Raw genomic sequence first — 72,089 nt, 5'->3', positions numbered from 1 at the left:
GACTGTGATCTATTTCCATGTGTTAATAGAATGTGTTCTATTTCCCTGTGTTAATAGAATGTGATCTATTTCCCAGTGTTAATAGACTGTGATCTATTTCCATGTGTTAATAGAATGTGATCTATTTCCATGTGTTAATAGAATGTGTTCTATTTCCCTGTGTTAATAGAATGTGATCTATTTCCCAGTGTTAATAGACTGTGATCTATTTCCATGTGTTAATAGAATGTGATCTATTTCCATGTGTTAATAGAATGTGTTCTATTTCCCTGTGTTAATAGAATGTGATCTATTTCCCAGTGTTAATAGACTGTGATCTATTTCCATGTGTTAATAGAATGTGTTCTATTTCCATGTGTTAATAGAATGTGATCTATTTCCATGTGTTAATAGAATGTGTTCTATTTCCCTGTGTTAATAGAATGTGATCTATTTCCCAGTGTTAATAGAATGTGATCTATTTCCATGTGTTAATAGAATGTGGTCTATTTCCATGTGTTAATAGAATGTGATCTATTTCCATGTGTTAATAGAATGTGATCTATTTCCATGTGTTAATAGAATGTGTTCTATTTCCCTGTGTTAATAGAATGTGATCTATTTCCCAGTGTTAATAGACTGTGATCTATTTCCATGTGTTAATAGAATGTGTTCTATTTCCATGTGTTAATAGAATGTGATCTATTTCCATGTGTTAATAGAATGTGTTCTATTTCCCTGTGTTAATAGAATGTGATCTATTTCCCAGTGTTAATAGAATGTGATCTATTTCCATGTGTTAATAGAATGTGGTCTATTTCCATGTGTTAATAGAATGTGATCTATTTCCCTGTGTTAATAGAATGTGATCTATTTCCCAGTGTTAATAGAATGTGATCTATTTCCCAGTGTTAATAGAATGTGATCTATTTCCATGTGTTAATAGAATGTGGTCTATTTCCATGTGTTAATAGAATGTGGTCTATTTCCATGTGTTAATAGAATGTGGTCTATTTCCCTGTGTTAATAGAATGTGGTCTATTTCCCTGTGTTAATAGAATGTGGTCTATTTCCCAGTGTTAATAGAATGTGGTCTATTTCCCTGTGTTAATAGAATGTGATCTATTTCCCTGTGTTAATAGACTGTGTTCTATTTCCCTGTGTTAATAGAATGTGGTCTATTTCCCTGTGTTAATAGAATGTGTTCTATTTCCCTGTGTTAATAGAATGTGGTCTATTTCCCTGTGTTAATAGAATGTGATCTATTTCCGTGTGTTAATAGAATGTGTTCTATTTCCCTGTGTTAATAGAATGTGGTCTATTTCCCTGTGTTAATAGAATGTGATCTATTTCCATGTGTTAATAGAATGTGGTCTATTTCCCTGTGTTAATAGAATGTGTTCTATTTCCCTGTGTTAATAGAATGTGATCTATTTCCGTGTGTTAATAGAATGTGTTCTATTTCCCTGTGTTAATAGAATGTGGTCTATTTCCCTGTGTTAATAGAATGTGATCTATTTCCATGTGTTAATAGAATGTGATCTATTTCCCAGTGTTAATAGAATGTGATCTATTTCCCTGTGTTAATAGAATGTGATCTATTTCCATGTGTTAATAGAATGTGTTCTATTTCCCTGTGTTAATAGAATGTGGTCTATTTCCCTGTGTTAATAGAATGTGTTCTATTTCCCTGTGTTAATAGAATGTGGTCTATTTCCCTGTGTTAATAGAATGTGATCTATTTCCGTGTGTTAATAGAATGTGTTCTATTTCCCTGTGTTAATAGAATGTGATCTATTTCCGTGTGTTAATAGAATGTGGTCTATTTCCCAGTGTTAATAGAATGTGGTCTATTTCCCTGTGTTAATAGAATGTGTTCTATTTCCCTGTGTTAATAGAATGTGGTCTATTTCCCTGTGTTAATAGAATGTGATCTATTTCCGTGTGTTAATAGAATGTGTTCTATTTCCCTGTGTTAATAGAATGTGGTCTATTTCCCTGTGTTAATAGAATGTGATCTATTTCCATGTGTTAATAGAATGTGGTCTATTTCCCTGTGTTAATAGAATGTGTTCTATTTCCCTGTGTTAATAGAATGTGATCTATTTCCGTGTGTTAATAGAATGTGGTCTATTTCCCAGTGTTAATAGAATGTGATCTATTTCCGTGTGTTAATAGAATGTGTTCTATTTCCCTGTGTTAATAGAATGTGATCTATTTCCGTGTGTTAATAGAATGTGGTCTATTTCCCAGTGTTAATAGAATGTGGTCTATTTCCCTGTGTTAATAGAATGTGTTCTATTTCCCTGTGTTAATAGAATGTGGTCTATTTCCCTGTGTTAATAGAATGTGATCTATTTCCGTGTGTTAATAGAATGTGTTCTATTTCCCTGTGTTAATAGAATGTGGTCTATTTCCCTGTGTTAATAGAATGTGATCTATTTCCATGTGTTAATAGAATGTGGTCTATTTCCCTGTGTTAATAGAATGTGTTCTATTTCCCTGTGTTAATAGAATGTGATCTATTTCCCTGTGTTAATAGAATGTGATCTATTTCCGTGTGTTAATAGAATGTGGTCTATTTCCCAGTGTTAATAGAATGTGGTCTATTTCCCTGTGTTAATAGAATGTGTTCTATTTCCCTGTGTTAATAGAATGTGGTCTATTTCCCTGTGTTAATAGAATGTGATCTATTTCCGTGTGTTAATAGAATGTGTTCTATTTCCCTGTGTTAATAGAATGTGGTCTATTTCCCTGTGTTAATAGATTGTGATCTATTTCCATGTGTTAATAGAATGTGGTCTATTTCCCTGTGTTAATAGAATGTGTTCTATTTCCCTGTGTTAATAGAATGTGATCTATTTCCGTGTGTTAATAGAATGTGTTCTATTTCCGTGTGTTAATAGAATGTGATCTATTTCCCTGTGTTAATAGAATGTGATCTATTTCCGTGTGTTAATAGAATGTGTTCTATTTCCCTGTGTTAATAGAATGTGATCTATTTCCGTGTGTTAATAGAATGTGGTCTATTTCCCAGTGTTAATAGAATGTGGTCTATTTCCCTGTGTTAATAGAATGTGTTCTATTTCCCTGTGTTAATAGAATGTGGTCTATTTCCCTGTGTTAATAGAATGTGATCTATTTCCGTGTGTTAATAGAATGTGTTCTATTTCCCTGTGTTAATAGAATGTGGTCTATTTCCCTGTGTTAATAGAATGTGATCTATTTCCATGTGTTAATAGAATGTGGTCTATTTCCCTGTGTTAATAGAATGTGTTCTATTTCCCTGTGTTAATAGAATGTGATCTATTTCCCTGTGTTAATAGAATGTGATCTATTTCCGTGTGTTAATAGAATGTGGTCTATTTCCCAGTGTTAATAGAATGTGGTCTATTTCCCTGTGTTAATAGAATGTGTTCTATTTCCCTGTGTTAATAGAATGTGGTCTATTTCCCTGTGTTAATAGAATGTGATCTATTTCCGTGTGTTAATAGAATGTGTTCTATTTCCCTGTGTTAATAGAATGTGGTCTATTTCCCTGTGTTAATAGATTGTGATCTATTTCCATGTGTTAATAGAATGTGGTCTATTTCCCTGTGTTAATAGAATGTGTTCTATTTCCCTGTGTTAATAGAATGTGATCTATTTCCGTGTGTTAATAGAATGTGTTCTATTTCCCTGTGTTAATAGAATGTGATCTATTTCCCTGTGTTAATAGAATGTGATCTATTTCCATGTGTTAATAGAATGTGGTCTATTTCCCTGTGTTAATAGAATGTGATCTATTTCCCTGTGTTAATAGACTGTGATCTATTTCCCTGTGTTAATAGAATGTGATCTATTTCCATGTGTTAATAGAATGTGGTCTATTTCCCTGTGTTAATAGAATGTGTTCTATTTCCCTGTGTTAATAGAATGTGATCTATTTCCGTGTGTTAATAGAATGTGTTCTATTTCCCTGTGTTAATAGAATGTGGTCTATTTCCCTGTGTTAATAGAATGTGATCTATTTCCCTGTGTTAATAGAATGTGTTCTATTTCCCTGTGTTAATAGAATGTGGTCTATTTCCCTGTGTTAATAGAATGTGATCTATTTCCGTGTGTTAATAGAATGTGTTCTATTTCCCTGTGTTAATAGAATGTGGTCTATTTCCCTGTGTTAATAGAATGTGATCTATTTCCCTGTGTTAATAGAATGTGGTCTATTTCCCTGTGTTAATAGAATGTGATCTATTTCCCTGTGTTAATAGAATGTGTTCTATTTCCCTGTGTTAATAGAATGTGGTCTATTTCCCTGTGTTAATAGAATGTGATCTATTTCCGTGTGTTAATAGAATGTGTTCTATTTCCCTGTGTTAATAGAATGTGGTCTATTTCCATGTGTTAATAGAATGTGGTCTATTTCCATGTGTTAATAGAATGTGGTCTATTTCCCTGTGTTAATAGAATGTGGTCTATTTCCCTGTGTTAATAGAATGTGGTCTATTTCCCAGTGTTAATAGAATGTGGTCTATTTCCCTGTGTTAATAGAATGTGATCTATTTCCCTGTGTTAATAGACTGTGTTCTATTTCCCTGTGTTAATAGAATGTGATCTATTTCCGTGTGTTAATAGAATGTGTTCTATTTCCCTGTGTTAATAGAATGTGGTCTATTTCCGTGTGTTAATAGAATGTGTTCTATTTCCCTGTGTTAATAGAATGTGGTCTATTTCCCTGTGTTATTAGAATGTGTTCTATTTCCCTGTGTTAATAGAATGTGATCTATTTCCGTGTGTTAATAGAATGTGTTCTATTTCCCTGTGTTAATAGAATGTGGTCTATTTCCCTGTGTTAATAGAATGTGATCTATTTCCATGTGTTAATAGAATGTGATCTATTTCCCTGTGTTAATAGAATGTGTTCTATTTCCCTGTGTTAATAGAATGTGGTCTATTTCCCTGTGTTAATAGAATGTGATCTATTTCCGTGTGTTAATAGAATGTGTTCTATTTCCCTGTGTTAATAGAATGTGGTCTATTTCCATGTGTTAATAGAATGTGATCTATTTCCATGTGTTAATAGAATGTGATCTATTTCCGTGTGTTAATAGAATGTGTTCTATTTCCCTGTGTTAATAGAATGTGGTCTATTTCCCTGTGTTAATAGAATGTGTTCTATTTCCCTGTGTTAATAGAATGTGATCTATTTCCGTGTGTTAATAGAATGTGTTCTATTTCCCTGTGTTAATAGAATGTGGTCTATTTCCCTGTGTTAATAGAATGTGATCTATTTCCCTGTGTTAATAGAATGTGTTCTATTTCCCTGTGTTAATAGAATGTGGTCTATTTCCCTGTGTTAATAGAATGTGATCTATTTCCGTGTGTTAATAGAATGTGTTCTATTTCCCTGTGTTAATAGAATGTGGTCTATTTCCCTGTGTTAATAGAATGTGATCTATTTCCCTGTGTTAATAGAATGTGGTCTATTTCCCTGTGTTAATAGAATGTGATCTATTTCCCTGTGTTAATAGAATGTGTTCTATTTCCCTGTGTTAATAGAATGTGGTCTATTTCCCTGTGTTAATAGAATGTGATCTATTTCCGTGTGTTAATAGAATGTGTTCTATTTCCCTGTGTTAATAGAATGTGGTCTATTTCCATGTGTTAATAGAATGTGGTCTATTTCCATGTGTTAATAGAATGTGGTCTATTTCCCTGTGTTAATAGAATGTGGTCTATTTCCCTGTGTTAATAGAATGTGGTCTATTTCCCAGTGTTAATAGAATGTGGTCTATTTCCCTGTGTTAATAGAATGTGATCTATTTCCCTGTGTTAATAGACTGTGTTCTATTTCCCTGTGTTAATAGAATGTGATCTATTTCCGTGTGTTAATAGAATGTGTTCTATTTCCCTGTGTTAATAGAATGTGGTCTATTTCCGTGTGTTAATAGAATGTGTTCTATTTCCCTGTGTTAATAGAATGTGGTCTATTTCCCTGTGTTATTAGAATGTGTTCTATTTCCCTGTGTTAATAGAATGTGATCTATTTCCGTGTGTTAATAGAATGTGTTCTATTTCCCTGTGTTAATAGAATGTGGTCTATTTCCCTGTGTTAATAGAATGTGATCTATTTCCATGTGTTAATAGAATGTGATCTATTTCCCTGTGTTAATAGAATGTGTTCTATTTCCCTGTGTTAATAGAATGTGGTCTATTTCCCTGTGTTAATAGAATGTGATCTATTTCCGTGTGTTAATAGAATGTGTTCTATTTCCCTGTGTTAATAGAATGTGGTCTATTTCCCTGTGTTAATAGAATGTGATCTATTTCCATGTGTTAATAGAATGTGGTCTATTTCCCTGTGTTAATAGAATGTGGTCTATTTCCATGTGTTAATAGAATGTGGTCTATTTCCATGTGTTAATAGAATGTGGTCTATTTCCCTGTGTTAATAGAATGTGATCTATTTCCATGTGTTAATAGAATGTGGTCTATTTCCCTGTGTTAATAGAATGTGGTCTATTTCCATGTGTTAATAGAATGTGGTCTATTTCCATGTGTTAATAGAATGTGATCTATTTCCCTGTGTTAATAGAATGTGATCTATTTCCCAGTGTTAATAGAATGTGGTCTATTTCCATGTGTTAATAGAATGTGGTCTATTTCCCTGTGTTAATAGAATGTGGTCTATTTCCCTGTGTTAATAGAATGTGGTCTATTTCCATGTGTTAATAGAATGTGGTCTATTTCCCTGTGTTAATAGAATGTGGTCTATTTCCCTGTATTAATAGAATGTGGTCTATTTCCATGTGTTAATAGAATGTGGTCTATTTCCATGTGTTAATAGAATGTGGTCTATTTCCCTGTGTTAATAGAATGTGATCTATTTCCATGTGTTAATAGAATGTGGTCTATTTCCATGTGTTAATAGAATGTGGTCTATTTCCCTGTGTTAATAGAATGTGGTCTATTTCCCTGTATTAATAGAATGTGGTCTATTTCCCAGTGTTAATAGAATGTGGTCTATTTCCCTGTGTTAATAGAATGTGATCTATTTCCATGTGTTAATAGAATGTGGTCTATTTCCATGTGTTAATAGAATGTGGTCTATTTCCCTGTGTTAATAGAATGTGATCTATTTCCCTGTGTTAATAGAATGTGATCTATTTCCCTGTGTTAATAGAATGTGATCTATTTCCCTGTGTTAATAGAATGTGGTCTATTTCCCTGTGTTAATAGAATGTGGTCTATTTCCATGTGTTAATAGAATGTGGTCTATTTCCATGTGTTAATAGAATGTGGTCTATTTCCCTGTGTTAATAGAATGTGGTCTATTTCCCTGTGTTAATAGAATGTGTTCTATTTCCCTGTGTTAATAGAATGTGATCTATTTCCCAGTGTTAATAGAATGTGGTCTATTTCCCTGTGTTAATAGAATGTGATCTATTTCCCTGTGTTAATAGACTGTGGTCTATTTCCATGTGTTAATAGAATGTGGTCTATTTCCATGTGTTAATAGAATGTGGTCTATTTCCCTGTGTTAATAGAATGTGATCTATTTCCATGTGTTAATAGAATGTGGTCTATTTCCCTGTGTTAATAGAATGTGGTCTATTTCCATGTGTTAATAGAATGTGGTCTATTTCCATGTGTTAATAGAATGTGGTCTATTTCCCTGTGTTAATAGAATGTGGTCTATTTCCCTGTATTAATAGAATGTGGTCTATTTCCCAGTGTTAATAGAATGTGGTCTATTTCCCTGTGTTAATAGAATGTGATCTATTTCCCTGTGTTAATAGACTGTGTTCTATTTCCCTGTGTTAATAGAATGTGTTCTATTTCCCTGTGTTAATAGAATGTGGTCTATTTCCCTGTGTTAATAGAATGTGATCTATTTCCATGTGTTAATAGAATGTGGTCTATTTCCCTGTGTTATTAGAATGTGTTCTATTTCCCTGTGTTAATAGAATGTGATCTATTTCCCTGTGTTAATAGAATGTGGTCTATTTCCCTGTGTTATTAGAATGTGTTCTATTTCCCTGTGTTAATAGAATGTGGTCTATTACCCTGTGTTAATAGAATGTGATCTATTTCCATGTGTTAATAGAATGTGTTCTATTTCCCTGTGTTAATAGAATGTGGTCTATTTCCCTGTGTTAATAGAATGTGATCTATTTCCATGTGTTAATAGAATGTGTTCTATTTCCCTGTGTTAATAGAATGTGATTTATTTCCCTGTGTTAATAGAATGTGATCTATTTCCATGTGTTAATAGAATGTGTTCTATTTCCCTGTGTTAATAGAATGTGGTCTATTTCCCTGTGTTAATAGAATGTGGTCTATTTCCCTGTGTTAATAGAATGTGATCTATTTCCCTGTGTTAATAGAATGTGATCTATTTCCATGTGTTAATAGAATGTGTTCTATTTCCCTGTGTTAATAGAATGTGTTCTATTTCCATGTGTTAATAGAATGTGTTCTATTTCCCTGTGTTAATAGAATGTGTTCTATTTCCCTGTGTTAATAGAATGTGTTCTATTTCCATGTGTTAATAGAATGTGTTCTATTTCCCTGTGTTAATAGAATGTGTTCTATTTCCATGTGTTAATAGAATGTGTTCTATTTCCCTGTGTTAATAGAATGTGTTCTATTTCCCTGTGTTAATAGAATGTGGTCTATTTCCCTGTGTTAATAGAATGTGGTCTATTTCCCTGTGTTAATAGAATGTGGTCTATTTCCCTGTGTTAATAGAATGTGATCTATTTCCCTGTGTTAATAGAATGTGATCTATTTCCCTGTGTTAATAGAATGTGTTCTATTTCCCTGTGTTAATAGAATGTGGTCTATTTCCCTGTGTTAATAGAATGTGATCTATTTCCCTGTGTTAATAGAATGTGTTCTATTTCCCTGTGTTAATAGAATGTGGTCTATTTCCCTGTGTTAATAGAATGTGATCTATTTCCCTGTGTTAATAGAATGTGTTCTATTTCCCTGTGTTAATAGAATGTGTTCTATTTCCCTGTGTTAATAGAATGTGGTCTATTTCCCAGTGTTAATAGAATGTGGTCTATTTCCCTGTGTTAATAGAATGTGATCTATTTCCCTGTGTTAATAGAATGTGATCTATTTCCCAGTGTTAATAGAATGTGATCTATTTCCCTGTGTTAATAGAATGTGGTCTATTTCCCTGTGTTAATAGAATGTGATCTATTTCCATGTGTTAATAGAATGTGGTCTATTTCCCAGTGTTAATAGAATGTGGTCTATTTCCCAGTGTTAATAGACTGTGGTCTATTTCCCTGTGTTAATAGAATGTGATCTATTTCCATGTGTTAATAGAATGTGATCTATTTCCCTGTGTTAATAGACTGTGATCTATTTCCCAGTGTTAATAGAATGTGGTCTATTTCCCAGTGTTAATAGAATGTGGTCTATTTCCCAGTGTTAATAGACTGTGGTCTATTTCCCTGTGTTAATAGAATGTGATCTATTTCCCTGTGTTAATAGAATGTGTTCTATTTCCCTGTGTTAATAGAATGTGGTCTATTTCCCAGTGTTAATAGAATGTGGTCTATTTCCCTGTGTTAATAGAATGTGATCTATTTCCCTGTGTTAATAGAATGTGTTCTATTTCCCTGTGTTAATAGAATGTGGTCTATTTCCCAGTGTTAATAGAATGTGGTCTATTTCCCTGTGTTAATAGAATGTGATCTATTTCCCTGTGTTAATAGAATGTGATCTATTTCCCTGTGTTAATAGAATGTGGTCTATTTCCCTGTGTTAATAGAATGTGATCTATTTCCCTGTGTTAATAGAATGTGATCTATTTCCCTGTGTTAATAGAATGTGTTCTATTTCCCTGTGTTAATAGAATGTGGTCTATTTCCCAGTGTTAATAGAATGTGGTCTATTTCCCTGTGTTAATAGAATGTGTTCTATTTCCCAGTGTTAATAGAATGTGGTCTATTTCCCAGTGTTAATAGAATGTGGTCTATTTCCCTGTGTTAATAGAATGTGTTCTATTTCCCTGTGTTAATAGAATGTGGTCTATTTCCCAGTGTTAATAGAATGTGGTCTATTTCCCTGTGTTAATAGAATGTGATCTATTTCCCTGTGTTAATAGAATGTGATCTATTTCCATGTGTTAATAGAATGTGTTCTATTTCCCTGTGTTAATAGAATGTGATCTATTTCCCTGTGTTAATAGAATGTGATCTATTTCCCAGTGTTAATAGAATGTGATCTATTTCCATGTGTTAATAGAATGTGATCTATTTCCCAGTGTTAATAGAATGTGGTCTATTTCCATGTGTTAATAGAATGTGGTCTATTTCCCTGTGTTAATAGAATGTGTTCTATTTCCCTGTGTTAATAGAATGTGGTCTATTTCCCAGTGTTAATAGAATGTGGTCTATTTCCCTGTGTTAATAGAATGTGATCTATTTCCCTGTGTTAATAGAATGTGATCTATTTCCATGTGTTAATAGAATGTGTTCTATTTCCCTGTGTTAATAGAATGTGATCTATTTCCCTGTGTTAATAGAATGTGATCTATTTCCCAGTGTTAATAGAATGTGATCTATTTCCATGTGTTAATAGAATGTGATCTATTTCCCAGTGTTAATAGAATGTGGTCTATTTCCATGTGTTAATAGAATGTGGTCTATTTCCCTGTGTTAATAGAATGTGATCTATTTCCCTGTGTTAATAGAATGTGATCTATTTCCCAGTGTTAATAGAATGTGATCTATTTCCATGTGTTAATAGAATGTGTTCTATTTCCCTGTGTTAATAGAATGTGGTCTATTTCCCAGTGTTAATAGAATGTGATCTATTTCCATGTGTTAATAGAATGTGTTCTATTTCCCTGTGTTAATAGAATGTGATCTATTTCCATGTGTTAATAGAATGTGGTCTATTTCCCAGTGTTAATAGAATGTGATCTATTTCCCTGTGTTAATAGAATGTGATCTATTTCCCAGTGTTAATAGAATGTGATCTATTTCCATGTGTTAATAGAATGTGATCTATTTCCCTGTGTTAATAGAATGTGGTCTATTTCCCTGTGTTAATAGAATGTGATCTATTTCCCTGTGTTAATAGAATGTGATCTATTTCCCTGTGTTAATAGAATGTGGTCTATTTCCCTGTGTTAATAGAATGTGATCTATTTCCCTGTGTTAATAGAATGTGATCTATTTCCCAGTGTTAATAGAATGTGATCTATTTCCATGTGTTAATAGAATGTGATCTATTTCCCTGTGTTAATAGAATGTGGTCTATTTCCCAGTGTTAATAGAATGTGATCTATTTCCCTGTGTTAATAGAATGTGGTCTATTTCCCTGTGTTAATAGAATGTGGTCTATTTCCCTGTGTTAATAGAATGTGATCTATTTCCCTGTGTTAATAGAATGTGATCTATTTCCCTGTGTTAATAGAATGTGGTCTATTTCCCTGTGTTAATAGAATGTGTTCTATTTCCCTGTGTTAATAGAATGTGTTCTATTTCCCTGTGTTAATAGAATGTGGTCTATTTCCCAGTGTTAATAGAATGTGGTCTATTTCCCAGTGTTAATAGAATGTGATCTATTTCCATGTGTTAATAGACTGTGATCTATTTCCCTGTGTTAATAGAATGTGGTCTATTTCCCTGTGTTAATAGAATGTGATCTATTTCCCTGTGTTAATAGAATGTGATCTATTTCCCAGTGTTAATAGAATGTGGTCTATTTCCCAGTGTTAATAGAATGTGATCTATTTCCATGTGTTAATAGAATGTGGTCTATTTCCCTGTGTTAATAGAATGTGATCTATTTCCCTGTGTTAATAGAATGTGGTCTATTTCCCAGTGTTAATAGAATGTGATCTATTTCCCTGTGTTAATAGAATGTGATCTATTTCCATGTGTTAATAGAATGTGGTCTATTTCCATGTGTTAATAGAATGTGGTCTATTTCCCTGTGTTAATAGAATGTGATCTATTTCCCTGTGTTAATAGAATGCGATCTATTTCCATGTGTTAATAGAATGTGGTCTATTTCCCTGTGTTAATAGAATGTGGTCTATTTCCATGTGTTAATAGAATGTGGTCTATTTCCCTGTGTTAATAGAATGTGGTCTATTTCCCTGTGTTAATAGAATGTGATCTATTTCCATGTGTTAATAGAATGTGGTCTATTTCCATGTGTTAATAGAATGTGGCCTATTTCCCTGTGTTAATAGAATGTGATCTATTTCCCTGTGTTAATAGAATGTGATCTATTTCCATGTGTTAATAGAATGTGGTCTATTTCCCTGTGTTAATAGAATGTGGTCTATTTCCATGTGTTAATAGAATGTGGTCTATTTCCCTGTGTTAATAGAATGTGGTCTATTTCCCTGTGTTAATAGAATGTGATCTATTTCCATGTGTTAATAGAATGTGATCTATTTCCATGTGTTAATAGAATGTGGTCTATTTCCCTGTGTTAATAGAATGTGGTCTATTTCCCTGTGTTAATAGAATGTGGTCTATTTCCCTGTGTTAATAGAATGTGGTCTATTTCCCTGTGTTAATAGAATGTGATCTATTTCCCTGTGTTAATAGAATGTGATCTATTTCCATGTGTTAATAGAATGTAGTCTATTTCCCTGTGTTAATAGAATGTGATCTATTTCCATGTGTTAATAGAATGTGATCTATTTCCCTGTGTTAATAGAATGTGATCTATTTCCATGTGTTAATAGAATGTGGTCTATTTCCCAGTGTTAATAGAATGTGATCTATTTCCCTGTGTTAATAGAATGTGATCTATTTCCCAGTGTTAATAGAATGTGGTCTATTTCCCTGTGTTAATAGACTGTGGTCTATTTCCCTGTGTTAATAGAATGTGGTCTATTTCCATGTGTTAATAGAATGTGATCTATTTCCCTGTGTTAATAGAATGTGATCTATTTCCCAGTGTTAATAGAATGTGGTCTATTTCCCTGTGTTAATAGAATGTGGTCTATTTCCATGTGTTAATAGAATGTGATCTATTTCCCTGTGTTAATAGAATGTGATCTATTTCCCAGTGTTAATAGAATGTGGTCTATTTCCCTGTGTTAATAGAATGTGGTCTATTTCCATGTGTTAATAGAATGTGATCTATTTCCCTGTGTTAATAGAATGTGATCTATTTCCCTGTGTTAATAGAATGTGGTCTATTTCCCTGTGTTAATAGAATGTGGTCTATTTCCCTGTGTTAATAGAATGTGGTCTATTTCCCTGTGTTAATAGAATGTGGTCTATTTCCCTGTGTTAATAGAATGTGGTCTATTTCCCTGTGTTAATAGAATGTGGTCTATTTCCCTGTGTTAATAGAATGTGGTCTATTTCCATGTGTTAATAGAATGTGATCTATTTCCCTGTGTTAATAGAATGTGATCTATTTCCCTGTGTTAATAGAATGTGGTCTATTTCCCTGTGTTAATAGAATGTGGTCTATTTCCATGTGTTAATAGAATGTGATCTATTTCCCTGTGTTAATAGAATGTGATCTATTTCCCAGTGTTAATAGAATGTGGTCTATTTCCCTGTGTTAATAGAATGTGGTCTATTTCCCTGTGTTACTAGAATGTGGTCTATTTCCATGTGTTAATAGAATGTGATCTATTTCCCTGTGTTAATAGAATGTGGTCTATTTCCATGTGTTAATAGAATGTGATCTATTTCCCTGTGTTAATAGAATGTGATCTATTTCCATGTGTTAATAGAATGTGGTCTATTTCCCTGTGTTAATAGAATGTGGTCTATTTCCCTGTGTTAATAGAATGTGATCTATTTCCCTGTGTTAATAGACTGTGATCTATTTCCCTGTGTTAATAGAATGTGGTCTATTTCCCTGTGTTAATAGAATGTGATCTATTTCCCTGTGTTAATAGACTGTGATCTATTTCCCTGTGTTAATAGAATGTGGTCTATTTCCCAGTGTTAATAGAATGTGATCTATTTCCCTGTGTTAATAGAATGTGATCTATTTCCCTGTGTTAATAGAATGTGGTCTATTTCCCTGTGTTAATAGAATGTGGTCTATTTCCATGTGTTAATAGAATGTGGTCTATTTCCATGTGTTAATAGAATGTGATCTATTTCCCTGTGTTAATAGAATGTGATCTATTTCCCAGTGTTAATAGAATGTGGTCTATTTCCCTGTGTTAATAGAATGTGGTCTATTTCCCTGTGTTAATAGAATGTGGTCTATTTCCATGTGTTAATAGAATGTGATCTATTTCCCTGTGTTAATAGAATGTGATCTATTTCCCAGTGTTAATAGAATGTGGTCTATTTCCCTGTGTTAATAGAATGTGGTCTATTTCCCTGTGTTAATAGAATGTGATCTATTTCCCTGTGTTAATAGAATGTGGTCTATTTCCCTGTGTTAATAGAATGTGGTCTATTTCCATGTGTTAATAGAATGTGATCTATTTCCCTGTGTTAATAGAATGTGGTCTATTTCCCTGTGTTAATAGAATGTGGTCTATTTCCCTGTGTTAATAGACTGTGATCTATTTCCCAGTGTTAATAGAATGTGGTCTATTTCCCTGTGTTAATAGAATGTGATCTATTTCCCAGTGTTAATAGAATGTGGTCTATTTCCCTGTGTTAATAGACTGTGGTCTATTTCCATGTGTTAATAGAATGTGGTCTATTTCCATGTGTTAATAGAATGTGATCTATTTCCCTGTGTTAATAGAATGTGATCTATTTCCCAGTGTTAATAGAATGTGGTCTATTTCCCTGTGTTAATAGACTGTGGTCTATTTCCATGTGTTAATAGAATGTGATCTATTTCCCTGTGTTAATAGAATGTGATCTATTTCCCTGTGTTAATAGAATGTGATCTATTTCCCTGTGTTAATAGAATGTGATCTATTTCCCTGTGTTAATAGAATGTGATCTATTTCCCAGTGTTAATAGAATGTGGTCTATTTCCCTGTGTTAATAGACTGTGGTCTATTTCCATGTGTTAATAGAATGTGATCTATTTCCCTGTGTTAATAGAATGTGATCTATTTCCCTGTGTTAATAGAATGTGATCTATTTCCCTGTGTTAATAGAATGTGATCTATTTCCCTGTGTTAATAGAATGTGATCTATTTCCCTGTGTTAATAGAATGTGGTCTATTTCCCTGTGTTAATAGAATGTGATCTATTTCCCTGTGTTAATAGAATGTGATCTATTTCCCTGTGTTAATAGAATGTGGTCTATTTCCCTGTGTTAATAGAATGTGGTCTATTTCCCTGTGTTAATAGAATGTGATCCATTTCCCTGTGTTAATAGAATGTGATCTATTTCCCTGTGTTAATAGAATGTGGTCTATTTCCCTGTGTTAGTAGAATGTGATCTATTTCCCTGTGTTAATAGAATGTGATCTATTTCCCTGTGTTAATAGAATGTGGTCTATTTCCCTGTGTTAATAGAATGTGGTCTATTTCCCTGTGTTAATAGAATGTGATCTATTTCCCTGTGTTAATAGAATGTGATCTATTTCCCTGTGTTAATAGAATGTGATCTATTTCCCTGTGTTAATAGAATGTGGTCTATTTCCATGTGTTAATAGAATGTGATCTATTTCCCTGTGTTAATAGAATGTGATCTATTTCCCTGTGTTAATAGAATGTGGTCTATTTTCCTGTGTTAATAGAATGTGATCTATTTCCCTGTGTTAATAGAATGTGATATATTTCCCTGTGTTAATAGAATGTGATCTATTTCCCTGTGTTAATAGAATGTGGTCTATTTCACTGTGTTAATAGAATGTGGTCTATTTCCCTGTGTTAATAGAATGTGATCTATTTCCCTGTGTTAATAGAATGTGGTCTATTTCCCTGTGTTAATAGAATGTGGTCTATTTCCATGTGTTAATAGAATGTGATCTATTTCCCTGTGTTAATAGAATGTGATCTATTTCCCTGTGTTAATAGAATGTGGTCTATTTCCATGTGTTAATAGAATGTGATCTATTTCCCTGTGTTAATAGAATGTGATCTATTTCCCAGTGTTAATAGAATGTGGTCTATTTCCCTGTGTTAATAGAATGTGGTCTATTTCCCTGTGTTAATAGAATGTGGTCTATTTCCATGTGTTAATAGAATGTGATCTATTTCCCTGTGTTAATAGAATGTGGTCTATTTCCCTGTGTTAATAGACTGTGATCTATTTCCCTGTGTTAATAGACTGTGATCTATTTCCATGTGTTAATAGACTGTGATCTATTTCCATGTGTTAATAGAATGTGATCTATTTCCATGTGTTAATAGAATGTGATCTATTTCCCTGTGTTAATAGACTGTGATCTATTTCCCAGTGTTAATAGAATGTGGTCTATTTCCCTGTGTTAATAGAATGTGGTCTATTTCCCTGTGTTAATAGAATGTGGTCTATTTCCATGTGTTAATAGAATGTGATCTATTTCCCTGTGTTAATAGACTGTGATCTATTTCCATGTGTTAATAGAATGTGATCTATTTCCCTGTGTTAATAGACTGTGATCTATTTCCCAGTGTTAATAGAATGTGGTCTATTTCCCTGTGTTAATAGAATGTGGTCTATTTCCCTGTGTTAATAGAATGTGGTCTATTTCCATGTGTTAATAGAATGTGATCTATTTCCCTGTGTTAATAGAATGTGGTCTATTTCCCAGTGTTAATAGAATGTGGTCTATTTCCATGTGTTAATAGAATGTGATCTATTTCCCTGTGTTAATAGACTGTGATCTATTTCCCTGTGTTAATAGAATGTGGTCTATTTCCCTGTGTTAATAGAATGTGGTCTATTTCCCTGTGTTAATAGAATGTGGTCTATTTCCATGTGTTAATAGAATGTGATCTATTTCCCTGTGTTAATAGAATGTGGTCTATTTCCCAGTGTTAATAGAATGTGGTCTATTTCCATGTGTTAATAGAATGTGATCTATTTCCCTGTGTTAATAGACTGTGATCTATTTCCCTGTGTTAATAGAATGTGGTCTATTTCCCTGTGTTAATAGAATGTGGTCTATTTCCCTGTGTTAATAGAATGTGGTCTATTTCCCTGTGTTAATAGAATGTGATCTATTTCCCTGTGTTAATAGAATGTGATCTATTTCCCTGTGTTAATAGACTGTGATCTATTTCCCTGTGTTAATAGACTGTGATCTATTTCCCTGTGTTAATAGAATGTGGTCTATTTCCCTGTGTTAATAGAATGTGGTCTATTTCCCTGTGTTAATAGAATGTGATCTATTTCCCTGTGTTAATAGAATGTGATCTATTTCCCTGTGTTAATAGACTGTGATCTATTTCCCTGTGTTAATAGACTGTGGTCTATTTCCATGTGTTAATAGAATGTGATCTATTTCCCTGTGTTAATAGAATGTGATCTATTTCCCTGTGTTAATAGAATGTGATCTATTTCCCTGTGTTAATAGACTGTGATCTATTTCCCTGTGTTAATAGACTGTGATCTATTTCCCTGTGTTAATAGACTGTGGTCTATTTCCATGTGTTAATAGAATGTGATCTATTTCCCTGTGTTAATAGACTGTGATCTATTTCCCTGTGTTAATAGAATGTGGTCTATTTCCCTGTGTTAATAGAATGTGGTCTATTTCCCTGTGTTAATAGAATGTGGTCTATTTCCCTGTGTTAATAGAATGTGATCTATTTCCCTGTGTTAATAGAATGTGATCTATTTCCCAGTGTTAATAGAATGTGATCTATTTCCCTGTGTTAATAGAATGTGGTCTATTTCCATGTGTTAATAGAATGTGATCTATTTCCCTGTGTTAATAGAATGTGATCTATTTCCCTGTGTTAATAGAATGTGGTCTATTTCCATGTGTTAATAGAATGTTGTCTATTTCCATGTGTTAATAGAATGTGATCTATTTCCCTGTGTTAATAGAATGTGGTCTATTTCCCTGTGTTAATAGAATGTGATCTATTTCCCTGTGTTAATAGAATGTGGTCTATTTCCCTGTGTTAATAGAATGTGGTCTATTTCCATGTGTTAATAGAATGTGATCTATTTCCCTGTGTTAATAGAATGTGGTCTATTTCCCTGTGTTAATAGAATGTGATCTATTTCCCAGTGTTAATAGAATGTGGTCTATTTCCCTGTGTTAATAGAATGTGGTCTATTTCCCTGTGTTAATAGAATGTGGTCTATTTCCATGTGTTAATAGAATGTGATCTATTTCCCTGTGTTAATAGAATGTGGTCTATTTCCCTGTGTTAATAGAATGTGATCTATTTCCCTGTGTTAATAGAATGTGGTCTATTTCCCTGTGTTAATAGAATGTGGTCTATTTCCCTGTGTTAATAGAATGTGGTCTATTTCCATGTGTTAATAGAATGTGATCTATTTCCCTGTGTTAATAGAATGTGGTCTATTTCCCTGTGTTAATAGAATGTGATCTATTTCCCTGTGTTAATAGAATGTGGTCTATTTCCCAGTGTTAATAGAATGTGATCTATTTCCCTGTGTTAATAGAATGTGGTCTATTTCCCAGTGTTAATAGAATGTGATCTATTTCCCTGTGTTAATAGAATGTGGTCTATTTCCCTGTGTTAATAGAATGTGGTCTATTTCCATGTGTTAATAGAATGTGATCTATTTCCCTGTGTTAATAGAATGTGGTCTATTTCCCAGTGTTAATAGAATGTGATCTATTTCCCTGTGTTAATAGAATGTGGTCTATTTCCCTGTGTTAATAGAATGTGGTCTATTTCCATGTGTTAATAGAATGTGGTCTATTTCCCTGTGTTAATAGAATGTGATCTATTTCCCTGTGTTAATAGAATGTGGTCTATTTCCCTGTGTTAATAGAATGTGGTCTATTTCCATGTGTTAATAGAATGTGATCTATTTCCCTGTGTTAATAGAATGTGATCTATTTCCATGTGTTAATAGAATGTGATCTATTTCCCTGTGTTAATAGAATGTGGTCTATTTCCCTGTGTTAATAGAATGTGGTCTATTTCCCTGTGTTAATAGAATGTGGTCTATTTCCATGTGTTAATAGAATGTGGTCTATTTCCCTGTGTTAATAGAATGTGATCTATTTCCCTGTGTTAATAGAATGTGATCTATTTCCCTGTGTTAATAGAATGTGGTCTATTTCCCTGTGTTAATAGAATGTGATCTATTTCCCTGTGTTAATAGAATGTGGTCTATTTCCCTGTGTTAATAGAATGTGGTCTATTTCCATGTGTTAATAGAATGTGATCTATTTCCCTGTGTTAATAGAATGTGATCTATTTCCATGTGTTAATAGAATGTGATCTATTTCCCTGTGTTAATAGAATGTGGTCTATTTCCCTGTGTTAATAGAATGTGGTCTATTTCCCTGTGTTAATAGAATGTGGTCTATTTCCATGTGTTAATAGAATGTGGTCTATTTCCCTGTGTTAATAGAATGTGATCTATTTCCCTGTGTTAATAGAATGTGATCTATTTCCCTGTGTTAATAGAATGTGGTCTATTTCCCAGTGTTAATAGAATGTGGTCTATTTCCCTGTGTTAATAGACTGTGGTCTATTTCCCTGTGTTAATAGAATGTGATCTATTTCCCAGTGTTAATAGAATGTGATCTATTTCCCTGTGTTAATAGACTGTGATCTATTTCCCTGTGTTAATAGAATGTGATCTATTTCCCTGTGTTAATAGAATGTGATCTATTTCCATGTGTTAATAGAATGTGGTCTATTTCCATGTGTTAATAGAATGTGATCTATTTCCCTGTGTTAATAGAATGTGATCTATTTCCCTGTGTTAATAGACTGTGATCTATTTCCCTGTGTTAATAGACTGTGGTCTATTTCCATGTGTTAATAGAATGTGATCTATTTCCCTGTGTTAATAGAATGTGATCTATTTCCCTGTGTTAATAGAATGTGATCTATTTCCCTGTGTTAATAGACTGTGATCTATTTCCCTGTGTTAATAGACTGTGATCTATTTCCCTGTGTTAATAGACTGTGGTCTATTTCCATGTGTTAATAGAATGTGATCTATTTCCCTGTGTTAATAGACTGTGATCTATTTCCCTGTGTTAATAGAATGTGGTCTATTTCCCTGTGTTAATAGAATGTGGTCTATTTCCCTGTGTTAATAGAATGTGATCTATTTCCCTGTGTTAATAGAATGTGATCTATTTCCCAGTGTTAATAGAATGTGATCTATTTCCCTGTGTTAATAGAATGTGGTCTATTTCCATGTGTTAATAGAATGTGATCTATTTCCCTGTGTTAATAGAATGTGATCTATTTCCCTGTGTTAATAGAATGTGGTCTATTTCCATGTGTTAATAGAATGTGGTCTATTTCCATGTGTTAATAGAATGTGATCTATTTCCCTGTGTTAATAGAATGTGGTCTATTTCCCTGTGTTAATAGAATGTGATCTATTTCCCTGTGTTAATAGAATGTGGTCTATTTCCCTGTGTTAATAGAATGTGGTCTATTTCCATGTGTTAATAGAATGTGATCTATTTCCCTGTGTTAATAGAATGTGGTCTATTTCCCTGTGTTAATAGAATGTGATCTATTTCCCAGTGTTAATAGAATGTGGTCTATTTCCCTGTGTTAATAGAATGTGGTCTATTTCCCTGTGTTAATAGAATGTGGTCTATTTCCATGTGTTAATAGAATGTGATCTATTTCCCTGTGTTAATAGAATGTGGTCTATTTCCCTGTGTTAATAGAATGTGATCTATTTCCCTGTGTTAATAGAATGTGGTCTATTTCCCTGTGTTAATAGAATGTGGTCTATTTCCATGTGTTAATAGAATGTGATCTATTTCCCTGTGTTAATAGAATGTGGTCTATTTCCCTGTGTTAATAGAATGTGATCTATTTCCCTGTGTTAATAGAATGTGGTCTATTTCCCAGTGTTAATAGAATGTGATCTATTTCCCTGTGTTAATAGAATGTGGTCTATTTCCCAGTGTTAATAGAATGTGATCTATTTCCCTGTGTTAATAGAATGTGGTCTATTTCCCTGTGTTAATAGAATGTGGTCTATTTCCATGTGTTAATAGAATGTGATCTATTTCCCTGTGTTAATAGAATGTGGTCTATTTCCCAGTGTTAATAGAATGTGATCTATTTCCCTGTGTTAATAGAATGTGGTCTATTTCCCTGTGTTAATAGAATGTGGTCTATTTCCATGTGTTAATAGAATGTGATCTATTTCCCTGTGTTAATAGAATGTGGTCTATTTCCCTGTGTTAATAGAATGTGGTCTATTTCCATGTGTTAATAGAATGTGATCTATTTCCCTGTGTTAATAGAATGTGATCTATTTCCATGTGTTAATAGAATGTGATCTATTTCCCTGTGTTAATAGAATGTGGTCTATTTCCCTGTGTTAATAGAATGTGGTCTATTTCCCTGTGTTAATAGAATGTGGTCTATTTCCATGTGTTAATAGAATGTGGTCTATTTCCCTGTGTTAATAGAATGTGATCTATTTCCCTGTGTTAATAGAATGTGATCTATTTCCCTGTGTTAATAGAATGTGGTCTATTTCCCAGTGTTAATAGAATGTGGTCTATTTCCCTGTGTTAATAGACTGTGGTCTATTTCCCTGTGTTAATAGACTGTGGTCTATTTCCCTGTGTTAATAGACTGTGATCTATTTCCCTGTGTTAATAGAATGTGGTCTATTTCCCAGTGTTAATAGAATGTGATCTATTTCCCTGTGTTAATAGAATGTGGTCTATTTCCCTGTGTTAATAGAATGTGGTCTATTTCCATGTGTTAATAGAATGTGATCTATTTCCCTGTGTTAATAGAATGTGATCTATTTCCCTGTGTTAATAGAATGTGATCTATTTCCCTGTGTTAATAGAATGTGGTCTATTTCCCTGTGTTAATAGAATGTGGTCTATTTCCCTGTGTTAATAGAATGTGGTCTATTTCCATGTGTTAATAGAATGTGATCTATTTCCCTGTGTTAATAGAATGTGATCTATTTCCCTGTGTTAATAGAATGTGGTCTATTTCCCTGTGTTAATAGAATGTGATCTATTTCCCTGTGTTAATAGAATGTGGTCTATTTCCCTGTGTTAATAGAATGTGGTCTATTTCCATGTGTTAATAGAATGTGATCTATTTCCCTGTGTTAATAGAATGTGGTCTATTTCCCTGTGTTAATAGAATGTGATCTATTTCCCAGTGTTAATAGAATGTGGTCTATTTCCCTGTGTTAATAGAATGTGGTCTATTTCCCTGTGTTAATAGAATGTGATCTATTTCCATGTGTTAATAGAATGTGATCTATTTCCCTGTGTTAATAGAATGTGATCTATTTCCCTGTGTTAATAGAATGTGATCTATTTCCCTGTGTTAATAGAATGTGATCTATTTCCCTGTGTTAATAGAATGTGGTCTATTTCCCTGTGTTAATAGAATGTGATCTATTTCCATGTGTTAATAGAATGTGATCTATTTCCCTGTGTTAATAGAATGTGATCTATTTCCCTGTGTTAATAGAATGTGGTCTATTTCCCTGTGTTAATAGAATGTGGTCTATTTCCATGTGTTAATAGAATGTGATCTATTTCCCTGTGTTAATAGAATGTGGTCTATTTCCCTGTGTTAATAGAATGTGATCTATTTCCCAGTGTTAATAGAATGTGGTCTATTTCCCTGTGTTAATAGAATGTGGTCTATTTCCCTGTGTTAATAGAATGTGGTCTATTTCCCTGTGTTAATAGAATGTGATCTATTTCCCTGTGTTAATAGAATGTGATCTATTTCCCTGTGTTAATAGAATGTGGTCTATTTCCCTGTGTTAATAGAATGTGGTCTATTTCCCTGTGTTAATAGAATGTGATCTATTTCCCTGTGTTAATAGAATGTGATCTATTTCCCTGTGTTAATAGAATGTGGTCTATTTCCCTGTGTTAATAGAATGTGATCTATTTCCATGTGTTAATAGAATGTGGTCTATTTCCCTGTGTTAATAGAATGTGATCTATTTCCCTGTGTTAATAGAATGTGATCTATTTCCCTGTGTTAATAGAATGTGATCTATTTCCCTGTGTTAATAGAATGTGGTCTATTTCCCTGTGTTAATAGAATGTGATCTATTTCCATGTGTTAATAGAATGTGGTCTATTTCCCTGTGTTAATAGAATGTGATCTATTTCCCTGTGTTAATAGAATGTGATCTATTTCCCTGTGTTAATAGAATGTGATCTATTTCCCTGTGTTAATAGAATGTGGTCTATTTCCCTGTGTTAATAGAATGTGGTCTATTTCCCTGTGTTAATAGAATGTGATCTATTTCCCTGTGTTAATAGAATGTGGTCTATTTCCCTGTGTTAATAGAATGTGGTCTATTTCCCTGTGTTAATAGAATGTGATCTATTTCCCTGTGTTAATAGAATGTGATCTATTTCCCTGTGTTAATAGAATGTGATCTATTTCCCTGTGTTAATAGAATGTGGTCTATTTCCCTGTGTTAATAGAATGTGGTCTATTTCCCAGTGTTAATAGAATGTGATCTATTTCCCTGTGTTAATAGAATGTGGTCTATTTCCATGTGTTAATAGAATGTGATCTATTTCCCTGTGTTAATAGACTGTGATCTATTTCCCTGTGTTAATAGAATGTGGTCTATTTCCCAGTGTTAATAGAATGTGATCTATTTCCCTGTGTTAATAGAATGTGGTCTATTTCCCTGTGTTAATAGAATGTGGTCTATTTCCATGTGTTAATAGAATGTGGTCTATTTCCATGTGTTAATAGAATGTGGTCTATTTCCCAGTGTTAATAGAATGTGATCTATTTCCCTGTGTTAATAGACTGTGATCTATTTCCCTGTGTTAATAGAATGTGGTCTATTTCCCAGTGTTAATAGAATGTGATCTATTTCCCTGTGTTAATAGAATGTGGTCTATTTCCCTGTGTTAATAGAATGTGGTCTATTTCCATGTGTTAATAGAATGTGGTCTATTTCCATGTGTTAATAGAATGTGGTCTATTTCCCAGTGTTAATAGAATGTGATCTATTTCCCTGTGTTAATAGAATGTGGTCTATTTCCCTGTGTTAATAGAATGTGGTCTATTTCCCTGTGTTAATAGAATGTGGTCTATTTCCATGTGTTAATAGAATGTGGTCTATTTCCATGTGTTAATAGAATGTGGTCTATTTCCCTGTGTTAATAGAATGTGGTCTATTTCCCTGTGTTAATAGAATGTGGTCTATTTCCATGTGTTAATAGAATGTGGTCTATTTCCCAGTGTTAATAGAATGTGATCTATTTCCCTGTGTTAATAGAATGTGGTCTATTTCCCTGTGTTAATAGAATGTGATCTATTTCCCTGTGTTAATAGAATGTGGTCTATTTCCCTGTGTTAATAGAATGTGGTCTATTTCCATGTGTTAATAGAATGTGGTCTATTTCCCTGTGTTAATAGAATGTGGTCTATTTCCCTGTGTTAATAGAATGTGATCTATTTCCCTGTGTTAATAGAATGTGGTCTATTTCCCTGTGTTAATAGAATGTGATCTATTTCCCTGTGTTAATAGAATGTGGTCTATTTCCCTGTGTTAATAGAATGTGGTCTATTTCCATGTGTTAATAGAATGTGGTCTATTTCCCTGTGTTAATAGAATGTGGTCTATTTCCCTGTGTTAATAGAATGTGATCTATTTCCCTGTGTTAATAGAATGTGGTCTATTTCCCTGTGTTAATAGAATGTGGTCTATTTCCATGTGTTAATAGAATGTGGTCTATTTCCCTGTGTTAATAGAATGTGGTCTATTTCCCTGTGTTAATAGAATGTGATCTATTTCCCTGTGTTAATAGAATGTGATCTATTTCCCTGTGTTAATAGACTGTGGTCTATTTCCCTGTGTTAATAGACTGTGATCTATTTCCCTGTGTTAATAGAATGTGGTCTATTTCCCAGTGTTAATAGAATGTGATCTATTTCCCTGTGTTAATAGAATGTGATCTATTTCCCAGTGTTAATAGAATGTGGTCTATTTCCATGTGTTAATAGAATGTGGTCTATTTCCATGTGTTAATAGAATGTGGTCTATTTCCATGTGTTAATAGACTGTGGTCCATTTCCCAGTGTTAATAGAATGTGATCTATTTCCCTGTGTTAATAGAATGTGGTCTATTTCCATGTGTTAATAGACTGTGGTCTATTTCCCAGTGTTAATAGAATGTGATCTATTTCCCTGTGTTAATAGAATGTGGTCTATTTCCATGTGTTAATAGAATGTGGTCTATTTCCATGTGTTAATAGACTGTGGTCTATTTCCCAGTGTTAATAGAATGTGATCTATTTCCCTGTGTTAATAGAATGTGGTCTATTTCCCTGTGTTAATAGAATGTGGTCTATTTCCATGTGTTAATAGAATGTGGTCTATTTCCATGTGTTAATAGAATGTGGTCTATTTCCATGTGTTAATAGACTGTGGTCTATTTCCCAGTGTTAATAGAATGTGATCTATTTCCCTGTGTTAATAGAATGTGGTCTATTTCCCTGTGTTAATAGAATGTGGTCTATTTCCATGTGTTAATAGAATGTGGTCTATTTCCATGTGTTAATAGAATGTGGTCTATTTCCATGTGTTAATAGACTGTGGTCTATTTCCCTGTGTTAATAGAATGTGATCTATTTCCCTGTGTTAATAGAATGTGATCTATTTCCCTGTGTTAATAGAATGTGATCTATTTCCCTGTGTTAATAGAATGTGGTCTATTTCCATGTGTTAATAGAATGTCGTTTATTTCCATTTGTTAATAGACTGTGGTCTATTTCCCAGTGTTAATAGAATGTGATCTATTTCCCAGTGTTAATAGAATGTGGTCTATTTCCCTGTGTTAATAGAATGTGATCTATTTCCCAGTGTTAATAGAATGTGGTCTATTTCCCTGTGTTAATAGAATGTGGTCTATTTCCCTGTGTTAATAGAATGTGGTCTATTTCCATGTGTTAATAGAATGTGGTCTATTTCCCTGTGTTAATAGAATGTGGTCTATTTCCCTGTGTTAATAGAATGTGATCTATTTCCCAGTGTTAATAGAATGTGGTCTATTTCCCAGTGTTAATAGAATGTGATCTATTTCCCTGTGTTAATAGAATGTGATCTATTTCCCTGTGTTAATAGAATGTGGTCTATTTCCCTGTGTTAATAGAATGTGGTCTATTTCCCTGTGTTAATAGAATGTGATCTATTTCCCTGTGTTAATAGAATGTGGTCTATTTCCATGTGTTAATAGACTGTGGTCTATTTCCCAGTGTTAATAGAATGTGATCTATTTCCCAGTGTTAATAGAATGTGGTCTATTTCCCAGTGTTAATAGAATGTGGTCTATTTCCCTGTGTTAATAGAATGTGGTCTATTTCCCTGTGTTAATAGAATGTGATCTATTTCCCTGTGTTAATAGAATGTGATCTATTTCCCTGTGTTAATAGACTGTGGTCTATTTCCATGTGTTAATAGACTGTGGTCTATTTCCCAGTGTTAATAGAATGTGATCTATTTCCCAGTGTTAATAGAATGTGGTCTATTTCCCAGTGTTAATAGAATGTGGTCTATTTCCCAGTGTTAATAGAATGTGATCTATTTCCCTGTGTTAATAGACTGTGGTCTATTTCCATGTGTTAATAGACTGTGGTCTATTTCCCAGTGTTAATAGAATGTGATCTATTTCCCAGTGTTAATAGAATGTGGTCTATTTCCCAGTGTTAATAGAATGTGGTCTATTTCCCAGTGTTAATAGAATGTGATCTATTTCCCTGTGTTAATAGAATGTGATCTATTTCCCTGTGTTAATAGACTGTGGTCTATTTCCCTGTGTTAATAGAATGTGATCTATTTCCCTGTGTTAATAGAATGTGATCTATTTCCCTGTGTTAATAGAATGTGGTCTATTTCCCTGTGTTAATAGAATGTGATCTATTTCCCTGTGTTAATAGAATGTGATCTATTTCCCTGTGTTAATAGAATGTGGTCTATTTCCCTGTGTTAATAGAATGTGATCTATTTCCCTGTGTTAATAGAATGTGATCTATTTCCCTGTGTTAATAGAATGTGATCTATTTCCCTGTGTTAATAGAATGTGGTCTATTTCCCTGTGTTAATAGAATGTGATCTATTTCCATGTGTTAATAGAATGTGGTCTATTTCCCTGTGTTAATAGACTGTGGTCTATTTCCCTGTGTTAATAGACTGTGGTCTATTTCCCTGTGTTAATAGAATGTGGTCTATTTCCCTGTGTTAATAGAATGTGGTCTATTTCCCTGTGTTAATAGAATGTGATCTATTTCCCTGTGTTAATAGAATGTGATCTATTTCCCTGTGTTAATAGAATGTGATCTATTTCCCTGTGTTAATAGAATGTGGTCTATTTCCCTGTGTTAATAGAATGTGATCTATTTCCCTGTGTTAATAGACTGTGATCTATTTCCCAGTGTTAATAGAATGTGGTCTATTTCCATGTGTTAATAGACTGTGGTCTATTTCCCTGTGTTAATAGAATGTGGTCAATTTCCCTGTGTTAATAGAATGTGGTCTATTTCCCTGTGTTAATAGACTGTGGTCTATTTCCCATTGTTAATAGAATGTGGTCTATTTCCATGTGTTAATAGAATGTGATCTATTTCCCTGTGTTAATAGAATGTGGTCTATTTCCCTGTGTTAATAGAATGTGGTCTATTTCCCATTGTTAATAGAATGTGGTCTATTTCCCTGTGTTAATAGAATGTGGTCTATTTCCATGTGTTAATAGAATGTGATCTATTTCCCTGTGTTAATAGAATGTGGTCTATTTCCCTGTGTTAATAGAATGTGGTCTATTTCCCTGTGTTAATAGAATGTGGTCTATTTCCCTGTGTTAATAGAATGTGGTCTATTTCCCTGTGTTAATAGAATGTGATCTATTTCCATGTGTTAATAGAATGTGATCTATTTCCCTGTGTTAATAGACTGTGATCTATTTCCCTGTGTTAATAGAATGTGGTCTATTTCCATGTGTTAATAGAATGTGATCTATTTCCATGTGTTAATAGAATGTGGTCTATTTCCCTGTGTTAATAGAATGTGATCTATTTCCCTGTGTTAATAGAATGTGTTCTATTTCCCTGTGTTAATAGAATGTGGTCTATTTCCCTGTGTTAATAGAATGTGGTCTATTTCCATGTGTTAATAGAATGTGGTCTATTTCCCTGTGTTAATAGAATGTGATCTATTTCCATGTGTTAATAGAATGTGGTCTATTTCCATGTGTTAATAGAATGTGGTCTATTTCCCTGTGTTAATAGAATGTGGTCTATTTCCCTGTGTTAATAGAATGTGGTCTATTTCCCAGTGTTAATAGAATGTGGTCTATTTCCATGTGTTAATAGAATGTGATCTATTTCCCTGTGTTAATAGAATGTGGTCTATTTCCATGTGTTAATAGAATGTGATCTATTTCCCTGTGTTAATAGAATGTGGTCTATTTCCCTGTGTTAATAGAATGTGGTCTATTTCCCTGTGTTAATAGAATGTGATCTATTTCCCTGTGTTAATAGAATGTGGTCTATTTCCCTGTGTTAATAGAATGTGGTCTATTTCCCTGTGTTAATAGAATGTGGTCTATTTCCCAGTGTTAATAGAATGTGGTCTATTTCCCAGTGTTAATAGAATGTGATCTATTTCCCTGTGTTAATAGACTGTGGTCTATTTCCATGTGTTAATAGACTGTGGTCTATTTCCCAGTGTTAATAGAATGTGATCTATTTCCCAGTGTTAATAGAATGTGGTCTATTTCCCAGTGTTAATAGAATGTGGTCTATTTCCCAGTGTTAATAGAATGTGATCTATTTCCCTGTGTTAATAGAATGTGATCTATTTCCCTGTGTTAATAGACTGTGGTCTATTTCCCTGTGTTAATAGAATGTGATCTATTTCCCTGTGTTAATAGAATGTGATCTATTTCCCTGTGTTAATAGAATGTGGTCTATTTCCCTGTGTTAATAGAATGTGATCTATTTCCCTGTGTTAATAGAATGTGATCTATTTCCCTGTGTTAATAGAATGTGGTCTATTTCCCTGTGTTAATAGAATGTGATCTATTTCCCTGTGTTAATAGAATGTGATCTATTTCCCTGTGTTAATAGAATGTGATCTATTTCCCTGTGTTAATAGAATGTGGTCTATTTCCCTGTGTTAATAGAATGTGATCTATTTCCATGTGTTAATAGAATGTGGTCTATTTCCCTGTGTTAATAGACTGTGGTCTATTTCCCTGTGTTAATAGACTGTGGTCTATTTCCCTGTGTTAATAGAATGTGGTCTATTTCCCTGTGTTAATAGAATGTGGTCTATTTCCCTGTGTTAATAGAATGTGATCTATTTCCCTGTGTTAATAGAATGTGATCTATTTCCCTGTGTTAATAGAATGTGATCTATTTCCCTGTGTTAATAGAATGTGGTCTATTTCCCTGTGTTAATAGAATGTGATCTATTTCCCTGTGTTAATAGACTGTGATCTATTTCCCAGTGTTAATAGAATGTGGTCTATTTCCATGTGTTAATAGACTGTGGTCTATTTCCCTGTGTTAATAGAATGTGGTCAATTTCCCTGTGTTAATAGAATGTGGTCTATTTCCCTGTGTTAATAGACTGTGGTCTATTTCCCATTGTTAATAGAATGTGGTCTATTTCCATGTGTTAATAGAATGTGATCTATTTCCCTGTGTTAATAGAATGTGGTCTATTTCCCTGTGTTAATAGAATGTGGTCTATTTCCCATTGTTAATAGAATGTGGTCTATTTCCCTGTGTTAATAGAATGTGGTCTATTTCCATGTGTTAATAGAATGTGATCTATTTCCCTGTGTTAATAGAATGTGGTCTATTTCCCTGTGTTAATAGAATGTGGTCTATTTCCCTGTGTTAATAGAATGTGGTCTATTTCCCTGTGTTAATAGAATGTGGTCTATTTCCCTGTGTTAATAGAATGTGATCTATTTCCATGTGTTAATAGAATGTGATCTATTTCCCTGTGTTAATAGACTGTGATCTATTTCCCTGTGTTAATAGAATGTGGTCTATTTCCATGTGTTAATAGAATGTGATCTATTTCCATGTGTTAATAGAATGTGGTCTATTTCCCTGTGTTAATAGAATGTGATCTATTTCCCTGTGTTAATAGAATGTGTTCTATTTCCCTGTGTTAATAGAATGTGGTCTATTTCCCTGTGTTAATAGAATGTGGTCTATTTCCATGTGTTAATAGAATGTGGTCTATTTCCCTGTGTTAATAGAATGTGATCTATTTCCATGTGTTAATAGAATGTGGTCTATTTCCATGTGTTAATAGAATGTGGTCTATTTCCCTGTGTTAATAGAATGTGGTCTATTTCCCTGTGTTAATAGAATGTGGTCTATTTCCCAGTGTTAATAGAATGTGGTCTATTTCCATGTGTTAATAGAATGTGATCTATTTCCCTGTGTTAATAGAATGTGGTCTATTTCCATGTGTTAATAGAATGTGATCTATTTCCCTGTGTTAATAGAATGTGGTCTATTTCCCTGTGTTAATAGAATGTGGTCTATTTCCCTGTGTTAATAGAATGTGATCTATTTCCCTGTGTTAATAGAATGTGGTCTATTTCCCTGTGTTAATAGAATGTGGTCTATTTCCCTGTGTTAATAGAATGTGGTCTATTTCCCTGTGTTAATAGAATGTGGTCTATTTCCATGTGTTAATAGAATGTGATCTATTTCCCTGTGTTAATAGAATGTGGTCTATTTCCCTGTGTTAATAGAATGTGATCTATTTCCATGTGTTAATAGAATGTGGTCTATTTCCCTGTGTTAATAGAATGTGGTCTATTTCCCTGTGTTAATAGAATGTGGTCTATTTCCATGTGTTAATAGAATGTGATCTATTTCCCTGTGTTAATAGAATGTGGTCTATTTCCCTGTGTTAATAGAATGTGGTCTATTTCCCTGTGTTAATAGACTGTGATCTATTTCCCTGTGTTAATAGAATGTGGTCTATTTCCATGTGTTAATAGAATGTGATCTATTTCCATGTGTTAATAGAATGTGGTCTATTTCCCTGTGTTAATAGAATGTGATCTATTTCCCTGTGTTAATAGACTGTGATCTATTTCCCTGTGTTAATAGAATGTGATCTATTTCCCTGTGTTAATAGAATGTGGTCTATTTCCCTGTGTTAATAGAATGTGGTCTATTTCCCTGTGTTAATAGAATGTGGTCTATTTCCCTGTGTTAATAGAATGTGGTCTATTTCCCTGTGTTAATAGAATGTGATCTATTTCCCTGTGTTAATAGAATGTGGTCTATTTCCCTGTGTTAATAGAATGTGGTCTATTTCCCTGTGTTAATAGAATGTGGTCTATTTCCCTGTGTTAATAGAATGTGATCTATTTCCCTGTGTTAATAGAATGTGGTCTATTTCCCTGTGTTAATAGAATGTGGTCTATTTCCCTGTGTTAATAGAATGTGGTCTATTTCCCTGTGTTAATAGAATGTGGTCTATTTCCCTGTGTTAATAGAATGTGATCTATTTCCCTGTGTTAATAGAATGTGGTCTATTTCCCTGTGTTAATAGAATGTGGTCTATTTCCATGTGTTAATAGAATGTGATCTATTTCCCTGTGTTAATAGAATGTGGTCTATTTCCCTGTGTTAATAGAATGTGGTCTATTTCCCTGTGTTAATAGAATGTGGTCTATTTCCCTGTGTTAATAGAATGTGGTCTATTTCCCTGTGTTAATAGAATGTGATCTATTTCCCTGTGTTAATAGAATGTGGTCTATTTCCCTGTGTTAATAGAATGTGGTCTATTTCCCTGTGTTAATAGAATGTGGTCTATTTCCCTGTGTTAATAGAATGTGATCTATTTCACTGTGTTAATAGAATGTGGTCTATTTCCCTGTGTTAATAGAATGTGATCTATTTCCCTGTGTTAATAGAATGTGATCTATTTCCCTGTGTTAATAGAATGTGATCTATTTCCCTGTGTTAATAGAATGTGGTCTATTTCCCTGTGTTAATAGAATGTGATCTATTTCCCTGTGTTAATAGAATGTGATCTATTTCCCTGTGTTAATAGAATGTGTTCTATTTCCCTGTGTTAATAGAATGTGGTCTATTTCCATGTGTTAATAGAATGTGATCTATTTCCATGTGTTAATAGAATGTGGTCTATTTCCCTGTGTTAATAGAATGTGATCTATTTCCCTGTGTTAATAGAATGTGATCTATTTCCCTGTGTTAATAGAATGTGTTCTATTTCCCTGTGTTAATAGAATGTGGTCTATTTCCATGTGTTAATAGAATGTGATCTATTTCCATGTGTTAATAGAATGTGGTCTATTTCCCTGTGTTAATAGAATGTGATCTATTTCCCTGTGTTAATAGAATGTGATCTATTTCCCTGTGTTAATAGACTGTGATCTATTTCCCTGTGTTAATAGAATGTGTTCTATTTCCCTGTGTTAATAGAATGTGGTCTATTTCCCTGTGTTAATAGAATGTGGTCTATTTCCATGTGTTAATAGAATGTGGTCTATTTCCCTGTGTTAATAGAATGTGATCTATTTCCATGTGTTAATAGAATGTGGTCTATTTCCATGTGTTAATAGAATGTGGTCTATTTCCCTGTGTTAATAGAATGTGGTCTATTTCCCTGTGTTAATAGAATGTGGTCTATTTCCCAGTGTTAATAGAATGTGATCTATTTCCCTGTGTTAATAGAATGTGGTCTATTTCCATGTGTTAATAGAATGTGATCTATTTCCCTGTGTTAATAGAATGTGGTCTATTTCCCTGTGTTAATAGAATGTGGTCTATTTCCCTGTGTTAATAGAATGTGATCTATTTCCCTGTGTTAATAGAATGTGGTCTATTTCCCTGTGTTAATAGAATGTGGTCTATTTCCCTGTGTTAATAGAATGTGGTCTATTTCCCTGTGTTAATAGAATGTGGTCTATTTCCATGTGTTAATAGAATGTGATCTATTTCCCTGTGTTAATAGAATGTGGTCTATTTCCCTGTGTTAATAGAATGTGATCTATTTCCATGTGTTAATAGAATGTGGTCTATTTCCCTGTGTTAATAGAATGTGGTCTATTTCCCTGTGTTAATAGAATGTGGTCTATTTCCATGTGTTAATAGAATGTGATCTATTTCCCTGTGTTAATAGAATGTGGTCTATTTCCCTGTGTTAATAGAATGTGGTCTATTTCCCTGTGTTAATAGACTGTGATCTATTTCCCTGTGTTAATAGAATGTGGTCTATTTCCATGTGTTAATAGAATGTGATCTATTTCCCTGTGTTAATAGAATGTGTTCTATTTCCCTGTGTTAATAGAATGTGGTCTATTTCCCTGTGTTAATAGAATGTGGTCTATTTCCATGTGTTAATAGAATGTGATCTATTTCCATGTGTTAATAGAATGTGGTCTATTTCCCTGTGTTAATAGAATGTGATCTATTTCCCTGTGTTAATAGAATGTGTTCTATTTCCATGTGTTAATAGAATGTGATCTATTTCCCTGTGTTAATAGAATGTGTTCTATTTCCCTGTGTTAATAGAATGTGGTCTATTTCCCTGTGTTAATAGAATGTGGTCTATTTCCATGTGTTAATAGAATGTGATCTATTTCCATGTGTTAATAGAATGTGGTCTATTTCCCTGTGTTAATAGAATGTGATCTATTTCCCTGTGTTAATAGAATGTGTTCTATTTCCCTGTGTTAATAGAATGTGGTCTATTTCCCTGTGTTAATAGAATGTGGTCTATTTCCATGTGTTAATAGAATGTGGTCTATTTCCCTGTGTTAATAGAATGTGATCTATTTCCATGTGTTAATAGAATGTGGTCTATTTCCATGTGTTAATAGAATGTGGTCTATTTCCCTGTGTTAATAGAATGTGATCTATTTCCCTGTGTTAATAGAATGTGGTCTATTTCCCTGTGTTAATAGAATGTGGTCTATTTCCCTGTGTTAATAGAATGTGGTCTATTTCCCTGTGTTAATAGAATGTGATCTATTTCACTGTGTTAATAGAATGTGGTCTATTTCCCTGTGTTAATAGAATGTGATCTATTTCCCTGTGTTAATAGAATGTGGTCTATTTCCCTGTGTTAATAGAATGTGTTCTATTTCCCAGTGTTAATAGAATGTGGTCTATTTCCCAGTGTTAATAGACTGTGATCTATTTCCCTGTGTTAATAGAATGTGATCTATTTCCCTGTGTTAATAGAATGTGATCTATTTCCATGTGTTAATAGAATGTGATCTATTTCCATGTGTTAATAGACTGTGATCTATTTCCATGTGTTAATAGAATGTGATCTATTTCCCTGTGTTAATAGAATGTGGTCTATTTCCCAGTGTTAATAGAATGTGATCTATTTCCATGTGTTAATAGAATGTGGTCTATTTCCCAGTGTTAATAGAATGTGGTCTATTTCCCAGTGTTAATAGAATGTGATCTATTTCCCTGTGTTAATAGAATGTGGTCTATTTCCCAGTGTTAATAGAATGTGATCTATTTCCCAGTGTTAATAGACTGTGGTCTATTTCCCAGTGTTAATAGAATGTGATCTATTTCCATGTGTTAATAGAATGTGGTCTATTTCGCAGTGTTAACAGAATGTGGTCTATTTCCCAGTGTTAATAGAATGTGATCTATTTCCCTGTGTTAATAGAATGTGGTCTATTTCCCTGTGTTAATAGAATGTGATCTATTTCCCTGTGTTAATAGACTGTGGTCTATTTCCCAGTGTTAATAGAATGTGATCTATTTCCATGTGTTAATAGACTGTGGTCTATTTCCCAGTGTTAATAGAATGTGATCTATTTCCCAGTGTTAATAGACTGTGGTCTATTTCCCAGTGTTAATAGAATGTGATCTATTTCCCTGTGTTAATAGAATGTGATCTATTTCCCTGTGTTAATAGAATGTGATCTATTTCCCAGTGTTAATAGACTGTGGTCTATTTCCATGTGTTAATAGACTGTGGTCTATTTCCCAGTGTTAATAGAATGTGATCTATTTCCATGTGTTAATAGACTGTGGTCTATTTCCCAGTGTTAATAGAATGTGATCTATTTCCCAGTGTTAATAGACTGTGGTCTATTTCCCAGTGTTAATAGAATGTGATCTATTTCCCTGTGTTAATAGAATGTGGTCTATTTCCCAGTGTTAATAGAATGTGATCTATTTCCCTGTGTTAATAGAATGTGGTCTATTTCCCTGTGTTAATAGAATGTGATCTATTTCCCTGTGTTAATAGACTGTGGTCTATTTCCCAGTGTTAATAGAATGTGATCTATTTCCATGTGTTAATAGAATGTGGTCTATTTCCCAGTGTTAATAGAATGTGATCTATTTCCCAGTGTTAATAGACTGTGGTCTATTTCCCAGTGTTAATAGAATGTGATCTATTTCCATGTGTTAATAGAATGTGGTCTATTTCCCAGTGTTAATAGAATGTGGTCTATTTCCCAGTGTTAATAGAATGTGATCTATTTCCCTGTGTTAATAGAATGTGGTCTATTTCCCTGTGTTAATAGAATGTGATTTATTTCCCTGTGTTAATAGACTGTGGTCTATTTCCCAGTGTTAATAGAATGTGATCTATTTCCATGTGTTAATAGACTGTGGTCTATTTCCCAGTGTTAATAGAATGTGATCTATTTCCATGTGTTAATAGAATGTGGTCTATTTCCCAGTGTTAATAGAATGTAGTCTATTTCCCAGTGTTAATAGAATGTGATCTATTTCCCTGTGTTAATAGAATGTGGTCTATTTCCCTGTGTTAATAGAATGTGATCTATTTCCCTGTGTTAATAGACTGTGATCTATTTCCATGTGTTAATAGAATGTGGTCTATTTCCCTGTGTTAATAGAATGTGATCTATTTCCCTGTGTTAATAGAATGTGGTCTATTTCCCTGTGTTAATAGAATGTGATCTATTTCCCTGTGTTAATAGACTGTGATCTATTTCCATGTGTTCATAGAATGTGGTCTATTTCCCTGTGTTAATAGAATGTGATCTATTTCCCTGTGTTAATAGAATGTGGTCTATTTCCCTGTGTTAATAGAATGTGATCTATTTCCCTGTGTTAATAGACTGTGATCTATTTCCATGTGTTAATAGAATGTGGTCTATTTCCCTGTGTTAATAGAATGTGGTCTATTTCCCAGTGTTAATAGAATGTGATCTATTTCCCTGTGTTAATAGAATGTGGTCTATTTCCATGTGTTAATAGAATGTGATCTATTTCCCTGTGTTAATAGAATGTGGTCTATTTCCCAGTGTTAATAGAATGTGATCTATTTCCCAGTGTTAATAGAATGTGATCTATTTCCCTGTGTTAATAGAATGTGGTCTATTTCCATGTGTTAATAGAATGTGATCTATTTCCCTGTGTTAATAGAATGTGGTCTATTTCCATGTGTTAATAGAATGTGGTCTATTTCCCTGTGTTAATAGAATGTGGTCTATTTCCCAGTGTTAATAGAATGTGATCTATTTCCATGTGTTAATAGAATGTGGTCTATTTCCATGTGTTAATAGAATGTGGTCTATTTCCATGTGTTAATAGAATGTGGTCTATTTCCCTGTGTTAATAGAATGTGATCTATTTCCCTGTGTTAATAGAATGTGGTCTACTTCCCTGTGTTAATAGAATGTGGTCTATTTCCATGTGTTAATAGAATGTGGTCTATTTCCCTGTGTTAATAGAATGTGGTCTATTTCCCTGTGTTAATAGAATGTGGTCTATTTCCCAGTGTTAATAGAATGTGATCTATTTCCATGTGTTAATAGAATGTGGTCTATTTCCATGTGTTAATAGAATGTGGTCTATTTCCCTGTGTTAATAGAATGTGGTCTATTTCCCAGTGTTAATAGAATGTGATCTATTTCCCTGTGTTAATAGAATGTGGTCTATTTCCATGTGTTAATAGAATGTGATCTATTTCCCTGTGTTAATAGAATGTGGTCTATTTCCCAGTGTTAATAGAATGTGATCTATTTCCATGTGTTAATAGAATGTGGTCTATTTCCATGTGTTAATAGAATGTGATCTATTTCCCAGTGTTAATAGACTGTGATCTATTTCCCTGTGTTAATAGACTGTGGTCTATTTCCCAGTGTTAATAGACTGTGGTCTATTTCCCTGTGTTAATAGAATGTGGTCTATTTCCCTGTGTTAATAGAATGTGGTCTATTTCCCAGTGTTAATAGACTGTGGTCTATTTCCCTGTGTTAATAGAATGTGGTCTATTTCCATGTGTTAATAGAATGTGATCTATTTCCCTGTGTTAATAGAATGTGATCTATTTCCCTGTGTTAATAGACTGTGGTCTATTTCCCAGTGTTAATAGACTGTGGTCTATTTCCCTGTGTTAATAGAATGTGGTCTATTTCCCTGTGTTAATAGAATGTGGTCTATTTCCCTGTGTTAATAGACTGTGGTCTATTTCCCTGTGTTAATAGACTGTGATCTATTTCCCTGTGTTAATAGACTGTGTTCTATTTCCTTGTGTTAATAGACTGTGGTCTATTTCCCTGTGTTAATAGAATGTGGTCTATTTCCCAGTGTTAATAGAATGTGATCTATTTCCCTGTGTTAATAGACTGTGTTCTATTTCCCTGTGTTAATAGACTGTGTTCTATTTCCTTGTGTTAATAGACTGTGGTCTATTTCCCTGTGTTAATAGACTGTGTTCTATTTCCCTGTGTTAATAGAATGTGATCTATTTCCCTGTGTTAATAGAATGTGATCTATTTCCCTGTGTTAATAGACTGTGATCTATTTCCCTGTGTTAATAGAATGTGGTCTATTTCCCTGTGTTAATAGAATGTGATCTATTTCCCTGTGTTAATAGAATGTGATCTATTTCCCTGTGTTAATAGACTGTGTTCTATTTCCTTGTGTTAATAGACTGTGGTCTATTTCCCTGTGTTAATAGAATGTGGTCTATTTCCCAGTGTTAATAGAATGTGATCTATTTCCCTGTGTTAATAGACTGTGTTCTATTTCCCTGTGTTAATAGACTGTGTTCTATTTCCTTGTGTTAATAGACTGTGGTCTATTTCCCTGTGTTAATAGACTGTGTTCTATTTCCCTGTGTTAATAGAATGTGATCTATTTCCCTGTGTTAATAGAATGTGATCTATTTCCCTGTGTTAATAGACTGTGATCTATTTCCCTGTGTTAATAGAATGTGGTCTATTTCCCTGTGTTAATAGAATGTGATCTATTTCCCTGTGTTAATAGAATGTGATCTATTTCCCTGTGTTAATAGACTGTGATCTATTTCCCTGTGTTAATAGAATGTGGTCTATTTCCCTGTGTTAATAGACTGTGTTCTATTTCCCTGTGTTAATAGAATGTGATCTATTTCCCTGTGTTAATAGACTGTGATCTATTTCCCTGTGTTAATAGAATGTGGTCTATTTCCCTGTGTTAATAGACTGTGTTCTATTTCCCTGTGTTAATAGACTGTGTTCTATTTCCTTGTGTTAATAGAATGTGATCTATTTCCCTGTGTTAATAGAATGTGGTCTATTTCCCTGTGTTAATAGACTGTGTTCTATTTCCCTGTGTTAATAGACTGTGTTCTATTTCCTTGTGTTAATAGACTGTGGTCTATTTCCCTGTGTTAATAGAATGTGATCTATTTCCATGTGTTAATAGAATGTGGTCTATTTCCCAGTGTTAATAGAATGTGGTCTATTTCCCTGTGTTAATAGACTGTGTTCTATTTCCTTGTGTTAATAGACTGTGGTCTATTTCCCTGTGTTAATAGAATGTGGTCTATTTCCCAGTGTTAATAGAATGTGGTCTATTTCCCAGTGTTAATAGACTGTGGTCTATTTCCCTGTGTTAATAGACTGTGATCTATTTCCCTGTGTTAATAGAATGTGGTCTATTTCCCTGTGTTAATAGACTGTGGTCTATTTCCATGTGTTAATAGAATGTGGTCTATTTCCCAGTGTTAATAGAATGTGGTCTATTTCCCAGTGTTAATAGAATGTGATCTATTTCCCTGTGTTAATAGACTGTGGTCTATTTCCCAGTGTTAATAGACTGTGGTCTATTTCCCTGTGTTAATAGAATGTGGTCTATTTCCCTGTTTTAATAGAATGTGGTCTATTTCCCTGTGTTAATAGACTGTGGTCTATTTCCCTGTGTTAATAGACTGTGATCTATTTCCCTGTGTTAATAGAATGTGGTCTATTTCCCTGTGTTAATAGAATGTGGTCTATTTCCCTGTGTTAATAGAATGTGGTCTATTTCCCAGTGTTAATAGAATGTGATCTATTTCCTTGTGTTAATAGACTGTGGTCTATTTCCCTGTGTTAATAGAATGTGGTCTATTTCCCAGTGTTAATAGAATGTGATCTATTTCCCTGTGTTAATAGACTGTGGTCTATTTCCCTGTGTTAATAGACTGTGTTCTATTTCCCTGTGTTAATAGACTGTGTTCTATTTCCTTGTGTTAATAGACTGTGGTCTATTTCCCTGTGTTAATAGAATGTGATCTATTTCCATGTGTTAATAGAATGTGGTCTATTTCCCAGTGTTAATAGAATGTGGTCTATTTCCCAGTGTTAATGGACTGTGGTCTATTTCCCTGTGTTAATAGACTGTGATCTATTTCCCTGTGTTAATAGAATGTGGTCTATTTCCCTGTGTTAATAGAATGTGGTCTATTTCCCAGTGTTAATAGAATGTGGTCTATTTCCCAGTGTTAATAGACTGTGATCTATTTCCATGTGTTAATAGACTGTGATCTATTTCCCTGTGTTAATAGACTGTGGTCTATTTCCCTGTGTTAATAGAATGTGGTCTATTTCCCTGTGTTAATAGAATGTGGTCTATTTCCCAGTGTTAATAGAATGTGGTCTATTTCCCAGTGTTAATAGTCTGTGATCTATTTCCATGTGTTAATAGACTGTGATCTATTTCCCTGTGTTAATAGACTGAGGTCTATTTCCCTGTGTTAATAGACTGTGTTCTATTTCCCTGTGTTAATAGACTGTGTTCTATTTCCTTGTGTTAATAGACTGTGGTCTATTTCCCTGTGTTAATAGAATGTGATCTATTTCCATGTGTTAATAGAATGTGGTCTCTTTCCCAGTGTTAATAGAATGTGGTCTATTTCCCTGTGTTAATAGAATGTGGTCTATTTCCCTGTGTTAATAGAATGTGATCTATTTCCCTGTGTTAATAGAATGTGGTCTATTTCCCAGTGTTAATAGAATGTGGTCTATTTCCCTGTGTTAATAGACTGTGATCTATTTCCATGTGTTAATAGACTGTGGTCTATTTCCATGTGTTAATAGAATGTGGTCTATTTCCCTGTGTTAATAGACTGTGGTCTATTTCCATGTGTTAATAGAATGTGGTCTATTTCCCAGTGTTAATAGAATGTGATCTATTTCCCTGTGTTAATAGAATGTGGTCTATTTCCCTGTGTTAATAGAATGTGATCTATTTCCCTGTGTTAATAGACTGTGATCTATTTCCATGTGTTAATAGACTGTGATCTAATTCCCTGTGTTAATAGAATGTGATCTATTTCCCTGTGTTAATAGACTGTGATCTATTTCCATGTGTTAATAGAATGTGGTCTATTTCCCAGTGTTAATAGAATGTGATCTATTTCCCTGTGTTAATAGAATGTGATCTATTTCCCTGTGTTAATAGACTGTGGTCTATTTCCCTGTGTTCGTAGACTGTGGTCCATTTCCCTGTGTTCGTAGACTGTGGTCCATTTCCCTGTGTTCGTAGACTGTGATCTATTTCCATGTGTTAATAGACTGTAGTCCATTTCCCTGTGTTAATAGTCTGTGTTCTATTTCCATGTGTTAATAGACTGTGGTCTATTCCCCTGTGTTAATAGACTGTGGTCTATTTCCATGTGTTCGTAGACTGTGGTCCATTTCCCTGTGTTCGTAGACTGTGGTCCATTTCCCTGTGTTCGTAGACTGTGATCTATTTCCATGTGTTAATAGACTGTAGTCTATTTCCCTGTGTTAATAGTCTGTGTTCTATTTCCATGTGTTAATAGACTGTGGTCTAATTCCCTGTGTTAATAGACTGTGGTCTATTTCCCTGTGTTAATAGACTGTGGTCTATTTCCCTGTGTTAATAGACTGTGCTCTATTTCCATGTGTTAATAGACTGTGGACTATTTCCATGTGTTAATAGACTGTGGTCCATTTCCCTGTGTTCGTAGACTGTGGTCCATTTCCCTGTGTTCGTAGACTGTGATCTATTTCCATGTGTTAATAGACTGTAGTCTATTTCCCTGTGTTAATAGTCTGTGTTCTATTTCCATGTGTTAATAGACTGTGGTCTAATTCCCTGTGTTAATAGACTGTGGTCTATTTCCCTGTGTTAATAGACTGTGGTCTATTTCCCTGTGTTAATAGACTGTGCTCTATTTCCATGTGTTAATAGACTGTGGACTATTTCCCTGTGTTAATAGACTGTGGTCTATTTCCCTGTGTTAATAGTCTGTGTTCTATTTCCATGTGTTAATAGACTGTGGTCTATTTCCCTGTGTTAATAGTCTGTGGTCTATTTCCCTGTGTTAATAGACTGTGGTCTAATTCCCTGTGTTAATAGTCTGTGTTCTATTTCCATGTGTTAATAGACTGTGGTCTAATTCCCTGTGTTAATAGACTGTGGTCTATTTCCCTGTGTTAATAGACTGTGGTCTATTTCCATGTGTTCATGGACTGTGGTCTATTTCCCTGTGTTAATAGACTGTGGTCCATTTCCCTGTGTTCGTAGACTGTGATCTATTTCCATGTGTTAATAGACTGTGGTCCATTTCCCTGTGTTCGTAGACTGTGATCTATTTCCCTGTGTTAATAGACTGTGGTCTATTTCCCTGTGTTAATAGAATGTGTTCTATTTCCCTGTGTTAATAGACTGTGCTCTATTTCCCTGTGTTAATAGACTGTGGTCTAATTCCCTGTGTTAATAGACTGTGGTCTATTTCCATGTGTTAATAGACTGTGGACTATTTCCCTGTGTTCGTAGACTGTGGTCCATTTCCCTGTGTTCGTAGACTGTGGTCCATTTCCCTGTGTTCGTAGACTGTGATCTATTTCCATGTGTTAATAGACTGTAGTCTATTTCCCTGTGTTAATAGTCTGTGTTCTATTTCCATGTGTTAATAGACTGTGGTCTAATTCCCTGTGTTAATAGACTGTGGTCTATTTCCCTGTGTTAATAGACTGTGGTCTATTTCCCTGTGTTAATAGACTGTGCTCTATTTCCATGTGTTAATAGAATGTGGACTATTTCCCTGTGTTAATAGACTGTGGTCTATTTCCCTGTGTTAATAGTCTGTGTTCTATTTCCATGTGTTAATAGACTGTGGTCTATTTCCCTGTGTTAATAGTCTGTGGTCTATTTCCCTGTGTTAATAGACTGTGGTCTAATTCCCTGTGTTAATAGTCTGTGTTCTATTTCCATGTGTTAATAGACTGTGGTCTAATTCCCTGTGTTAATAGACTGTGGTCTATTTCCCTGTGTTAATAGACTGTGGTCTATTTCCATGTGTTCATGGACTGTGGTCTATTTCCCTGTGTTAATAGACTGTGGTCCATTTCCCTGTGTTCGTAGACTGTGATCTATTTCCATGTGTTAATAGACTGTGGTCCATTTCCCTGTGTTCGTAGACTGTGATCTATTTCCCTGTGTTAATAGACTGTGGTCTATTTCCCTGTGTTAATAGAATGTGTTCTATTTCCCTGTGTTAATAGACTGTGCTCTATTTCCCTGTGTTAATAGACTGTGGTCTAATTCCCTGTGTTAATAGACTGTGGTCTATTTCCATGTGTTAATAGACTGTGGACTATTTCCCTGTGTTAATAGACTGTGCTCTATTTCCATGTGTTCGTAGACTGTGATCTATTTCCCTGTGTTAATAGACTGTGGTCTATTTCCCTGTGTTAATAGACTGTGGTCTATTTCCATGTGTTCGTAGACTGTGTTCTATTTCCCTGTGTTCGTAGACTGTGATCTATTTCCCTGTGTTAATAGACTGTGGACTATTTCCCTGTGTTAATAGACTGTGATCTATTTCCCTGTGTTAATAGAATGTGGTCTATTTCCCTGTGTTAATAGAATGTGGTCTATTTCCCTGTGTTAATAGAATGTGGTCTATTTCCCAGTGTTAATAGAATGTGGTCTATTTCCCAGCGTTAATAGACTGTGATCTATTTCCATGTGTTAATAGACTGTGATCTATTTCCCTGTGTTAATAGACTGTGATCTATTTCCCTATGTTAATAGACTGTGTTCTATTTCCTTGTGTTAATAGACTGTGGTCTATTTCCCTGTGTTAATAGAATGTGGTCTATTTCCCAGTGTTAATAGAATGTGATCTATTTCCCTGTGTTAATAGACTGTGGTCTATTTCCCTGTGTTAATAGACTGTGTTCTATTTCCCTGTGTTAATAGACTGTGTTCTATTTCCTTGTGTTAATAGACTGTGGTCTATTTCCCTGTGTTAATAGAATGTGATCTATTTCCATGTGTTAATAGAATGTGGTCTATATCCCAGTGTTAATAGAATGTGGTCTATTTCCCAGTGTTAATAGACTGTGGTCTATTTCCCTGTGTTAATAGACTGTGATCTATTTCCCTGTGTTAATAGAATGTGGTCTATTTCCCTTTGTTAATAGAATGTGGTCTATTTCCCTGTGTTAATAGAATGTGGTCTATTTCCCAGTGTTAATAGACTGTGGTCTATTTCCCTGTGTTAATAGACTGTGGTCTATTTCCATGTGTTAATAGACTGTGATCTAATTCCCTGTGTTAATAGAATGTGATCTATTTCCCTGTGTTAATAGACTGTGATCTATTTCCATGTGTTAATAGAATGTGGTCTATTTCCCAGTGTTAATAGAATGTGATCTATTTCCCTGTGTTAATAGACTGTGGTCTATTTCCCTGTGTTCGTAGACTGTGGTCCATTTCCCTGTGTTCGTAGACTGTGGTCCATTTCCCTGTGTTCGTAGACTGTGATCTATTTCCATGTGTTAATAGACTGTAGTCCATTTCCCTGTGTTAATAGTCTGTGTTCTATTTCCATGTGTTAATAGACTGTGGTCTATTCCCCTGTGTTAATAGACTGTGGTCTATTTCCATGTGTTCGTAGACTGTGGTCCATTTCCCTGTGTTAATAGACTGTGGTCTATTTCCATGTGTTCGTAGACTGTGGTCCATTTCCCTGTGTTCGTAGACTGTGGTCCATTTCCCTGTGTTCGTAGACTGTGATCTATTTCCATGTGTTAATAGACTGTAGTCTATTTCCCTGTGTTAATAGTCTGTGTTCTATTTCCATGTGTTAATAGACTGTGGTCTAATTCCCTGTGTTAATAGACTGTGGTCTATTTCCCTGTGTTAATAGACTGTGGTCTATTTCCCTGTGTTAATAGACTGTGCTCTATTTCCATGTGTTAATAGACTGTGGACTATTTCCCTGTGTTAATAGACTGTGGTCTATTTCCCTGTGTTAATAGAATGTGGTCTATTTCCATGTGTTAATAGACTGTGGTCTATTTCCCTGTGTTAATAGTCTGTGTTCTATTTCCATGTGTTAATAGACTGTGGTCTATTTCCCTGTGTTAATAGTCTGTGTTCTATTTCCATGTGTTAATAGACTGTGGTCTAATTCCCTGTGTTAATAGTCTGTGTTCTATTTCCATGTGTTAATAGACTGTGGTCTAATTCCCTGTGTTAATAGACTGTGGTCTATTTCCCTGTGTTAATAGACTGTGGTCTATTTCCATGTGTTCATGGACTGTGGTCTATTTCCCTGTGTTAATAGACTGTGGTCCATTTCCCTGTGTTCGTAGACTGTGATCTATTTCCATGTGTTAATAGACTGTGGTCCATTTCCCTGTGTTCGTAGACTGTGATCTATTTCCCTGTGTTAATAGACTGTGGTCTATTTCCCTGTGTTAATAGAATGTGTTCTATTTCCCTGTGTTAATAGACTGTGCTCTATTTCCCTGTGTTAATAGACTGTGGTCTAATTCCCTGTGTTAATAGACTGTGGTCTATTTCCATGTGTTAATAGACTGTGGACTATTTCCCTGTGTTAATAGACTGTGCTCTATTTCCATGTGTTCGTAGACTGTGATCTATTTCCCTGTGTTAATAGACTGTGGTCTATTTCCCTGTGTTAATAGACTGTGGTCTATTTCCATGTGTTCGTAGACTGTGTTCTATTTCCCTGTGTTCGTAGACTGTGATCTATTTCCCTGTGTTAATAGACTGTGGACTATTTCCCTGTGTTAATAGACTGTGGTCTATTTCCATGTGTTCGTAGACTGTGGTCCATTTCCCTGTGTTCGTAGACTGTGGTCCATTTCCCTGTGTTCGTAGACTGTGATCTATTTCCCTGTGTTAATAGACTGTGGACTATTTCCCTGTGTTAATAGACTGTGGTCTATTTCCATGTGTTCGTAGACTGTGGTCCATTTCCCTGTGTTCGTAGACTGTGGTCCATTTCCCTGTGTTCGTAGACTGTGGTCCATTTCCCTGTGTTCGTAGACTGTGATCTATTTCCCTGTGTTAATAGACTGTGATCTATTTCCATGTGTTAATAGACTGTAGTCTATTTCCCTGTGTTAATAGTCTGTGTTCTATTTCCATGTGTTAATAGACTGTGGTCTATTTCCCTGTGTTAATAGAATGTGATCTATTTCCATGTGTTAATAGACTGTGGTCTATTTCCCTGTGTTAATAGACTGTGTTCTATTTCCCTGTGTTAATAGACTGTGGACTATTTCCCTGTTTTAATAGACTGTGGTCTATTTCCATGTGTTCGTAGACTGTGTTCTATTTCCCTGTGTTAATAGACTGTGATCTATTTCCCTGTGTTAATAGACTGTGGTCTATTTCCATGTGTTCGTAGACTTTGGTCCATTTCCCTGTGTTCGTAGACTGTGGTCCATTTCCCTGTGTTCGTAGACTGTGATCTATTTCCATGTGTTAATAGACTGTAGTCTATTTCCCTGTGTTAATAGTCTGTGTTCTATTTCCATGTGTTAATAGACTGTGGTCTATTTCCCTGTGTTAATAGAATGTGATCTATTTCCCTGTGTTAATAGACTGTGGACTATTTCCCTCTGTTAATAGACTGTGGTCTATTTCCCTGTGTTAATAGACTGTGGTCCATTTCCCTGTGTTCGTAGACTGTGATCTATTTCCCTGTGTTAATAGACTGTGGTCTATTTCCATGTGTTCGTAGACTGTGGTCCATTTCCCTGTGTTCGTAGACTGTGGTCCATTTCCCTGTGTTCGTAGACTGTGATCTATTTCCATGTGTTAATAGACTGTAGTCTATTTCCCTGTGTTAATAGTCTATGTTCTATTTCCATGTGTTAATAGACTGTGGTCTATTTCCCTGTGTTAATAGAATGTGATCTATTTCCATGTGTTAATAGACTGTGGTCTATTTCCATGTGTTAATAGTCTGTGTTCGATTTCCCTGTGTTAATAGACTGTGTTCTATTTCCCTGTGTTAATAGACTGTGGTCTATTTCCATGAGTTCGTAGACTGTGGTCCATTTCCCTGTGTTCGTAGACTGTGGTCTATTTCCCTGTGTTAATAGACTGTGTTCTATTTCCATGTGTTAATAGACTGTGGTCTATTTCCATGTGTTCGTAGACTGTGGTCCATTTCCCTGTGTTCGTAGACTGTGATCTATTTCCATGTGTTAATAGACTGTGGTCTATTTCCCTGTGTTAATAGAGTGTGGTCCATTTCCCTCTGTTAATAGACTGTGGTCTATTTCCCTGTGTTAATAGACTGTGGTCTATTTCCCTGTGTTAATAGACTGTGGTCTAATTCCCTGTGTTAATAGACTGTGGTCTATTTCCCTGTGTTAATAGACTGTGGTCTATTTCCCTGTCTTAATAGACTGTGTTCTATTTCCCTGTGTTAATAGACTGTGGTCTATTTCCCTGTGTTAATAGACTGTGGTCTATTTACCTGTGTTAATAGACTGTGGTCTATTTCCCTGTGTTAATAGACTGTGGTCTATTTCCCTGTGTTCGTAGACTGTGATCAATTTCCCTGTGTTAATAGACTGTGGTGTAATTCCCTGTGTTAATAGACTGTGGTCTATTTCCCTGTGTTAATAGACTGTGGTCTAATTCCCTGTGTTAATAGACTGTGGTCTATTTCCCTGTGTAAATCGACTGATGTCTATTTCCCTCTGTTAATAGAATGTGTTCTATTTCCCTGTTTTAATAGAATGTGGTCTATTTCCCAGTGTTAATAGACTGTGGTCTATTTCCCTGTGTTAATAGACTGTGGTCTATTTCCCTGTGTAAATAGACTGATGTCTATTTCCCTCTGTTAATAGAATGTGTTCTATTTCCCTGTGTTAATAGACTGTGGTCTATTTCCCTGTGTTAATAGACTGTGGTCTATTTCCCTGTGTAAATAGACTGATGTCTATTTCCCTCTGTTAATAGAATGTGTTCTATTTCCCTGTGTAAATAGACTGATGTCTATTTCCCTGTGTTAATAGACTGTGGTCTATTTCCCTGTGTTAATAGACTGTGCTCTATTTCCATGTGTTAATAGACTGTGGACTATTTCCCTGTGTTAATAGACTGTGGTCTATTTCCCTGTGTTAATAGAATGTGGTCTATTTCCATGTGTTAATAGACTGTGGTCTATTTCCCTGTGTTAATAGTCTGTGTTCTATTTCCATGTGTTAATAGACTGTGGTCTATTTCCCTGTGTTAATAGTCTGTGTTCTATTTCCATGTGTTAATAGACTGTGGTCTAATTCCCTGTGTTAATAGACTGTGGTCTATTTCCCTGTGTTAATAGACTGTGGTCTATTTCCATGTGTTAATAGAATGTGGTCTATTTCCCTGTGTTAATAGAATGTGGTCTATTTCCATGTGTTAATAGACTGTGGTCTATTTCCCTGTGTTAATAGTCTGTGTTCTATTTCCATGTTTTAATAGACTGTGGTCTAATTCCCTGTGTTAATAGTCTGTGTTCTATTTCCATGTGTTAATAGACTGTGGTCTAATTCCCTGTGTTAATAGACTGTGGTCTATTTCCCTGTGTTAATAGACTGTGGTCTATTTCCATGTGTTCATGGACTGTGGTCTATTTCCCTGTGTTAATAGACTGTGGTCCATTTCCCTGTGTTCGTAGACTGTGATCTATTTCCATGTGTTAATAGACTGTGGACTATTTCCCTGTGTTAATAGACTGTGGTCTATTTCCATGTGTTCGTAGACTGTGGTCCATTTCCCTGTGTTCGTAGACTGTGGTCCATTTCCCTGTGTTCGTAGACTGTGGTCCATTTCCCTGTGTTCGTAGACTGTGATCTATTTCCCTGTGTTAATAGACTGTGATCTATTTCCATGTGTTAATAGACTGTGGTCTAATTCCCTGTGTTAATAGTCTGTGTTCTATTTCCATGTGTTAATAGACTGTGGTCTAATTCCCTGTGTTAATAGACTGTGGTCTATTTCCCTGTGTTAATAGACTGTGGTCTATTTCCATGTGTTCATGGACTGTGGTCTATTTCCCTGTGTTAATAGACTGTGGTCCATTTCCCTGTGTTCGTAGACTGTGATCTATTTCCATGTGTTAATAGACTGTGGTCCATTTCCCTGTGTTCATAGACTGTGATCTATTTCCCTGTGTTAATAGACTGTGTTCTATTTCCCTGTGTTAATAGACTGTGCTCTATTTCCCTGTGTTAATAGACTGTGGTCTAATTCCCTGTGTTAATAGACTGTGGTCTATTTCCATGTGTTAATAGACTGTGGACTATTTCCCTGTGTTAATAGACTGTGCTCTATTTCCATGTGTTCGTAGACTGTGATCTATTTCCCTGTGTTAATAGACTGTGGTCTATTTCCCTGTGTTAATAGACTGTGGTCTATTTCCATGTGTTCGTAGACTGTGTTCTATTTCCCTGTGTTCGTAGACTGTGATCTATTTCCCTGTGTTAATAGACTGTGGACTATTTCCCTGTGTTAATAGACTGTGGTCTATTTCCATGTGTTCGTAGACTGTGGTCCATTTCCCTGTGTTCGTAGACTGTGGTCCATTTCCCTGTGTTCATAGACTGTGATCTATTTCCCTGTGTTAATAGACTGTGGACTATTTCCCTGTGTTAATAGACTGTGGTCTATTTCCATGTGTTCGTAGACTGTGGTCCATTTCCCTGTGTTCGTAGACTGTGGTCCATTTCCCTGTGTTCGTAGACTGTGGTCCATTTCCCTGTGTTCGTAGACTGTGATCTATTTCCCAGTGTTAATAGACTGTGATCTATTTCCATGTGTTAATAGACTGTAGTCTATTTCCCTGTGTTAATAGTCTGTGTTCTATTTCCATGTGTTAATAGACTGTGGTCTATTTCCCTGTGTTAATAGAATGTGATCTATTTCCATGTGTTAATAGACTGTGGTCTATTTCCCTGTGTTAATAGACTGTGTTCTATTTCCCTGTGTTAATAGACTGTGGACTATTTCCCTGTTTTAATAGACTGTGGTCTATTTCCATGTGTTCGTAGACTGTGTTCTATTTCCCTGTGTTAATAGACTGTGATCTATTTCCCTGTGTTAATAGACTGTGGTCTATTTCCATGTGTTCGTAGACTGTGGTCCATTTCCCTGTGTTCGTAGACTGTGGTCCATTTCCCTGTGTTCGTAGACTGTGATCTATTTCCATGTGTTAATAGACTGTAGTCTATTTCCCTGTGTTAATAGTCTGTGTTCTATTTCCATGTGTTAATAGACTGTGGTCTATTTCCCTGTGTTAATAGAATGTGATCTATTTCCCTGTGTTAATAGACTGTGGACTATTTCCCTGTGTTAATAGACTGTGGTCTATTTCCCTGTGTTAATAGACTGTGGTCCATTTCCCTGTGTTCGTAGACAGTGATCTATTTCCCTGTGTTAATAGACTGTGGTCTATTTCCATGTGTTCGTAGACTGTGGTCCATTTCCCTGTGTTCGTAGACTGTGGTCCATTTCCCTGTGTTCGTAGACTGTGATCTATTTCCATGTGTTAATAGACTGTAGTCTATTTCCCTGTGTTAATAGTCTATGTTCTATTTCCATGTGTTAATAGACTGTGGTCTATTTCCCTGTGTTAATAGAATGTGATCTATTTCCATGTGTTAATAGACTGTGGTCTATTTCCATGTGTTAATAGTCTGTGTTCGATTTCCCTGTGTTAATAGACTGTGTTCTATTTCCCTGTGTTAATAGACTGTGGTCTATTTCCATGAGTTCGTAGACTGTGGTCCATTTCCCTGTGTTCGTAGACTGTGGTCTATTTCCCTGTGTTAATAGACTGTGTTCTATTTCCATGTGTTAATAGACTGTGGTCTATTTCCATGTGTTCGTAGACTGTGGTCCATTTCCCTGTGTTCGTAGACTGTGATCTATTTCCATGTGTTAATAGACTGTGGTCTATTTCCCTGTGTTAATAGAGTGTGGTCCATTTCCCTCTGTTAATAGACTGTGGTCTATTTCCCTGTGTTAATAGACTGTGGTCTATTTCCCTGTGTTAATAGACTGTGGTCTAATTCCCTGTGTTAATAGACTGTGGTCTATTTCCCTGTGTTAATAGACTGTGGTCTATTTCCCTGTCTTAATAGACTGTGTTCTATTTCCCTGTGTTAATAGACTGTGGTCTATTTCCCTGTGTTAATAGACTGTGGTCTATTTACCTGTGTTAATAGACTGTGGTCTATTTCCCTGTGTTAATAGACTGTGGTCTATTTCCCTGTGTTCGTAGACTGTGATCAATTTCCCTGTGTTAATAGACTGTGGTGTAATTCCCTGTGTTAATAGACTGTGGTCTATTTACCTGTGTTAATAGACTGTGGTCTATTTCCCTGTGTTAATAGACTGTGGTCTATTTCCCTGTGTTCGTAGACTGTGATCAATTTCCCTGTAATAATAGACTGTGGTCTAATTCCCTGTGTTAATAGACTGTGGTCTATTTCCCTGTGTAAATCGACTGATGTCTATTTCCCTCTGTTAATAGAATGTGTTCTATTTCCCTGTTTTAATAGAATGTGGTCTATTTCCCAGTGTTAATAGACTGTGGTCTATTTCCCTGTGTTAATAGACTGTGGTCTATTTCCCTGTGTAAATAGACTGATGTCTATTTCCCTCTGTTAATAGAATGTGTTCTATTTCCCTGTGTTAATAGACTGTGGTCTATTTCCCTGTGTTAATAGACTGTGGTCTATTTCCCTGTGTAAATAGACTGATGTCTATTTCCCTCTGTTAATAGAATGTGTTCTATTTCCCTGTGTAAATAGACTGATGTCTATTTCCCTGTGTTAATAGACTGTGTTCTATTTCCCTGTGTTAATAGACTGTGATCTATTTCCCTGTGTTAATAGACTGTGTTCTATTTCCATGTGTTAATAGACTGTGGTCTATTTCCCTGTGTTAATAGACTGTGGTCTATTTCCATGTGTTAATAGACTGTGGTCTATTTCCCTGTGTTAATAGACTGTGGTCTAATTCCCTGTGTTAATAGACTGTGGTCTATTTCCCTCTGTTAATAGAATGTGGTCTATTTCCCTGTGTTCGTAGACTGTGGTCTAATTCCCTGTGTTAATAGACTGTGGTCTATTTCCGTGTGTTAATAGACTGTGGTCTATTTCCCTGTGTTAATTGACTGTGGTCTATTTCCCTGTGTTAATAGACTGTGGTCTATTTCCCTGTGTTAATAGACTGTAGTCTGTTTCCCTGTGTTAATAGACTGTGGTCTATTTCCCTCTGTTAATAGACTGTGGTCTATTTCCCTGTGTTAATAGACTGTGGTCTATTTCCCTGTGTTAATAGACTGTGGTCTATTTCCCTGTGTTAATAGACTGTGGTCTATTTCCCTGTGTTAATAGACTGTGGTCTATTTCCCTGTGTTAATAGATTGTGGTCTATTTCCCTGTGTTCGTAGACTGTGGTCTATTTCCCAGTGTTAATAGACTGTGGTCTATTTCCCTGTGTTCGTAGACTGTGATCTATTTCCCTGTGTTAATAGACTGTGGTCTAATTCCCTGTGTTAATAGGCTGTGGTGTAATTCCCTGTGTTAATAGACTGTGGTCTATTTCCCTGTGTTAATAGACTGTGGTCTATTTCCCTGTGTTAATAGACTGTGGTCTATTTCCCTCTGTCAATAGACTGTGGTGTAATTCCCTGTGTTAATAGACTGTGGTCTATTTCCCTGTGTTAATAGACTGTGGTCTATTTCCCCGTGTTAATACACTGTCATCAATTTCCCTGTGTTAATAGACTGTGGTCTATTTCGCTGTGTTAATAGACTGTGGTCTATTTGCCTGTGTTAATAGTCTGTGTTCTATTTCCATGTGTTAATAGACTGTGGTCTATTTCCCTGTGTTAATAGACTGTGGTCTATTACCCTGTGTTAATAGACTGTGGTCTAATTCCCTGTGTTAATAGACTGTGTTCTATTTGCCTGTGTTAATAGACTGTGATCTATTTCCCTGTCTTACTGGACTGTGGTCTATTTCCCTGTGTTAATAGACTGTGGTCTATTTCCCTGTGTTAATAGACTGTGTTCTATTTCCCTGTGTTAATAGACTGTCATCTATTTCCATGTGTTAATAGACTGTGGTCTATTTGCCTGTGTTAATAGTCTGTGTTCTATTTCGATGTGTTAATAGACTGTGGTCTATTTCCCTGTGTTAATAGACTGTGGTCTATTTCCCTGTGTTAATAGACTGTGATCCACTTCCATGTGTTAATAGACTGTGGTCTATTTCCCTGTGTTATTAGTCTGTGTTCTATTTCCATGTGTTAATAGACTGTGGTCTATTTCCCTGTGTTAATAGACTGTGTTCTATTTCCATGTGTTCATAGACTGTGATCTATTTCCTTGTGTTAATAGACTGTGGTCTATTTCCATGTGTTAATAGACTGTGGTCTATTTCCCTGTGTTAACAGACTGTGGTCTATTTCCCTGTGTTAATAGACTGTGGTCTATTTCCATGTGTTAATAGACTGTGGTCTATTTCCCTGTGTTAATAGACGGTAGTCTATTTCCCTTTGTTAATAGACTGTGGTCTATTTCCCTGTCTTATTAGACTGTGGTCTATTTCCCTGTGTTAATAGACTGTGGTCTATTTCCATGTGTTAATAGACTGTGGTCTATTTCCCTGTGTTAATAGACTGTAGTCTATTTCCCTGTGTTAATAGACTGTGGTCGATTTCCCTGTGTTAATAGACTGTGGTCTATTTCCATGTGTTAATAGACTGTGGTCTATTTCCCTGTGTTAATAGACTGTGTTCTATTTCCCTGTGTTAATAGATTGTGGTCTATTTCCATGTGTTAATAGACTGTGGTCTATTTCCCTGTGTTAATAGACTGTGTTCTATTTCCCTGTGTTAATAGACTGTGGTCTATTTCCATGTGTTAATAGACTGTGGTCTATTTCCCTGTGTTAATAGACTGTGTTTATTTCCCTGTGTTAATAGACTGTGGTCGATTTCCCTGTGTTAATAGATTGTGGTCTATTTCCCTGTGTTAATAGACTGTGGTCTATTTCCCTGTGTTAATAGACTGTGGTCTATTTCCATGTGTTAATAGATTGTGGTCTATTTCCCTGTGTTAATAGACTGTGGTCTATTTCCATGTTTTAATAGACTGTGGTCTATTTCCCTGTGTTAATAGACTGTGGTCTATTTCCATGTGTTAATGGACTTTGGTCTATTTCCCTGTGTTAATAGACTGTGTTCTATTTCCTTGTGTTAATAGACTGTGGTCTATTTCCATGTGTTAATAGACTGTTGTCTATTTCCCTGTGTTAATAGACTGTGGTCCATTTCCATGTGTTAATAGACTGTTGTCTATTTCCCTGTGTTAATAGACTGTGTTCTATTTCCCTGTGTTAATAGACTGTGGTCCATTTCCATGTGTTAATAGACTGTTGTCTATTTCCCTGTGTTAATAGACTGTGTTCTATTTCCCTGTGTTAATAGATTGTCATCTATTTCCATGTGTTAATAGACTGTGGTCTATTTCCCTGTGTTAATAGACTGTGGTCTATTTCCCTGTGTTAATAGACTGTGTTCTATTTCCCTGTGTTAATAGACTGTGTTCTATTTCCCTGTGTTAATAGACTGTCATCTATTTCCATGTGTTAATTGACTGTGGTCTATTTCCCTGTGTTAATAGACTGTGGTCTATTTCCATGTGTTAATAGTCTGTGTTCTATTTCCATGTGTTAATAGACTGTGGTCTATTTCCCTGTGTTAATAGACTGTCGTCTATTTCCAAGTGTTAATAGACTGTGGTCTATTTCCCTGTGTTAATAGACTGTGGTCTATTTCCCTGTGTTCGTAGACTGTGTTCTATTTCCCTGTGTTAATAGACTGTGGTCTATTTCCCTGTGTTAATAGTCTGTGTTCTATTTCCATGTGTTAATAGACTGTGGTCTATTTCCCCGCGTTAATAGACTGTGGTCTATTTCCCTGTGTTAATAGACTGTGGTCTATTTCCCTGTGTTCGTAGACTGTGTTCGATTTCCCTGTGTTAATAGACTGTGGTCTATTTCCCTGTGTTAATAGTCTGTGTTCTATTTCCATGTGTTAATAGACTGTGGTCTATTTCCCTGTGTTAATAGACTGTCGTCTATTTCCATGTGTTAATAGACTGTGGTCCACTTCTATGTGTTAATAGACTGTGGTCTATTTCCCTGTGTTATTAGTCTGTGTTCTATTTCCATGTGTTAATAGACTGTGGTCTATTTCCCTGTGTTAATAGACTGTGGTCTATTTCCTTGTGTTAATAGACTGTGGTCTATTTCCATGTGTTAATAGACTGTGGTCTATTTCCCTGTGTTAATAGACTGTGGTCTATTTCCCTGTGTTAATAGACTGTGGTCTATTTCCATGTGTTAATAGACTGTGATCTATTTCCCTGTGTAAATAGACTGTGGTCTATTTCCCTGTGTTAATAGACTGTGGTCTATTTCCATGTGTTAATAGACTGTGGTCTATTTCCTTGTGTTAATAGACTGTGGTCTATTTCCATGTATTAATAGACTGTGGTCTATTTCCCTGTGTTAATAGACTGTGGTCTATTTCCCTGTGTTAATAGACTGTGGTCTATTTCCCTGTGTTAATAGACTGTAGTCTATTTCCCTTTGTTAATAGACTGTGGTCTATTTCCCTGTGTTAATAGACTGTGGTCCATTTCCCTTTGTTAATAGACTGTGGTCGATTTCCCTGTGTTAATAGACTGTGGTCTATTTCCCTGTGTTAATAGACTGTAGTCTATTTCCCTTTGTTAATAGACTGTGGTCTATTTCCCTGTGTTAATAGACTGTGGTCTATTTCCCTGTGTTAATAGACTGTGGTCTATTTCCATGCGTTAATAGACTGTGGTCCACTTCTATGTGTTAATAGACTGTGGTCTATTTCCCTGTGTTATTAGTCTGTGTTCTATTTCCATGTGTTAATAGACTGTGGTCTATTTCCCTGTGTTAATAGACTGTGGTCTATTTCCTTGTGTTAATAGACTGTGGTCTATTTCCATGTGTTAATAGACTGTGGTCTATTTCCCTGTGTTAATAGACTGTGGTCTATTTCCCTGTGTTAATAGACTGTGGTCTATTTCCCTTTGTTAATAGACTGTGGTCTATTTCCCTGTGTTAATAGACTGTGGTCTATTTCCCTGTGTTAATAGACTGTGGTCTATTTCCCTGTGTTAATAGACTGTCGTCTATTTCCATGTGTTAATAGACTGTGGTCCCCTTCTATGTGTTAATAGACTGTGGTCTATTTCCCTGTGTTATTAGTCTGTGTTCTATTTCCATGTGTTAATAGACTGTGGTCTATTTCCCTGTGTTAATAGACTGTGGTCTATTTCCTTGTGTTAATAGACTGTGATCTATTTCCCTGTGTTAATAGAATGTGTTCTATTTCCCTGTGTTAATAGACTGTGGTCTATTTCCCTGTGTTAATAGACTGTGGTCTATTTCCATGTGTTAATAGACTGTGGTCTATTTCCCTGTGTTAATAGACTGTGGTCTATTTCCCTGTGTTAATAGACTGTGGTCTATTTCCATGTGTTAATAGACTGTGGTCTATTTCCCTGTGTTAATAGACTGTAGTCTATTTCCCTGTGTTAATAGACTGTGGTCTATTTCCCTGTGTTAATAGACTGTGGTCTATTTCCCTGTGTTAATAGACTGTGGTCTATTTCCATGTGTTAATAGACTGTGGTCTATTTCCCTGTGATAATAGACTGTAGTCTATTTCCCTTTGTTAATAGACTGTGGTCTATTTCCCTGTGTTAATAGACTGTGGTCTATTTCCCTGTGTTAATAGACTGTGGTCTATTTCCATGTGTTAATAGACTGTGGTCTATTTCCCTGTGTTAATAGACTGTGGTCTATTTCCATGTGTTAATAGACTGTGGTCTATTTCCATGTGTTAATAGACTGTGGTCTATTTCCCTGTGTTAATAGACTGTGGTCTATTTCCATGTGTTAATAGACTGTGGTCTATTTCCCTGTGTTAATAGACTGTGGTCTATTTCCCTGTGTTAATAGACTGTGGTCTATTTCCCTGTGTTAATAGACTGTGGTCTATTTCCCTGTGTTAATAGACTGTGGTCTATTTCCCTGTGTTAATAGACTGTGGTCTATTTCCCTGTGTTAATAGACTGTAGTCTATTTCCCTTTGTTAATAGACTGTGGTCTATTTCCCTGTGTTAATAGACTGTAGTCTATTTCCCTTTGTTAATAGACTGTGGTCTATTTCCCTGTGTTAATAGACTGTGGTCTATTTCCATGTGTTAATAGACTGTGGTCTATTTCCCTGTGTTAATAGACTGTAGTCTATTTCCCTGTGTTAATAGACTGTGGTCTATTTCCCTGTGTTAATAGACTGTGGTCTATTTCCCTTTGTTAATAGACTGTGGTCTATTTCCATGTGTTAATAGACTGTGATCTATTTCCCTGTGTTAATAGACTGTGGTCTATTTCCCTGTGTTAATAGACTGTGGTCTATTTCCCTGTGTTAATAGACTGTGGTCTATTTCCCTGTGTTAATAGACTGTGGTCTATTTCCCTGTGTTAATAGACTGTGGTCTATTTCCCTGTGTTAATAGACTGTAGTCTATTTCCCTTTGTTAATAGACTGTGTTCTATTTCCCTGTGTTAATAGACTGTAGTCTAGTTCCCTGTGTTAATAGACTGTAGTCTATTTCCCTGTGTTAATAGACTGTGTTCTATTTCCCTGTGTTAATAGACTGTGGTCTATTTCCCTTTGTTAATAGACTGTGGTCTATTTCCATGTGTTAATAGACTGTGATCTATTTCCCTGTGTTAATAGACTGTGGTCTATTTCCCTGTGTTAATAGACTGTGGTCTATTTCCCTGTGTTAATAGACTGTAGTCTATTTCCCTTTGTTAATAGACTGTGGTCTATTTCCCTGTGTTAATAGACTGTGGTCTATTTCCATGTGTTAATAGACTGTGGTCTATTTCCCTGTGTTAATAGACTGTGGTCTATTTCCCTGTGTTAATAGACTGTGGTCTATTTCCTTGTGTTAATAGAATGTGGTCTATTTCCCTGTGTTAATAGACTGTGGTCTATTTCCCTGTGTTAATAGACTGTGGTCTATTTCCCTGTGTTAATAGACTGTGGTCTATTTCCTTGTGTTAATAGAATGTGTTCTATTTCCCTGTGTTAATAGACTGTGTTCTATTTCCCTGTGTTAATAGACTGTGGTCTATTTCCCTTTGTTAATAGACTGTGGTCTATTTCCATGTGTTAATAGACTGTGATCTATTTCCCTGTGTTAATAGACTGTGGTCTATTTCCCTGTGTTAATAGACTGTGGTCTATTTCCCTGTGTTAATAGACTGTGGTCTATTTCCCTGTGTTAATAGACTGTGGTCTATTTCCTTGTGTTAATAGACTGTGGTCTATTTCCTTGTGTTAATAGACTGTGGTCTATTTCCCTGTGTTAATAGACTGTGGTCTATTTCCTTGTGTTAATAGACTGTGGTCTATTTCCTTGTGTTAATAGACTGTGGTCTATTTCCCTGTGTTAATAGACTGTGGTCTATTTCCCTGTGTTAATAGACTGTGGTCTATTTCCTTGTGTTAATAGAATGTGTTCTATTTCCCTGTGTTAATAGACTGTGATCAATTTCCATGTGTTAATAGACTGTGGTCTATTTCCTTGTGTTAATAGAATGTGTTCGATTTCCCTGTGTTAATAGACTGTGGCCTATTTCCCTGTGTTAATAGACTGTGGTCTATTTCCTTGTGTTAATAGACTGTGGTCTATTTCCATGTGTTAATAGACTGTAGTCTATTTCCCTTTGTTAATAGACTGTGGTCTATTACCCTGTGTTAATAGACTGTGGTCTATTTCCCTGTGTTAATCGACTGTGGTCTATTTCCTTGTGTTAATAGACTGTGGTCTATTTCCTTCTGTTAATAGACTGTGGTCTATTTCCCTCTGTTCATGGACTGTGATCAATTTCCTTCTGTTAATAGACTGTGGTCTATTTCCCTGTGTTAATAGACTGTGGTCTATTTCCCTGTGTTAATAGACTGTGGTCTATTTCCTTGTGTTAATAGACTGTGGTCTATTTCCCTGTGTTAATAGACTGTCGTCTATTTCCCTGTGTTAATAGACTGTGGTCTATTTCCCTGTGTTAATAGACTGTGGTCTATTTCCTTGTGTTAATAGACTGTGGTCTATTTCCCTGTGTTTATAGACTGTCGTCTATTTCCCTGTGTTAATAGACTGTGGTCTATTTCCTTGTGTTAATAGACTGTGGTCTATTTCCCTGTGTTAATAGACTGTAGTCTATTTCCCTTTGTTAATAGACTGTGGTCTATTACCCTGTGTTAATAGACTGTGGTCTATTTCCTTGTGTTAATAGACTGTGGTCTATTTCCTTGTGTTCATAGCCTGTTGTCTATTTCCCTCTTTTCATAGACTGTGGTCTAGTGGCTTGTGTTCATAGACTGTGCTCTATTTCCCTCTGTTCATGGACTGTGATCAATTTCCTTCTGTTAATAGACTGTGGTCTATTTCCCTGTGTTAATAGACTGTGTTCTATTTCCTTGTGTTAATAGACTGTGATCTATTTCCCTGTGTTAATAGACTGTCGTCTATTTCCCTGTGTTAATAGACTGTGGTCTATTTCCTTGTGTTAATAGACTGTGGTCTATTTCCCTGTGTTAATAGAATGTGGTCTATTTCCTTGTGTTAATAGACTGTGGTCTATTTCCCTCTGTTCATGGACTGTGATCAATTTCCTTCTGTTAATAGACTGTGGTCTAATTCCCTGTGTTAATAGACTGTGGTCTATTTCCTTGTGTTAATAGACTGTGGTCTAATTCCCTGTGTTAATAGACAGTGGTCTATTTCCCTGTGTTAATAGACTGTCGTCTATTTCCCTCTGTTCATGGACTGTGATCAATTTCCTTCTGTTAATAGACTGTGGTCTATTTCCCTGTGTTAATAGACTGTGGTCTAATTCCCTGTGTTAATAGACAGTGGTCTATTTCCCTGTGTTAATAGACTGTCGTCTATTTCCCTGTGTTAATAGACTGTGCTCAATTTCCTTCTGTTAATAGACTGTGATCAATTTCCTTCTGTTACTAGACTGTGGTCTATTTCCCAGTGTTAATAGACTGTGGTCTATTTCCCTGTGTTAATAAACTGTCGTCTATTTCCCTCTGTTAATAAAGTATGCTCCAGATCCTGGTTGATGGATTTTATACTAGTTTGCTGTGTTGGTTTGTAGTCAGTCTTTGTCGTGTGTAATTTTGTTGAACATTGCTGTTTGGTCTCTTCCAAAACACTTGTGCTCTTGCACTACAGATAGCTTTCTCTGTTAGCTTTCGGCCCTGTTGGTCAGGCGTCTTTTGCGTGCCCTGGCCTGTGAGCACAGCAGGCCCTTAATTGTTAAGATAAGCAAGTGCAGAGCAGCGAGGGTTAACCCATTCTGCGATATGTTTGCATATTTTCTGCTAGACTGCCCTTCCTCTTCTGAAGATATAATTATTTGTCTTACTGAGGAATTGCGGAGAGCATTAAGAGCCTCATCCTAGTGGCTCCTGTCATTATGTCAGCAATTTTCCTTTTTTTCATCAACAGTGCCCGTCTCCTTTATCTCCTGAACTTTCTCTTGGAGTAACACAGCTGAATGCTCTGGGCCGGTTTTGCTGCAGTGTTGGACTGAAGATCTGATTGCCTTCAATTAAATACCCTCCATGATAAAACGTTCCACTCTCTCTTTCTAATCTCACAAGCCATTGGAAAAACCATCTAATTAAATGAAAACTGCTCGGCAGCACCCCAGGCGCTCATTAATATTCGAGGCTGATCTGAAGCTGGGAGTTAACCACTGGCTCTTACAGTGCAGCGAGTGAGCTTCATCAGGAGCCCACCATTGACAGATGCTCAGACTCCTGAGAGCCATACTAATCCCCAATCTGTGATCAAATTTTGTTTTCCAATTTTGGCAGAGAATTACATAGAATTTACTGCACGGAAACAGGCCATTCGGCCCATCTGCTCCGTGCTGGTGTTTCTGCTCCACACGGGTCTCCTACCACCTCCCTCTCAATCTCACCCGATCACCATATCCTTCTCTTCCTTTCTCCCTCATGTGTTTATCCAACTTAAATACATCGATACTATTCACCTCAACCACTCCCTGTGGGAGCGAGTTCCACATACTCACCACTCTCTGGGGAAAGAAGATTCTCCGGAACGCCTTTGTGCGTTTTTTTCCAATGATTATCTTATATTTCTGGTCACAACTATGAAATCTTTCAAGCTCAACAACTGCATGTTGCCTTTATATAAAATCTTTAATGTTCGAAAACATCCCAAAGCATTTCACAGGAGCGATAAACTCTGAGCCACATAAGGAGATATCGTCGGGCAGATGACCAAAGGCCTGGTCAATGAGGGAGATCTTAAGGAGCCTCTTGAAGGGGGAGACAGGAGAGAGAGACCGGGAGAGGTTTCGGGAGGGAATTCCAGAGCTTAGGACCCCAGGCAGCTGAAGGCACGGCCGCCAATGGTGGAGCGATGGGAATCGGGGGATGGGCAAGAGGCCGGAATTGGAGGAGGCAAGAGATCTCGGAGGGTTGTAGGGGCTGGAGGAGATTACAGAGATTTTTTTAAAATTAATTCCTGGGATGTGGGCGTCGCTGGCCAGGCCAGCATTTATTGTCCATCCCTAATTGCCCTTGAGAAAGTGGTGGTGAGCTGCCTTCTTGAACCACTGCAGTCCATGTGGGGTAGGTACACCCACAGTGTTGTTAGGAAGGGAGTTCCAGGATTTTGACCCAGTGACAGTGAAGGAACGGCGATATAGTTCCAAGTCCGGATGGTGTGTGACTTGGATGGGAACTTGCAGGTGGTGATGATCCCATGCAACTGCTGCTCTTGTCCTTCTAGTTGGTAGAGGTCGTGGGTTTGGAAGGTGCTGACGAAGGAGCCTTGGTGAGTTCCTGCAGTGCATCTTGTAGATGGTACACACTGCTGCCACTGTGCGTCGGTGGTGGAGGGAGTGAATGTTTGTGGATGGGGTGCCAATCAAGCGGGCTGCTTTGTCCTGGATGGTGTCAAGCTTCTTGAGTGTTTTTGGAGCTGCACCCAACCAGGCAAGTGGAGAGTATTCCATCACACTCCTGACTTGTGCCTTGTAGATGGTGGACAGGCTTTGGGGAGTCAGGAGGTGAGTTACTCACCGCAGAATTCCCAGCCTCTGACCTGCTCTTGTAGCCACGGTATTTATATGGCTACTCCAGTTCAGTTTCTGGTCAATGGTAGCCCCTAGGATGTTGATAGTGGGGGATTCAGCGATGGTAATGCCATTGAATGTCAAGGGGAGATGGTTAGATTCTCTCTTGTTGGAGATAGTCATTGCCTGGCACTTGTGTGGCACGAATGTTACTTGCCACTTAGCAGCCCAAGCCTGGATATTGTCCAGGTCTTGCTGCATTTCTACACAGACTGCTTCAGTATCTGAGGAGTCGCGAATGATGCTGAACATTGTGCAATCATCAGTGAACATCCTCACTTCTGACCTTATGATTGAAGGAAGGTCATTGATGAAGCAGCTGAAGATGGTTGGGCCGAGGACACTACCCTGAGGAACTCCTGCAGTGATGTCCTGGAGCTGAGATGATTGACCTCCAACAACCACAACCATCTTCCTTTGCGCTGGGTGTGACTCCAACCAGCAGAGAGTTTTCCCCCTGATTCCCATTGACCTCAGTTTTGCTAGGGCTCCTTGATGCCATACTCGGTCAAATGCTGCCTTGATGTCAAGGGCTCCTGGGTTCAGCTCTTTTGTCCATGTTTGAACCAAGGCTGTAATGAGTTCAGGAGCTGCGTGGCCCTGGTGGAACCCAAACTGAGCGTCACTGAATAGGTTACTGCTAAGCAAATGCTGCTTGATAGCACTGTTGTGACACCTTCCATCACTTTACTGATGATTGAGAGTAGGCTGATGGGGCGGTAATTGGCCGGGTTGGACTTGTCCTGCTTTTTGTATACAGGACATACCTGGGCAATTTTCCACATTTCCGGGTAGATGCCAGTGTTGTTGCTGTACTGGAACAGCTTGGCTAGGGCTACAGCAAATTCTGGAGCACAGGTCTTCAGTACTATTGCCGGAATATTGTCAGGGCCCATAGCCTTTTCAGTATCCAGTGCCTTCAGTCGTTTCTTGATATCACGTGGAGTGAATCGAATTGCCTGAAGTCTGGCATCTGTAATGTTGGGGACTTCAGGAGGAGGCCGAGATGGATCATCAACTCGGCACCTCTGGCTGAAGATTGTTGCAAATGCTTCAGCCTTATCATTCGCACTGATGTGCGAGGCTCCCCCATCATTGAGGATGGGGATATTTGTGGAGCCACCTCCTCCAGTTAGTTGTTTAATTGTCCACCACCATTCACGGCTGGATGTGGTAGGACTGCAGATCTGATCTGTTGGTTATGGGATCGCTTAGCTCTGTCTATCGCATGCTGCTTCTGCAGTTTGGCATGCAAGTAGTCCTGTGTTGTAGCTTCACCGGGTTGACACCTCATTTTGAGGTGTGCCTGGTGCTGCTCCTGGCATGCCCTCCTGCACTCTTCATTGAACCAGGGTTGGTCTCCTGGCTTGATGGTAATGGTAGAGTTGGGGAGATGCAGGGCCATGAGGTTACAGATTGTGGTTGAGTACAATTCTGCTGCTGCTAATGGCCCACAATGCCTCATGGATGCCCAGTTTTGCATTGCGAGATCTGTTTGAAATCTATCCCATTTATCCCAGTGATAGTGCCACACAACACGACTGACGATATCCTCAATGTGAAGGCGGGACTTCGTCTCCACAAGGACTGTGTGGTGGTCACTCCTGCCAATACTGTCACGGACAGAAGCATCTGCGGCAGGCAGATTGGTGAGGACGAGGTCAAGCATGTTTTTCCCTCGTGTTGGTTCCCCCACCACCTGCCGCAGACCCAGTCTAGCAGTTATGTCCTTTAGGACTCGGCCAGCTCGGTCAGTAGTGGTGCTACCGAGCCACTCCTGGTGATGGACATTGAAGTCCCCCACCCAGAGTACATTTTGTGCCCTTGCCACCCTCAGTGCTTCCTCCAAGTGGTGTTCAATATGGTGGAGTACTGAGTCATCAGCTGAGGGAGGGCGGTAGGTGGTAATCAGTAGGAGGTTTCCTTGACCATGTTTGACCTGATGCCATGAGACTTCATGGGGTCCGGAGTCGATGTTGAGGACTCCCAGGGCAATCCCTCCCTACTGTATACCACTGCGCCACCACCTCCAGTGCGTCTGTCCCGCCGGTGGGACAGGACATACCCGGGGATGGTGATGGCAGTGTCTGGGACATTGTCTGTTAGGTATGATTCCGTATGACTATGTCAGGCTGTTGCTTGACTAGTCTGTGGGACAGCTCTCCCAACTTTGGCACAAGCCCCCAGATGTTAGTAAGGAGGACTTTGCAGGATCGACAGGGCTGGGTTTACCGTTGTCGTTTCCGGTGCCTAGTTCGATGCCGGGTGGTCCGTCCGGTTTCGTTCCTTTTTATTGACTTCGTAGCGGTTAGGTACAACTGAGTGTCTTGCTAGGCCATTTCAGAGGGCATGTAAGAGTTAACCACATTGCTGTGGGTCTGGAATCACATGTCGGCCAGACCAGGTAAGGACAGCAGATTTCCTTCCCTAAAGGACATTAGTGAACCAGATGGGTTTTTACAACAATCGACAATGGTTTCAAGGCCATCATTAGACTAGCTTTTAATTCCAGATTTATTAATTAAATTCACATTCCACCTTCTGCTGTGGTGGGATTCGAACCCATGTCCCCAGAGAAATACCCTGGGTCTCTGGGTTACTAGTCCAGTGATAATACCACTACACCACCACCTTCTGGTTGTAACGTGAGGTTACAAAGATAGGGAGGGGTGTAGGGACTGGAGGAGGTTACAGAGATAGGGAGGGTTGTCGGAGCTGGAGGAGGTTACAGAGATAGGGAGGGTTGTAGGGGCTGGAGGAGGTTACAGAGAAAGGGAGAGTTGTAGGGACTGGAGGAGGTTACAGAGAAAGGGAGAGTTGTAGGGGCCGGAGGAGGTTACAGAGATAGGGAGGGTTGTAGGGACTGGAGGAGTTTACAGAGATAGGGAGAGTTGTAGGGGCCGGAGGAGGTTACAGAGATAGGGAGGGTTGTAGGGACTGGAGGAGTTTACAGAGATAGGGAGAGTTGTAGGGGCCGGAGGAGGTTACAGAGATAGGGAGGGTTGTAGGGACTGGAGGAGATTACAGAGATAGGGAGAGTTGTAGGGGCCGGAGGAGGTTACAGAGATAGGGAGGGTTGTAGGGACTGGAGGAGTTTACAGAGATAGGGAGAGTTGTAGGGGCCGGAGGAGGTTACAGAGATAGGGAGAGTTGTAGGGGCCAGAGGAGGTTACAGAGATAGGGAGGGTTGTAGGGACTGGAGGAGGTTACAGAGATAGGGAGAGTTGTAGGGGCCGGAGGAGGTTACAGAGATAGGGAGGGTTGTAGGGACTGGAGGAGTTTACAGAGATAGGGAGAGTTGTAGGGGCCGGAGGAGGTTACAGAGATAGGGAGGGTTGTAGGGACTGGAGGAGGTTACAGAGAAAGGGAGAGTTGTAGGGGCTGGAGGAGGTTACAGAGATAGGGAGGAGTGTAGGGGCTGGAGGAGGTTACAAAGACAGGGAGAGTTGTAGGGGCTGGAGGAGGTTACAGAGATAGGGAGAGTTGTAGGGGCGGAGGAGGTTACAGAGATAGGGAGGGTTGTAGGGACTGGAGGAGGTTACAGAGATAGGGAGGGGTGTAGGGGCTGGAGGAGGTTACAAAGATAGGGAGAGTTGTAGGGGCTGGAGGAGGTTACAGAGATAGGGAGAGTTGTAGGGGCCGGAGGAGGTTACAGAGATTGGGAGGGTTGTCGGGACTGGAGGAGGTTACAGAGATAGGGAGGGTTGTAGGGGCCGGAGGAGGTTTCAGAGATTGGGAGGGTTGTCGGGACTGGAGTAGGTTAAAGAGATAGGGAGGGTTGTAGGGGCCGGAGGAGGTTACAGAGATAGGGAGGGTTGTAGGGACTGGAGGAGGTTACAGAGATAGGGAGGGGTGTAGGGGCTGGAGGAGGTTACAAAGATAGGGAGAGTTGTAGGGGCTGGAGGAGGTTACAGAGATAGGGAGAGTTGTAGGGGCCGGAGGAGGTTACAGAGATTGGGAGGGTTGTCGGGACTGGAGGAGGTTACAGAGATAGGGAGAGTTGTAGGGGCCGGAGGAGGTTACAGAGATAGGGAGGGTTGTAGGGACTGGAGGAGTTTACAGAGATAGGGAGAGTTGTAGGGGCCGGAGGAGGTTACAGAGATAGGGAGGGTTGTAGGGACTGGAGGAGGTTACAGAGAAAGGGAGAGTTGTAGGGGCTGGAGGAGGTTACAGAGATAGGGAGGGGTTGTAGGGGCTGGAGGAGGTTACAAAGATAGAGAGAGTTGTAGGGGCTGGAGGAGGTTACAGAGATAGGGAGAGTTGTAGGGGCCGGAGGAGGTTACAGAGATAGGGAGAGTTGTAGGGGCCGGAGGAGGTTACAGAGATTGGGAGGGTTGTCGGGACTGGAGGAGGTTACAGAGATAGGGAGGGTTGTTGGGACTGGAGGAGGTTACATAGATAGGGAGGGGTGTAGGGGCTGGAGGAGGTTACAAAGATAGGGAGAGTTGTAGGGGCTGGAGGAGGTTCCAGAGATAGGGAGAGTTGTAGGGGCCGGAGGAGGTTACAGAGATTGGGAGGGTTGTAGGGGCTGGAGGAGGTTACAGAGATAGGGAGGGTTGTAGGGACTGGAGGAGGTTACAGAGATAGGGAGGGTTGTAGGGACTGGAGGAGGTTACAGAGATAGGGAGGGTTGTAGGGGCTGGAGGAGGTTACAGAGATAGGGAGGGTTGTAGGGGCCGGAGGAGGTTACAGAGATAGGGAGGATTGTCGGGACTGGAGGAGGTTACAGAGATAGGGAGGGTTGTAGGGGCTGGAGGAGGTTACAGAGATAGGGAGGGTTGTAGGGGCCGGAGGAGGTTACAGAGATTGGGAGGGTTGTCGGGTCTGGAGGAGGTTACAGAGATAGGGAGGGTTGTAGGGGCTGGAGGAGGTTACAGAGATGGGGAGGGTTGAACGGGCCGGAGGAGGTTACAGAGATAGGGAGGATTGTCGGGACTGGAGGAGGTTACAGAGATAGGGAGGGTTGTAGGGGCTGCAGGAGGTTACAGAGATAGGGAGGGTTGTAGGGACTGGAGGAGGTTACAGAGATAGGAAGGGGTGTAGGGGCTGGAGGAGGTTACAAAGATAGGGAGAGTTGTAGGGGCTGGAGGAGGTTACAGAGATAGGGAGAGTTGTAGGGGCCGGAGGAGGTTACAGAGATTGGGAGGGTTGTCGCGTCTGGAGGAGGTTACAAAGATAGGGAGAGTTGTAGGGGCCGGAGGAGGTTACAGAGATTGGGAGGGTTGTCGGGTCTGGAGGAGGTTACAGAGATAGGGAGGGTTGTAGGGGCTGGAGGAGGTTACAGAGATGGGGAGGGTTGAAGGGGCTGGAGGAGGTTACAGAGATGGGGAGGGTTGTAGGGGCTGGAGGAGGTTACAGAGATCGGGAGGGTTGTAGGGACTGGAGGAGGTTACAGAGATAGGGAGGGTTGTAGGGGCTGGAGGAGGTTACAGAGATGGGGAGGGTTGTGGGGGCTGGAGGAGGTTACAGAGATGGGGAGGGTTGTAGGGGCTGGAGGAGGTTACAGAGATAGGGAGGGTTGTAGGGACTGGAGGAGGTTACAGAGATAGGGAGGGTTGTGGGGGCTGGAGGAGGTTACAGAGATGGGGAGGGTTGTCAGGGCTGGAGGAGGTTACAGAGATAGGGAGGGTTGTAGGGGGCTGGAGGAGGTTACAGAGATGGGGAGGGTTGTAGGGACTAGAGGAGGTTACAGAGATAGGGAGGGTTGTAGGGACTGGAGGAGGTTCCAGAGATCGCGAGGGTTGTAGGGACTGGAGGAGGTTACAGAGTAGGGAGGGGGCGAGGAGGAATGTGAAGACAAAGTGAGAATTTTAAAATGGAGGTGTTGCCAGGCCGGGTGCAGTGTGGGTCAGTGAGTAGCAGGGGGTGATGTGTGAACGGGTCTTGGAATGAGTTAGGATCCGAGCAGCAGAGTTTTGGAATGAGCTCCCTTCCCCAATCTCTCTCCTTTATCTCTGTCTCTCTCTCTACCCCACCCCCTCACTCCCTCTCCCTCTCTCTCTCCCCCACTCCTCTCCCTCTATCTCTGTGTCTCTGGAGGAGTAGGGGAGCAAGTGGGAAGGAATCAAATGGAATGTGGGAGTGAGGGAGGAGGGGAGTGAGGGGGAGGGATGTTGTGTGTTACTAACTCTCATTGCAGGAGCACAAGTAGACTTTTCATGTGTAGGTGGAGGCCGGAACATGACTGGGAAGCTGCAGAGGGGTTGCTTAGCAAACAGCGAACATTAGGGAATTAAGAACACAGTGATGTTAATCTCTCTAATTTTACATTCAGTCCTCCAGAGAATCTATCATTAGCACTCCACCTCATCACTCTATGGCAAAACCACCTCCCTTCACCCCACTCCGTCCCTCTCCCTCCCCCTCCCTCCTTCCCTCTCCTTCCCTCTCCCTTCACCCCTCTCCCTCCCTCTCCTTCACCCCTCTCCCTCCCCTCTCCCGTCCCTCCCCTCTCCCTTCACCCCTCTCCCTCCTCTCCCCCTCTCCCTCCCTCTCACTTCACCCCTCTCCCTCCCTCTCCCTTCACCCCTCTCCCTCACCCCTCTCCCTCCCTCTTCCTTCACCCCTCTCCCTCCCTCTTCCTTCACCCCTCTCCCTCCCTCTCCCTTCACCCATCTCCCTCCCTCTCCCCTCTCCCTCCCTCTTCCTTCACCCCTCTCCCTCCCTCTCCCTTCACCCCTCTCCGTCCCTCTCCCTTCATCCCTCTCCCTTCACCCCTCTCCTCTCCTCTCCCTCCCTCTCCCTTCACCCCTCTCCTCCCTCTCCCTTCACCCCTCTCCCTCCCTCTCCCTTCACCCCTCTCCCTCCCTCTCCCTTCATCCCTCTCCTCTCCCTTCACCCCTCTCCCTCCCTCTCCCCTCTCCCTCCCTCTCCCTTCACCCCTCTCCCTCCCTCTTCCTTCCTCCCTCTCCCTTCACCCCTCTCCCTTCACCCCTCTCCCTCCCTCTTCCTTCACCCCTCTCCCTCCCTCTTCCTTCACACCCTCTCCCTCCCTCTCCCTTCACCCCTCTCCCTCCCTCTCCCTTCACCCCTCTCCCTCCCTCTCCCCTCTCCTCCCTCTTCCTTCACCCCTCTCCCTCCCTCTCCCTTCACCCCTCTCCGTCCCTCTCCCTTCATCCCTCTCCCTTCACCCCTCTCCCTCCCTCTCCCTTCACCCTCTCCCTCCCTCTCCCTTCACCCCTCTCCCTTCATCCCTCTCCCGCTCCCTTCACCCCTCTCCCTCCCTCTCCCTTCATCCCTTTCCCTCCCTCTCCCTTCACCCCTCTCCTCCCTCTCCCTTCATCCCTTTCCCTCCCTCTCCCTTCACCCTCTCCCTCCCTCTCCCTTCACCGCTCTCCTTCATCCCTCTCCTCCCTCTCCCTTCACCCCTCTCACCTCCCACTCCCTTCATCCCTTTCCCTCCCTCTCCTTCACCCCTCTCCCTCCCTCTCCCTTCACCCCTCCCCCTTCCCTCCCTCTCTCTCTACTCCCTCCACCCTCCTTCCACTCCCATCCAGCACGGACCAAGAAGATCAGATGTATTTGAAGTGAAGTTGTGTGTCTGGGTGATTAGTTGCCTTGGCCTCTTCTCCTCCCTGTTTCTAACACAGGCTTCGGGCCTTGGGTAGGCCTAGGAGGAGTCACTCTTGCACCTTATGAGCTGAAGTTTATGAAGGGGAGAAGACTAGAGGCCAGCGAGGAGTGTGTTGGAATAGTCAAGTCTGGAGGTAACAAAGGCACGAATGAGGCTTCGAGCAGCAAGTTGAGCTGAGACAGGAGCGAAGTCGGGCGATGTTACGAGGTGGAAATAGGCGGTTGTAGTGATGATGCAGATATGTGGTCGGAAGGTCAGCTCAGGGTCAAATAGGACACCGAGGGTGCGACTATTTTGCTTCAGTCACAGAATGTGAATGGGGAGAGGTTTGGAGTTGATGGATACGGAACGGATTTAGTGATGTGATCCAAAAAGAGAAAGAGGGAGACAGACAGAGGGAGAGACAGAGAGAGAGAGAGACAGTGGGAGAGACAGAGTGACAGACAGAGAGAGAGATAGAGGGAGAGACAGAGACAGACAGACAGAGGGAGAGACACAGAGAGAGAGAGACAGTGGGAGAGACAGAGAGACAGACAGAGAGAGAGAGATAGAGGGAGAGACAGAGACAGACAGACAGAGGGAGAGACAGAGAGAGAGAGAGACAGTGGGAGAGACAGAGTGACAGACAGAGAGAGAGAGATAGAGGGGAGAGACAGAGACAGAGAGACAGAGGGAGAGACAGAGTGACAGACAGAGAGAGAGAGATAGAGGGAGAGACAGAGACAGAGAGACAGAGAGACAGAGGGAGAGGACAGAGACAGAGAGACAGAGGGAGAGACAGAGAAAGAGACAGAGACAGAGGGAGAGACAGGCAGAGAGAGAGTCAGAGGGAGAGACAGAGGGAGAGAGAGAGAGACAGAGGGAGAGACAGAGGGAGATAGAGAGAGAGAGACAGAGGAAGAGACAGAGAGACAGACAGAGACAGAGGGAGAGACAGACAAAGACAGACAGAGGGAGAGACAGAGACAGAGAGAGAGACAGAGGGAGAGACAGAGAGAGAGAGAGACAGAGGGAGAGAGACAGAAACAGAGACACAGAGATCGAAAGAGAGAGAGTCAGAGACACACACAGAGACAGACGGACAGGCACATAGACACAATATCACACTGACTGTGTGTGTGTGTCTCTCTCTCCCTCTCTGCCTCTGAGCCTCTCTCTGTCTCTGTCTCTCTTTCTCTCTGTCACTCAGTTTCCCATTCTCAGTCTCTGTCTCTCTGACTTTCTCTCCCTCTCTCTCTATCCCTCTCTCCCTCAGTCTGTCTTTCTCTCTCTCTGTTTGTTTGTCCCAGCCCACTGATGTATGTTACCTGCCATCCAATACACTAATCCAAGCCTCTGCAGTGAAGCAGCCCCTCCCCTCACCACCACGCAGCACTGCCCCCTCTGCTACCCCTCTTCGGGACAAGGAAGCCGGCTTTGGGAGTGTTGAGGGGCCTGCTCACAGTGAGTAAACTCCTTCGAGCTCCTCGAGTTCCTGGGGAGAAACCTTCCAGCTGTTTTTGCCCAATTCTCTGCGATACGTAGCAGGACAATGAAGGCATAAGACTTCAGCAAGGGTCACCAGACGAGGAGGGCGAGGTGCTGCGGATCCCTCCCCCCCCCCACCCCCCCGCCTCTAGGGGGCAAAGAACCCTGGGTCTATTTCGCTTTGCCCGAAACCAGGAGGAACACTGACCAATCTTACAGGCCCAATGGAAAGCAGCACCAATGGTAGAGCAGAGTGTGGAAGCAGCTGCATTGCAATAGCACCTTTCACCACCCCATCACAAAGCACTTTACAGCCAATGAAATGCTTTTGAGGTGTAGTCACTGTTGGAAACGGGGCAGCCAATTTGCGCACAGCAAGATCCCACAAACAGCAATCTGATAATGACCCAGATCATCTGTTTTTTTTTGTGATGTTGGTTTGAGGGATGAATATTGTCCCCAGGACACCGGGGAGAACTCCCCCCCCACCCCACCCCCTGCTCTTCTTCCAAATAGTGGCCGTGGGATCTTTTACACCCACCTGAGAGGGCAGACGGGGGACTCGGTTTAATGTCTCATCTGAAAGACGGCACCTCCGACAGTGCAGCACTCCCTCAGTACTGACCCTCCGACAGTGCAGCACTCCCTCACTACTGACCCTCCGACAGTGCAGCACTCCCTCAGTACTGACCCTCCGACAGTGCAGCACTCCCTCAGTACTGACCCTCCGACAGTGCAGCACTCCCTCAGTACTGATCCTCCGACAGTGCAGCACTCCCTCAGTACTGACCCTCCGACAGTGCAGCACACCCTCAGTACTGACCCTCCGACAGTGCAGCACTCCCTCAGTACTGACCCTCCGACAGTGCAGCACTCCCTCAGTACTGACCCCCCGACAGTGCAGCACTCCCTCAGTACTGACCCCCCGACAGTGCAGCACTCCCTCAGTACTGAATCTCCGACAGTGCAGCACTCCCTCACTACTGACCCTCTGACAGTGCAGCACTCCCTCAGTACTGACCCTCCGACAGTGCAGCACTCCCTCAGTATTGTCACCGGGAATGTCGGCCTGCATTTGGTGCTGCAGTCTGTGGGAGTGGAGACTTTGAGAGTGTCCTGGGTCTGCCCCTTTCTCTGTGAATCAGTTACCCATCAGCAGAGCTGCAATTAGACAAATGTTCAGGCGAAGCACTGAGTGGAAACTCTTGGCAGATGACAGATGGTTA

This window comes from Heterodontus francisci, chromosome 39 (assembly GCF_036365525.1).
Source record: "Heterodontus francisci isolate sHetFra1 chromosome 39, sHetFra1.hap1, whole genome shotgun sequence".
NCBI lineage: Eukaryota > Metazoa > Chordata > Chondrichthyes > Heterodontiformes > Heterodontidae > Heterodontus > Heterodontus francisci.
Note: the sequence above shows the minus strand (reverse complement) of the source record.